The sequence below is a fragment of the Schistocerca americana genome, chromosome X (genome assembly GCF_021461395.2).
Source record: "Schistocerca americana isolate TAMUIC-IGC-003095 chromosome X, iqSchAmer2.1, whole genome shotgun sequence".
In the NCBI taxonomy this organism is placed as follows: Eukaryota; Metazoa; Arthropoda; class Insecta; order Orthoptera; family Acrididae; genus Schistocerca; species Schistocerca americana.
Genome location: NC_060130.1, coordinates 261,037,179 through 261,109,267, shown reverse-complemented (window position 1 = coordinate 261,109,267; position 72,089 = coordinate 261,037,179). Strand labels below are relative to the sequence as shown.

General features: G+C 38.9%; 1 protein-coding gene across 1 annotated transcript; it reads left to right on the top strand.

The window, feature by feature from the left end:
• Positions 1-37,438: 37,438 nt before the first annotated feature.
• On the top strand, positions 37,439-52,807 carry LOC124555952 (prostatic acid phosphatase-like). Its single transcript, XM_047130001.1, has 5 exons — positions 37,439-37,469; positions 37,615-37,721; positions 40,206-40,329; positions 40,413-40,624; positions 52,655-52,807. Exons 1-5 carry the CDS (start codon positions 37,439-37,441, stop codon positions 52,805-52,807), a joined length of 627 nt encoding a protein of 208 aa, XP_046985957.1.
• Positions 52,808-72,089: the final 19,282 nt, after the last annotated feature.

The window sequence follows — 72,089 nt, the reverse complement described above, 5'->3', positions numbered from 1 at the left end:
CTTCCTGCTTCTGAACCCTAAAGTTCAATGTGTATGGAACAAGATACTTTGAAACTGCCAAGATGATCATCCCTAACGCAACTTCCATATCTCATCCTTAAATATGGCTATCCTTCAATGTAATGTACAGGGCATCAGGTTGCATAGGACAGACCTGCAGTTCTACCATGTTCACAATCCCCAGCTGTTATTTGCCTGTGAGAAACAAAAATACAGCCTCAAGACTGCTTCAATCTTCCACACTTTACCCCAGTATGTTACAATCTTCCTCTCAGGAGGGCAGTCCAGCTCTGTGTGGTGTAATGATGCTCATCCAGTTGGATGTCCATAGCCATATCATTCTGTAGAACATGTAATTGCAAGTTGTTGCTGTTTGTATCTCCCTTCATTGGTGTTACATTTTCTCTTTGCAACACCTACATTTGCCCATCATTTATTCTCACAAGGGCATATATACTACAACTTATCACCAAGCTCTCAACAATTTTCTGGCTGCTCTGTGACCTACCATCCTATATAGGACCCTCTCAGAACCTGTGGAAGGATGCACACTCATGACAGATATTCTGAATCAGTTTAATATTATTTCCTTCAACATAGTCGAATCCACATTTCTTTCAAATTTGACACATTCATTATCACACTTGGACCTCTCCTTCTGCAGAACACAGCTTTCTTATGTTCTTTTCCTCTAAACAAACTATCCGTAAGAATTTTTGTTGGCAAAAGGAATTTCTCTTATCATACTTACATCTTGGTACCACTGCACCCCTTTTCATTGAAACCATGAAATGGTTGGTGTTAACAGCTGACAGAAAACTATGCTGGTGCTCTCTTAAGTCCTGTTTGGCATCTCACTCTGTCCAATTTCTGCATGTTGTGCAGTTTCCAAGAGGCACGTCATGGGGAGTGGACCAGACTGTTCTTCATTTGTATCAATCCTTAGTCTGATCGAAGCTGGACTATGGATGGATCTTACATTCATCTGCATGACCATTCATTTTATGCAGCCTTAACATGATTCATCACTGCAGAATCCACTTGGTTACTGGTGTGTTCCCCACCAGTTCAGTCATGAGCCTCTATCCAGGAGCTGCCAAATTACCACTGTCATTCTGATATGATGTCCTCTGCAAATATACTTGCCAATTCTCCTTGGTGTCCACCTATCCATCTTATGCTTCCCTCATTAATGACTTCCTTGACTGGCAATATGACACTAGCTCTACTCCCTTGTTGCCTCCGAGATTTCACTTTTATATCATTCAAAAGTTCCATCTTGCATTATGTGCTATGTTTCTGTAAGGTAAGAGTCTTTCCTCTCCTTGGCTCCATGCAGAGGTCTGTGCCCATCTTGAACTTACATCAATACTAAAGAACACTACCCTGGCTACAGTAATTTGTTTTACATTTCTGGACCTTTGTATGTAGTTCTGGGAGGCCACCTTCATTTACACCAATGGCCTTAAGGATGATCATGGTATGGGATGCTCTTTCGTTATGGGTAAAGAAGTTTTCAGATATTGTCTTTTAGATCTGTGTTTAATTTTACTGCAGAGCTGTTTACCCTTTATCAGGCCATCTTGTACATTCATGGACATGGAATCTCTGAGTCTGTTACATGCTCTGATTCCTTGGTGCTCTCCAGAGCCTTAGTGTGATGTACACACACCTCCCTTTAGTAGAGTGGATCCATGAATGCCTTCACTTACTGATGCTGGCACTAATGTATCTCTTACATGGGTCCCTGGACACAGGTCAGGAAATGAGGTGGCTCCTGCTGCTACTAGGCTGCAACTCTACTACCAGGCTTTCTAGCAGTTCTGTCCCTATGGATGATCTCAGCATTGCTATATGTAGGAACATTTTATCCCTCTTGCACATACAGTGCTCATTTCTGTGGGGGAGCTAGACTATATATAGGGCTCTGTCTTTCTCAGTCATCATCATCTGTTATGCAGTGATCCTGCACCTCTTTGCTCTCACTCTAATAAAACACTGATGGCACCCTGCTTTCTAACCCAACATCATTTTTTTAACCCCTTACACTTTAATGCGTGTTTGCCATCTGAGCTATACAAGGTTATAGCAGATACAGCACAGGCTCTAGAATGTATTTTACTCTTTACTTACTGTAGCAGCTTGACAAAGGAGATTTAATTTTTTGATCATGAACACAGGTTGATCTAGAAACTCTCATCAAATGGCCTGTTAAAGAAGGAATGTCATTGTAATTGCTCATTTTACCTTTCTACCATGTTCGTTGCTTTTTAACTAGCATCCCATGTTAAATGTCATTCTCCATTATAGTTTTCTCATCCTACTAATGTCATTTAGGCTCCTATGTGTCAACTGACTGCCAGAACCATGGAGTGCTGTCCCTAGGAAACAACCCATTTTAAGTAATGATTTGGGCACTTCATGATCTTGATCATTTTACATCCCAGAAAAAAAAAAAAATTGCGAGATTAGGAACATTTCCTGTAGATGGCCATGAACGGGCTGAAATGTGAGAGTACTATGTGTATGCCATGGCTGTGCCACAGATTTGTTTTTAAATCTTCCTCTCAAAGGAAAACAAGTTGTGGACAAGAACATAGTGTATAAAGAATGAGGTGGTGCCTTTGTAGTTGGCGGAATATGGGGAGAGTAGTTGGTTGGTTGGTTGGTTTTTTTGTGTGTGTGTGTGTGTATGTGTGTGTGTGTGTGTGTGTGTGTGTGTGTGTGTGGTGTGTGTGTGTGTGTGTGTTACGTTGATCAGTCTCACAGAAACTGTTACAATGCAATGTGGAATGTGTCAAGTGCATAAGAAATGCACACATGCATCAAAGGTTCTTTTTACACTTCTGGCCATTAAAATTGCTACACCAAGGAATGCAGATAATAAACGGGTATCCATTGGACAAATGTAATAGAACTGACATGTGAGTACATTTTCATGCAGTTTGGGTGCATAGATCCTCAGAAATCAGTACCCAGAACATCCACCTCTGGCCGTAATAATGGCCTTGATATGCCTGGGCTTTGAGTCAAACAGAGCTTGGATGGTGTACTCAATGACGAACCTGGGTGCACGAATGGCAAAACGTCATTTTTTCGGATGAATCCAGGTTTTGTTTACAGCATCATGACGGTCGCATCCATGTTTGGCAACATGAGTACAGTTGCTCGGCCACCATTGACCAGACATTTTCAATTGGTGAGAGATCTGGAGAATGTGCTGGCCAGGGCAGCAGTCGAACATTTTCTGTATCCAGAAAGGACCGTACAGGACTTGCAACATGCGGTCATGCATTATCCTGTTGAAATGTAGAGTTTCACAGGTATTGAATTAAGGGTAGAGCCACGGGTCGTAACACATCTGAAATGTAATGTTCACTGTTCAAAGTGCCGTCAATGCAAACAAGAGGTGGCGGAGACGTGTAACCATTGTCACCCCATACCGTCACGCCAGGTGACACGCCAGTATGGCAATGATGAATACACGCTTCCACTGTGTGTTCACCACAATGTTGCCAAACATGGATGCGACCGTCATGATGCCGTAAACAAAACCTGGATTCATCCGAAAAAATGACGTTTTGCCATTCGTGCACCCAGGTTCGTCATTGAGTACACCATCAGAGGCGCTCCTGTCTGTGATGTAGTGTCAAGGGTAGCTGTAGCAATGGTCTCCGAGCTGATAGTCCATGCTGCTGCAAACGTCGCCAAACTGTTCATGCAGATGCTTGTTGTGTTGCAAACGTCCCCATCTGTTGACTCAGGGATTGAGACATGGCTGCACGATCCGTTACAGCCATGCGGATAAGATGCCTGTCAACTCGACTGCTATTGACACAAGGCCATTGGGATCCAGCACAACATTCCGTATTACCTTCCTGAACCCACAGATTCCATATTCTGCTAACAGTAATTGGATCTCGACCAACACGAGCAGCAGTGTCACGATACGATAAACCGCAATCGCGATAGGCTACAATCCGACCTTTAACAGAGTCGGAAATGTGATGGTACACATTTCTCCTCCTTACATGAGGCATCACAACAATGTTTTACCAGGTAATGCTGGTCAACTGCTGTTTGTGTATGAGAAATCAGTTGGAAACTTTCTTCATGTCAGCACATTGTAGGTGTCGCCACTGGCGCCAACCTTGTGCGAATTCTCTAAAAAGCTAATCATTTGCATATCACAGCATCTTCTTCCTGTCAGTTAAATTTCATGTTTGTAGCCCATAATCTTCGTGGTGTAGCAATTTTAATGGTCAGTAGTGTAAAAAAGGAAAAATCTTAAAATTTTTTAAAATAACCCCATTCCATTAAATGGAACAAAATGCATCTATTATACCTATATGATTTCAATTTATTTTTGAAACTATTACTGCTGTCTGTCAGACATTTTATTTCACCTGGTAATTTATCAAAAGGTTTACAGTAGCATATTTTACCCCTTTCTGTGCCAAAGATAGTTTACGTAGAGGATAGTGTCAGTATTTCTTTCTTCTGGTATTATAATCATGAATGTCACTGTTGTTTTTAAACTGGTCCATGTTCTTGAAAACAAATATTACTACTGAGTAAATGTACTGTGAGGCTGTTGTAAGAATTCCTAACCTTTTAAACAGATGCTGACAAGATGTGTGACTATGAGCCCCACACATTATTCCAAACACTTGTGTTTGGTCAGTGAACACTTTTTGCCTAAGTGTTGAGTTACCCCAAAATATTATTCCGTATGATGTCAGGGAGTGAAAGTATGCATATTATGTTAGCTCGCTAATTTCTGTATCCTCAAAATTAGCAATTATTGTGATTACAAAAGTTGCTGAACCTAGTCACTTCAGGAGATCCAAAATATGAATTTTTCAATTAAGATTCTCATCTGTATCTACAATCAAAAAGTTAGTCTGCTCTACCTTGGCTAGTGACTTCTAATGATGTGTTATATTTATTGAAGAAACTGTACTCCTTGCAGTAGAAAATAGGATGTACTGTGTTTTTTCAAAGTTCAGAGCAAACCCATTCGCAGAAAACCAATCACTAACTTTTCCAAAGAAATTGTTTGTATCATTTTCTACTGGAGTTTTATTTTTTTAATGGATTAATAATGATGCTTGTATCATCAGCAAACAGTGTCAATTTAGCTCCTTGTTTCAGAGAAGAAAGGAGGTAATTCACATACATCAAGAACAGAAGGGGACCCATGGTCAAACCCTCCTTAAATCAATTAATCCATATAAAGAAACTTTTTGCTTCCGGTTTTGTAGATATGACTTAAACCACTCATATGCTGTTCCATTTATGCTGTAGAATTGTAATTTCTGTAACATAATGTCATGGTTCACACAATAAAATGCTTTGGATAAGTCACAGAATATTCCTGTTGGTGACATTTTACTACTTAAAGACTCTGTTATGTGGGCAGTGAAACTGTATATTGCTGTTTCAGTAGAACAGCATTTTTGAAATACAAATTGTGATTTACTAAGTATCCTATTTCTGTTGAGATGGATGACCACTCTTCTGTACATACCTTTCTCGTCAATTTTTGAAAATGCTGTAGGCAAGGATGTTGTTGTTGTTGTCGTCGTCTTCAGTCCTGAGACTGGTTTGATGCAGCTCTCCACGCTACTCTATCCTGTGCAAGCTTCTATATCTCCCAGTACCTACTGCAGCCTACATCCTTTTGAGTCTGCTTAGTGTATTCATCTCTTGGTCTCCCTCTATGATTTTTACCCTCCACGCTGCCCTCCAATACTAAATTGGTGATCCCTCGATGTCTCAGAACATGTCCTACCAACTGATCCCTTCTTCTAGTCAAGTTGTGCCACAAGCTCCTCTTCTCCCCAATTCTATTCAATACCTACTCATTAGTTATGTGATCTACCCATCTAATCTTCAGCATTCTTCTGTAGCACCACATTTCTAAAGCTTCTATTCCCTTTTTGTCTAAACTATTTATCATCCACGTTTCACTTCCATACATGGCTACACTCCATACAAATACTTTCAGAAACGACTTCTTGACGCTTAAATCTATACTCGATGTTAACAAATTTCTCTTCTTCAGAAACACTTTCCTTGCCATTGCCAGTCTACATTTTATATCCTCTCTGCTTTGACCATCATCAGTTATTTTGCTCCCCAAATAGCAAAACTCCTTTACTACTTTAAGTGTCTCATTTCCTAATCTAATACCCTCAGCATCATCCAACTTAATTCGACTACATTCCATTATCATCGTTTTGCTTTTGTTGATGTTCATCTTATATCCTCCTTTCAAGACACTGTCCATTCCGTTCAACTGCTCTTCCAAGTCCTTTGCTGTCTCTGAGAGAATTACAATGTCATCGGCGAACCTCAAAGTTTTTATTTCTTCTCCATGGATTTTAATACCTACTCCGAACTTTTCTTTTGTTTCCTTTATTGCTTGCTCAATATACAGATTGAATAACATCGGGGCTAGGCCACAACCCTGTCTCACTCCCTTCCCAACCACTGCTTCCCTTTCATACCCCTCAACTCTAATAACTGCCATCTGGTTTCAGTACAAGTTGTAAATAGCTTTCGCTCCCTGTATTTTGCCCCTACCACCTTCAGAATTTGAAAGAGAGTATTCCAGTCAACATTGTCAAAAGCTTTCTCTAAGTCTACAAATGCTAGAAATGTAGGTTTGCCTTTCCTTAATCTTTCTTCTAAGATAAGTCGTAGGGTCAGTGTTGCCTCACGTGTTCCAACATTTCTACGGAATCCAAACTGATCTTCCCCAAGGTCGGCTTCTATCAGATTTTCCATTCATCTGTAAAGAATTCTCGTTAGTATTTTGCAGCTGTGGCTTATTAAACTGATAGTTCGGTAATTTTCACATCTGTCAACACCTGCTTTCTTTGGGATTGGAATCATTATATTCTTCTTGAGGTCTGACGGTATTTTGCCTGTCTCATAAATCTTGCTCACCAGATGGTAGAGTTTTGTCAGGACTGGCTCTCCCAAGGCTGTCAGTAGTTCTAATGGAATGTTGTCTACTCCGGGGGCCTTGTTTCAACTCAGGTCCTTCAGTGAGCTGTCAAACTCTTCATGCACTATCATATCTCCCATTTCATCTTCATCTACATCCTCTTCCATTTCCATAATATCGTCTTCGAGTACATCACCCTGGTATAGACCCTCTATATACTCCTTCCACCTTTCTGCTTTCCCTTCTTTGCTTAGAACTGGGTTTCCATCAAAGCTCTTGATATTCATGCAAGTGGTTCTCCTTTCTCCAAAGGTCTCTTTAATTTTCCTGTAGGCACTATCTATCTTACCCCTAGTGAGATAAACCTCTACATCCTTACATTTGTCCTCTAGCCATCCCTGCTTAGCCATTTTGCACTTCCTGTCGATATCATTTTTGAGACGTTTGTATTCCTTTTTGCCTGCTTCACTTACTGCATTTTTGCATTTTCTCCTTTCATCAATTAAATTCAATATTTCTTCTGTTACCCTCGTCTTTTTAACTATTTGATCCTCTGCTGCCTTCACTATTTCATCCCTCATTCCTGTCAGTTGTTCCCTTATGCTCTCCCTGAAACTCCTTACAACCTCTGGTTCTTTCAGTTTATCCGCGTCCCATCTCCTTAAATTCCCACCTTTTTGCAGTTTTTTCAGTTTTAATCTATAGTTCATAACCAATAGATTGTGGTCAGAGTCCACATCTGCCCCTGGAAATGTCTTACAATTTAAAACCTGGTTCCTAAATCTCTGTCTTACCATTATATAATCTATCTGATACCTTTTAGTATCTCCAGGGTTCTTCCATGTATACAACCTTCATTCATGATTCTTGAACCAAGTGTTAGCTATGATTAAGTTATGCTCTGCGCAAAATTCTGCCAGGCGGCTTCCTCTTTCATTTCTTACCCCCAGTCCATGTTCACCTACTGTGTTTCCTTCTCTCCCTTTTCCTACTCTCGAATTCCAGTCACCCATGACTTTAAACTTTTGTCTCTCTTCACTACCTGAATAATGTCTCTTATCTCATCATACATTTCATCAATTTCTTTGTCATCTGCAGAGCTAATTGGCATATAAACTTGTACTACTGTAGTAGGTGTTGGCTTCATGTCTATCTTGGCCACAATAATGCATTCACTATGTTGTTTGTAGTAGCTTACCCGCACTCCTATTTTTTTATTCATTACTAAACCTACTCCTGCATTACCCCAATTTGATTTTGTATTTATAACCCTGTATTCACCTGACCAAAAGTCTTGTTCCTCCTCCCACCAAACTTCACTAATTCCCACTATATCTAACTTTAACCTATCCATTTCCCTTTTTAAATTTTCTAACCTACCTCCCCGATTAAGGGATCTGACATTCCACGCTCCAATCCGTAGAACGCCAGTTTTCTTTCTCCTGATAACAACGTCCTCTTGAGTATTCCCCACCCGGAGATCCAAATGGGGGACTATTTTACCTCCGGAATATTTTACCCAAGAGGACACCATCATCATTTAATCATACAGTAAAGCTGCATGCCCTCGGGAAAAATTACGGCTGTAGTTTCCCCTTGCTTTCAGCTGTTCGCAGTACCAAAACAGCAAGGCCATTTTGGTTAGTGTTTACAAGGCCAGGTCAGTCAATCATCCAGACTGTTGCCCCTGCAACTACTGAAAAGGCTGCTGCCCCTCTTCAGGAACCACACGTTTGTCTGGCCTCTCAACAGATTCCACTCCGTTGCGGTTGCACCTACGGTACGGCTATCTGTATTGTTGAGGCACGCAAGCCTCCCCACCAACAGCAAGGTCCATGGTTCATGGGGAGGGGGGGGGGGGGGGGGGGGGCAAGGATACTGGCTGGTAGTTATTGACATCCGTGGTGTCCTCTATTTTTGTAGAGAGGTTTGACAATGGCATATTTTAACCTGTCTGGGAAAATACCTTATGTTAGTGATGTACTACAGATGTAACTCAGGACATGAACTTCAACTGCACCAAATTGTTTTAATATCTTGTTAGAGATGTCATCTACTCCAATAGAACATTTATTTTTCAAAGATTTAATGATTTTCCTTATTTTACAAGAGGTTGTTAGATGAAAATTAATCTGACAAGGATTTCTCAAAACCGACTCTTCCATGTACTACTTAGCTTTTTCTTTTGAACTATTCTCACCAATGTTTTCACCTACACTTAAGAAATGGTTGCTAAATACATTAGCTACTTGTGTACTGTTGGTTAATATGGTCTCATTCTCTTGAATAGTAACACTACCTACCCCAGTGGTCACTTTCCTGTCTCTCTTCCAACAACATTCCATATTGGAATTATATTAATACCTTCAGCTGTTGACGGGCATTGATACATATCAATGGGGACAGGTGAAAATGTGTGCCCCAACTGGGACTCGAACTCAGGATCTCCTGCTTACATGGCAGATGCTCTATCAATCTGAGCCACCGAGGACACAGAGGATAGCATGACTGCAGGGACTATCTTGCTCACACCTCCCGCGAGACCCACATTCTCGCCTTGTATGTCCACATACTACATTCGCAGTGTCCCATCCCAACACACTCATTACTTGTGGAAGACATTCTTACCAAGTCCCATAAGTGTTCAGGGAATATGTGTGCAGCCACACAGATGGAGGAGGTCATGGCCAGTATTGTCAGAGGCGGGAAGCGTGCGCGAGATAGTCCCTGCAGTTGTGCTATCCTCTGTGTCCTCGGTGGCTCAGATGGATAGAGCGTCTGCCATGTAAGCAGGATATCCCGGGTTAGAGTCCCCATTGGGGCACACATTTTCACCTGACCTCGTTGTATGTATCAATGCCCGTCAACAGCTGAAGATATTAAAATAATTCCAGTTTCGTTCTAGATGGCTGCAGGTCATCAATGGTGTCTGTTCTTTCGGACATGTCTGAAAGAACAGACACCATATCCATATAACATCCAATATTGATTTTATTTTATTGCCTGTGTCGTTAATTTCATCTCTAATATACATATTTTTTTATTTTATGACAACTTTTCTAAGTATGTTACAATAATTTTATAGTGTAAAATTACTTCTGGGTCTTTACTAATTATTACTGTTTCATACAATTTTCTTTTTCTTTCTGAAGACACTTTAATACCTGTAGTAATCCAAGGTTTCTTTGAAAACTATTTGATGTTACATTTAGTAATTTTTTTGGGACAACAGTGTTCAAAAAGTGATACAAATGTATCAAGAAATATGTTGTATTTATCATTAGTAATTGGCTCATTATATACATCTCCCCAATTAACATTTCTTAAACACTCTCTGAAGTGCCCTATAGGTACCGGCTTGACCAGACTTTCAGATTTACTTAATGGTTTCTGAATTATACACCCTGCCAGGTTTTGCAAGTTAATTAGTTGTGTATCACGGTCTAATAATCCATTTATCACAGGGAAGGCATGTGTTAGTTTTACATCCTCTTGCTGTACAAATACATTATCTATTAGAGTGCTACTGTCTTGATATATACATGAAGGGAAGTTGATCACTGATTTTAACAAGGGAACCTCCCCATCGCACCCCCCTTAGATTTAGCTATAAGTTGGCACAGTGGATAGGACTTGAGAAACTGAACACAGATCAATCAAGAAAACAGGAAGAAGTTGTGTGGAACTATGAAAAAAGTTAGTAAAATATACAAACTGAGTAGTCCATGAGCAAGATATGCAACATCAAGGAGAATGTAAACTCAGGAGTGCCGTGGTCCCATGGTTAGTGTGAGTAACTGTGGAATGAGAGGTCCTTGGCTCAAGTCTTCCCTCGACTGAAAATTTTACTTTCTTTATTTTCGCAAAGTTATGATCTGTCCATTTGTTCATTGACGTCTCTGTTCACTGTAATAAGTTTAGTGTCTGTGTTTTGCGACCGCACTGCAAAACCGTGCGATTAGTAGACTAAAGGACGTGCCTCTCCAACGGGAACCGAAAACATTTGATCACAAGGTCATAGGTCAACCGATTCCTCCACAGGAAAACACGTCTGATATATTCTACACGACACTGGTGACGGCATGTGCGTCACATGGCAGGAATATGTTGTCGACCCACCTAACTTGTACACTTAGCGAATGGGTAAAAAGATTCTTCTACCTTGCCCGATTTAGGTTTTCTTGTGGATGTGATAATCACACCCAAAAAAGTAATGAAAACATAAGAGTTTGTCACATAAACTAAAAATAAAAAATTAAACATTTCTCTCGAGGGAAGACTTGAACCTAGGACCTCTCGTTCTGTAGCTGCTCTCGCTAACCAGGGGACCACGGCGCTCCCTGACTCCCATAGTCGTTGATGTTGCCTATCTTCACTTGGACTACTCAGTTTGTATATTTTACTAATTTTTTTCATAGTTCCACACAACTTCTTCCTGTTTTCTCGATTGATCTGTGTTCAGTTTTTCAAGGCCTATCCATTGTGCCAACTTATAACTAAATCTGAGGGGGGTGCGATGGGGAGGTTCCCTTGTATGTTATATGTCATTAATAACACTTCCAGTTCACTTTTCCTATCAGAAATGTTTAGAAAGTTTACACTGAAATCACCAAATAACTTCTTCCTTTTGTCTGACAGACAACATAATAGGAAGTCAAACCTTTTTATGAATAGCTCCCAATCTCCTAATGGGGACCCGTACACTGGTGCTAATATCAACGCTACATTGTCTACCTGTAGTTCACATGCACAAACTTCAGTGCTGATTGACACAAAATTTGCTTACTTCTACAGTTTTGTACTTGTGCCCTCATTTTGTGTAAATGGCAACTCCTCCTTTATCCACGCTAAATCTGCAAGTGTAAGACGCTAAATTATACCCATTTATACTGACACTTTCCATTGCCACAGTTGTGTGGTGTGGAGGCAGACAAAGCATATCAATCTCATTCTTATGTTTGAGGTTATGTAAACACACTAACAACTTATTTACTTTATTTTTTATTCCACTGATATTTTGATGAAGTAAATTGATACTACCCTTAGAGTACGTGGAACTTCTTCTATTATTTTTTCTCGGTCCTTGTCTGTCTGGACTTTGGCTTTAACCCAAAAAAGCGGTTTTCCTGGTCCCATTAACCACAGGGATCACTCCTTGTGTGACACTGCCCCCCCCCACCCTCCCCCACTCCCTTACAGTATCTGCTAACAGTGGAGCTAACTTATCTTTCCCCTTCCTATTTGGGTGCAGGCCATGTATAGTGTATCCTACCTACCAATAGCATCAACTGGAACAACACTTGTGAGATTTTGCTGGTGACTGTAGCATCCTGTTCAGCTCAGTCTTAACATGTCTTACAACAACGTTTACCCAGGGCCAATCGTGGCACTGAAAGACCTCCACAAACCCCACATTTGTGCACCCAGTTTCTGCTCCTATTTTGTCCACGTCACTCCTAATACTATATCTTGGATTCATAGCCAAACTGTTTCCTGCTTCCCCAACTAATTACCTTATCTTCTTTTTCAAAGTCACAGCATAGCTGACCTAAGTTTCCTGTCACCTGGCTGAGGCTAGTACTTGGTTTCACAAAACTTGCGACCTGGTACCCTGCACCTAATTTCTCTGGAAGCTGCTGGCCTACACCCCTCCCATGACTGCTACTTAGAAGCAGAATTCTTCTTTTCCTATTCTGATTTGTTGCCGACATGTCATTTTTCTTTAAGCTAATATTCTGCTTCAGCCTACATTCAACTACATCTGGATGAGGCCCTTTCTCCACTACTTCAGATAGAAAGCCAAATTGGTTTACTAACTTAATTTCTATAGTTTTTTCAGCAGTTCCCCTTTTTAGCCTTTTGATTGCTACCTTTTCCCAGCACCCAATATCTTTTTTCCCTCCCATAGCCTACATAATTCCAATTCACATTTGATAATTCAGCCATAAGGGTACAAATTTTTGCTTCCTGTTCAGCAATTTTTCTGTCCTTTCTATGTAACCTACGTTACCATGGAAGAGCCTCATTATATACCCTGTTTCCTCACTGCTACATTCGCCCCAATGAAACCATAACCTACAGTCTTGACAGAACACCCCCCCCCCTCCCCCCACCCCTCCTTCAGATTTCTAAGGCAACTGCCACATTAGTCACACATGGTTTGACAGAAAAATTTATACAAAATTTGCACAAAAGCAGAGAATAACTTGGCACAAGAGCACTGAAGTTCTGTAGCCTGTAGTAATACATAACTAAATGCTAATGTAAATGAACATTTAAACTTACTTTCGAAAGTATTAACTAACTACCTATACTCTATATGATCAACATGAATTAATTTAACTTTGAACTGCTCAGTCTAGTAAAAAAATAAATAAATACATAAAGATCTACACTCGCACAAAATTTATACCTAAAATGTAAACAAAATGAAAGACTATCAGTTTTTATGAAATATTTTCTTTTTGATCTAAATACGCTCAGAAAAGTGAAACATTCAATAGATAGCCTAGCAAAGAAGTAAATGCACTAGTCTAAAATGTAATATTAACTAAATTACCTCTTATTTCAATATTAATCACTTAAGTTATCAAGAGCTTCATGGACGTACATCTGCCAGAGATATTAGACCATCAGATATTAGCTCACCAGATGTTGCTTGGTGGTGATAATGTAATGGGCATGAGGGACATTGATGTGTGGGCAGATGATGTCCATTGTGATAAGCAAGAATCCAGGTCATAATAGAGTGAGGATTGGAGAAGTGATGAAGGAAGTGATTTGTGTCCTTGATATAGAAAATTAAGCTGTGGTCAGTGGATTGGACGTGTTGGGCAACGAGAGCAAAGATTTCTTTTATGGGTGCACAGTAATTACCATGGAACAATCTAGGATTGTTAGATTTATGAATATTAGGAAGTACATAAAAAGTGACTGTGCATGGAGATATCTTAGATGAGGAGGGAGATGATCTCAGGTGGAGTTTCCGGAATCAGCTGAGGAATTTGAGTTGGTATTAGAGTTTATGATGAACTTCTAGGATGGGACAACTGTTGTTGAGCCCTTAGGTGAGAGCATCAGACAGTTGACCAATACCTTCTGTCAGGTAATCAGTGTAGTTCTTCATGATAGTGGCGGAACCTTTGTCTGCATGGCTGATAACCAAATCAGAATCTCTTTTACAATTGTGAAACTGTTCTTCCTCCACTAAGGGGTTTATGTTCTCAAGAAGAGACCTGGGAAATGAAGTTGAGACCAAGTTGGAGGTAAGGAATTCCTGGAAGGTAATCAGAGCTGGTTGGGTAAGATTGGAAGAAGGTAATGCTTGGACAGAGGTATTACAGAAAGGTAAGGTTCGGAGTTAGATTTCACTTGATTTTGGTCAGTGAGGTTGATGGAAGGAAAGTGTTTCCACTATACAGATCTTGCGAGGGGGTATAGATGTTTGACAAACCCAGCATGACTGAATTTAGACCTTTGGAATAGGAAAAAACTTCTATGGAATCATTGTTAATAGTGGATAGGTTGACACCAGTGTTCTGGATTTATCTGGCTTGTAGATTTTTTGAAACATTTGGAGGGAGTTTTGATAGATCTGGTTTATGGAAGAAGTGAGTAAGATGAAGGGCTGCATGTTACAATGGGTTGACAAGGGGGTTCACTGAATATGGAGTGGATCTAGTTGAGCAATGGTGTTCCAAGGCAGGAATAAAATGACAAAAGATTGGAAAACTTGTGGAGATGTGTTTGAAGTAAGGTACCAGTAGTTGGAGACTGAGAAGTTCAGAATAATAGATGGGTGCAGATGATTTGATTGCATAATAAAAATATTGTATGGAGAGATGCAGTGAACACATCAGTTTTAATGTGATCATATTTTAAGGTGATAAACATTACACATGTGGTTGGAACCAATTACTCTCATGAGTTATTAAATTACAACCATGATCTCACTTCCATTGCGCTATGGATAAAATTGCATGGAGTGCACATTGCAAAATAGTTTCTTCCACCCTGAGCCATCAGCATTTACTAGGAAGGATCAGAGGTACACAAGACAAAATACATACCAGCATGTCAGTTCATTGTAGAATTTCAGAACACGTTTCAAGCTTGCCTATTATGACTTTTACAGGGACCAAAAATCTGTTCTGTAGCCATCAACATGAATTCTACAAATGTGTATCATGTGAAGCGCAGCTGACTCTGTTCATTCATGAGACACAGTAGACAGTTGATACTGATCATGTTGTTGTGGTATTCCTAGACTTCTAGAGGCTGTTAGGTACAACAATATTATGAAAAGGATATATTGCTACTCACCACAAATATGACACATTGAGTTGCAGACAGGTGCAATGAAAAGACTGTTGCACATTGAGCTTGTGGCCAAAGCCTTCTTGAGAAAAGAGAGAAAAAAAAAAAAAAACAAAGCACACCTCCTGCACACATAGCCTCTATCTGCGGCTGCTCTGGCAAGAATGGCCAGAGACAGTGGTCATGTGTACTTGAGATGTGCTTGTTTGTGTGACTGCATGTGTTTTCTTTTCTTTTCTGAAAAAGACTTTGGCCAAAAGCTCAGCGTGTAACAGTGTTTTTGTTGAGCCTATCTGCAACTTAGCCTGTCATCTTAACAATGAGTAGCACACTTTGCTTTTCATAATATTGCTGATATTCCAATCTGGACTCTCCACTGTTAGGTCTTTCATACAGTTACTCACATCTTTAATTTTTTTAAAAAGTGAGTGCACACAATATCAGATCAGCTTTGTGACTGAAATGTAAAGTTTGTAGGAAATGGAACACAACATTTCATTCTTAATGGAGTGAAATCTTCTGACATGAAAGTAACTTCAGTCATACTCCAAAGGAGTGATGCAGGACCAGCACTGTTCACAATACATAAACACTCTAGTTGATATTCATCAGTTTGTGGATGATACTGTTGTATGTAGAGAAGTCATAACTCTATAAAATTGTGGCAAAATTCAGGAAGAAGACTTGATGATGGTCAACATTTGGAGCAGGGACCAGCAGTTGACCTTCAACATAAACAGATGTAATACACTACACATAAGTTGATGGAAAGACCCATTAATGTGTGATTACATGATTGTTCAGTACTCACTGGAAATGGTAACATACTTTAAGAATGTGGTAGTGAGCATACAGAGTGATTCAAAGTGGAACAGTCACATAAAACCAACTGTAGGAAAGGCAGATGCCAGTCTGAGATTCATTGGAAGAATCCACAGGAAGTGTGATCCACCCATGGAGGTGATATCATACGGAAGTAGCTTACAAAACCTTAATTTGGGCCGATTCTTGGGAATTGCTCATTAGTTTGGGACCCTAAACAGGATAAGTTGACAGAGAAGATCAAAAGAATAGCAGCACAATTCATTTAGTAAGTAGTCTTGTGCATCAATTTTGTGATTTACTTTAAAAATTCCAAGAGTATGCATTTCTAGAAGAGTCTAATAATACACTGATTCTTCCTACATACATATTGTGGAAAGACCATTAAGGAAAATTAGATTCAAAAACACATGGAGGCTTACCAACAGCTGTCATTCCCATGCACCATTTGTGACTGGAACAGAAAATGGAAGAAGTGACAGTGGTACACAGAACATCCTCCACCACACATTGGAAGGTGGTTTTTGGAGTATAGATATAGATATATTAGGTCGATGCATAAGCTTGTAGTGTTTCTTTTTCCCATAAGTTTAGTAGAAACAACAGATACACATAACAGGGACTTCAGTCACTATATTATCCTTCACTATTTACAACAGTCTGCCACCCATGGGGTAACTTTTCAATTCTGTGTCTGTAGAAATCATGTGGTTTTGAGGCAAAGAACCTGTTGAGCCATGTTTGAAGTGCATTTTCATCCAGAAAGGAAGTTCTTTGAAGATTGTTTGATAGAAATCAGAAAAGGTGAAGATCTCAGGCATGAGATAAGGTGGGTGTGGAATGATTTCCCAGCCTGACTCCTGAATAGTGTTTTTGTCAGTCTAGCAGTATGTGGGCAAGTATTATCATGGAGTAGCATCATTTAATGCAGTCTTCCAGTTTTCCTGGTTGCAGTTCTTTGATTGTGTCTGCAAGACATGTTACTTGTTGGCAATAAATGTCAGCATTGGTGGTTACGTTTTAGGGAAGCAATCTGTAGTACACCGCACCATCAGCGTTCTAGCAGGTGCGTAATATTATCTTTCGTAGATGCATGCAGGTCATTGTATGGGGAACTGCTGCACTGTTTGAGCTGCACCATTCCTTTATTTTCGTTATGTTAGCATCAAGATAAAATTTCTTGTCACCTGTAGCGATACAGGATAAGAATGGTTGCTGTTGTTCATGAGCCAGTTGATGATGAGCAAGTAAAGATGCACATACGGCCACCTGCTAATCTTCATGATTTTGGCTTAGAGTATGCGGTACCCACACATGTGATTTTTGAACCTTCCTAATTACATGCAGATGTTGTATGATGGTGGAATCGCCACAGTTAATCACATTTGCTGCTTCTCAATTACACTGACATTGGTCATTGTGGATAAATGCATTTCAATGACCTTATTCAAAACCTGAAGGTCCTCCTGAACATGGAGATTCACTAATGTGACGATCCTCCTTAAACAAGAAACCCATGTTCTTGCCATACTCTCTCCAGTGGCATTATACCCATACATGGCACAAATATTTCTGGCTGCCTCTGCTGCTGTCACCCCTCTGTTGAATTCAACTGAAGAATATGTCAGAAATATTCCAATTTCTCCGCTTGGCACTCCATTTTCTAACATCCACAGCTCCACTCACTATCTTCAAATGACAAAATAATGATATGTAAACTCAGATAGCAATAGTCAACTACAAATAAAAAAATAACAGTCGATAAATAGACCCTTAGCAACCAGAATACTGACATGCAAAACAAAAAGGCTGTGAATTTGTACACCAACCTAATAGATACAGATGTAGGTGTAAATGGAAGACTAACTGTTAGAAAACATACAAAAATGGTAGAGGACAGTCTTCCCAATGATTAGCTCCAACAAAATTGATAATGTTGGACAAAGTATCACCTGGTGTAATAAATCGCCACTTGCCATGATTGTGGATAAATCAGAGATCGTTTACTTGACTATAAAAGAAAAACTGGTAGCTTTTGAGTACATTATTGGTGGTACATAGGCTGTCTGACTCTGATTAAATATCTAGGCATAATTCTGTTTAATGATAAGAAGTAGGAAGTATACATAGACCAAGTTTTAGTAAATGCAAATGAATGACTAGTATTTGTTGGGAGAATTCTGGGAGTTTGTAGTACAGCTGCAAATTAGGTTGCGAAAGAGACTTTTGTTTGAAAATCTTTGTGATCCTCTGCAGGTCTAATTAAAGAAGGTTATCAAAAGAATTCATGTTATTAAATTTTTAACTGACTGGTTGAATTAGAATTAGTGTTTTGTGAAGGTGCACGAGAATCTTACATAGAAATCTTTAGAAAGGAAGACAGTTATTTTGTATAATCCTATTATGCAAGTTTGAAGAATCAGTATTCAAAATAGACAAAACAATTCTTCTGTCTTCATTGGGGGCCTCATGTAAGTACCAAGACAATAGAAGAGAGATTAACATGCTTACAGAGGTCTTCAAACAATCATTCTTGCCCAACTGCATTCATTAGTGCAACATGTAAAGGAGAAGCAAATTAATATGAAGTGCGCTCCACAATGCCATCCATAGTCATTTCTGGAGTACTGGAGTAGATGTAGACTGGACAGGCCAAAAAAGGAATGGTGTTGATGTGATGTTAGGAAATGAGAACATAGATCCAGAAGTATGCAGATTCAAACAGTTTACTGCTTTCATTAGGCAACAGCAATGATGGAAAATATTTATAGTTTGTAGGAAGTGAAATAACTACAGTTACTCCATCACACAGTTTGACATCTTAGAATACACATTTAAATATGACTATCATCTCAGCAACAATCAGTAAAAGTCTTGCATCATTGCAATCAGATTTAAAATAGAATTTATGCAAGAATATGACCTGTTGCTAGCCAGCATGATTTAGTGTCATATGTTCACACAAACCTGTTATGTTTTTTACTTATCTTCTGTCTACAATTTAATTATGGTGCACTTAATTAATGGTAACTGTGGTACTGTAGAGAGTCATTTCCTATCATTGGGAAACAAGAGGATGGAGTGAAGTCTAGCAATAATATCCAGCAGCCATTATCTTGGAGCAATTATGTCCATATCACACCACAGTTCTGGTACTATGCTCATTGATCTTAATTACTACAAGTTCCTGTGAACATAACTGTTTCTTCTCCAGCAAAGTAGATACGACTTTCTCACTGGCTCACCTCTAAGCAGCTTTGTCTGGACTGAACACATGAGCAAAGTAGCCCCTCTGCAGCTAGCCATTCAGCAGTCAGCTTGTGAATTTCCCAAAGAATTAGACAGGCAGTATCTTAAAAATGTTACTTGGATTAATCTTTGAACTAAATCTATTGTGACTTCACAAAACAGCTGTTTGATACCATAGTAGTGGTTGTACAGGTCTGAAATAAACCTGATCTGTTTATCTGCATGACTTTTAATTACATATCATATGTCATAGTTTTCATGATTTTCTAATATCTTCTTAGTGATTGTTCAGATCAGAGAAATATTTTGTGTGTGTGTGTGTGTGTGTGTGTGTGTGTGTGTGTGTGTGTGTGTAATATGAAGTGTTGGCAGAAGAGCCAACACTGTGTTGCTAGAGGAGGCCGAAATGCACGCTTTTAATTACACGCAGACTGGCGTGAGGTCTGGAACAGGTCAGAGAAATAAGACTAGCAAAACAGGAGGTACTGGTAGAATACTTAACTTTAATCCATAAGGGGTGTACATCGGTCTGACGGTACATGCTTCAAGATAAATATAAAATGCTATGGCGCCTTGCTAGGTCGTAGCAAATGACATAGCTGAAGGCTATGCTAACTATCGTCTCGGCAAATGAGAGCGTATTTGTCAGTGAACCTTTCCTAGCAAAGTTGGCTGTACAACTGGGGCAAGTGCCAGGACGTCTCTCTAGGCCTGCCGTGTGGTGGTGCTCGGTCTGCTATCACTGACAGTGGCGACACGCGGGTCCAACGTATACTAACGGACCGCGGCCGATTTAAAGGCTACCACCTAGCAAGTGTGGTGTCTGGCGGTGACACCACATAATAGGTACATGATGTATAAAAGGGCAGTCATTTGTTCTGGGCGATTCATGTGAAAAGGTTTCTTACTTGATTATGCACACTCGATGGGAATTAACAGACTTTGAATGCAGAATGGTAATTGGAGCTAGACAAGCGGGACATTTCATTTTGGAAATCATTAGGGAATTCAATATTTAAAGATCTGCAGTGTAAACAGCGTGCTGAGAATACAAAATTTCAGGCAATACCAATCACCACAGACAATGCAGTGGCCAGAGGCCTTCACTTAATGACCAAGAGCAGTGACATTTGCATAGAGTTGTCAGTTGTAACAGACAAGCAACACTGAAGGAAATAACTGCAGAAATCAATGTGGAATGATATCCATTAGGACATGCAGCGAAATTTTGTGTTAACAGGCTGAGGCAGCAGATGACTGATGTGAGTACCTGTGCTTACAGCACACCTGCAGCACCTCTCCTGGGTTTGTGGCCATGTTAGGTGGACCCTAGATGACTGTAAAACTGTGGCCTGGCATGTTGAGTCCATGCCACATCAAGTTACTGCACTATGCCAAGCAAAAGGACATCCAGCAAAATATTAGGAGGTATCCCATGACTTTTGTCACCCAAATTTATAAAACTGAAAGCTTTTGCTGAATTATTAGGAACTTTACAGATACCCAGCAGGGTGATGCCATAGTTAACTTCTACTCACGTTTCAGAGGAGGAGGATTCAAATTCCTATCTGGAAACTTGTTTGTCGGTGAAGGCCTTAGTAAGACCAGCAAATCTGGCAGTGTCTGTCACTGTAGATGCATTGTTCATTGATAACTAGCCTGTATTAGCAACATTTTAATGTGGAAGGGATGATAGCTATTAAAATGGAGGGGCTATTGATCGTAGGTAGCCATTACATGGACAGTGGCTGTTCTGGATGCACTGATGAGGTGAAATGGCTAGGGGAGCTGCTGTTGAGCCTGTGCAGGTATGAGCATGGTGTGTCTTGGCTCAGGGTCCACATCATGAACATATCATCAATGAAGATGAAACAGACAAGAGGGTTCTCCCCTGAGGGCTCACAACTCTTATTGTGAATACTCGATGGTGAGCATGGGCCCTCAGCCCATGCAGTAGTGCTTCTTTTTCCATACTGCAAGCCTGTCCTGTTATTAATTCCATGCTGTTGTCTCTTTCGTTTCTAGTCCAGGGAATTTGTATGCATGGAAGAAAGAAACTGCAAACCCTCTTAAGTCATCCTCTCATCTACATATTGGAACCCTGCTGATCAAGACAATGGAGTTCACATGCAAAAAATTGTTGATGCTCCTCTGTGGATACCTCATCTGTGTAGAGCATATTGCACAGTGAATTACACACATGGACTTATTACCACCCTACTGCTTGATGGCATGATCATGGGTGATATCTGTAGTTACCTTTCTGATCCGGGCATAAAAGCTGTCCATCAAGTTTAGAAGAGGATAGAAACTGACTCGGAGTCTGCCTGTACCCTATTCCTTACATTTTGTTGTATGGACTCTGACTAAAGATAGAGGTAGCATGTAATACCATCAACATAAGATGCTGTATATGAAACCTGATGCATTGCTACCAGTGTCAACACTTAAGAAGAGTTACATGTCCTATAAAAATGCAGCCATATACATAAATTGTTATAGAAATGCACTTGAGGGAGATTGCACATCCTCTCCCCACTGAATTAAATACACAGGACATGATGCGACTTCATCCTTCATAAGCAGGCTGTACAGGAGATCTGGATGAGAGAAAGGTTTCACTTACTGTTGCCCAGAAAATATTGTCATCCAAAAGCCTTATGTACAATTATCTGGCAATTACAGCACTATTGTAACTGCACCATGATCAATAAAGGGTGTGGCCACACAGATCTGTGATCTGCAACTCAACATCACACTTGCAGAATCCTTGAACACTAAAGCAACATCCTCATCTGCTACCTATGTATTTTCATAATATCACAGGAAGTCTCTTGCAGCTCATATGGAGAGAATGGTCCTGAGAATATTTGCTGCTTACCTCTGGTCAGCAAATGTCTGGCTCCTCATCCATCAAATGCAAAGCAACTAAGAAGACAAATAAAGGGTAAGGTCTTCCCCTTTCACAACTTGGAGACCCTCCTCCAACATCAACACCATGCAAAGACATTGCTCTGACCAACTCCACTTTACCAGTGTGGATTGCCAGCCAATCCTCTACATCAGAGACAGCTGACTGACCAGGGGAGGAAACTCCTACCTCAGAAGAAATAATGGAGTAGGATCTTCCTGCTTCTGAACCCTAAAGTTCAATGTGTATGGAACAAGATACTTTGAAACTGCCAAGATGATCATCCCTAACGCAACTTCCATATCTCATCCTTAAATATGGCTATCCTTCAATGTAATGTACAGGGCATCAGGTTGCATAGGACAGACCTGCAGTTCTACCATGTTCACAATCCCCAGCTGTTATTTGCCTGTGAGAAACAAAAATACAGCCTCAAGACTGCTTCAATCTTCCACACTTTACCCCAGTATGTTACAATCTTCCTCTCAGGAGGGCAGTCCAGCTCTGTGTGGTGTAATGATGCTCATCCAGTTGGATGTCCATAGCCATATCATTCTGTAGAACATGTAATTGCAAGTTGTTGCTGTTTGTATCTCCCTTCATTGGTGTTACATTTTCTCTTTGCAACACCTACATTTGCCCATCATTTATTCTCACAAGGGCATATATACTACAACTTATCACCAAGCTCTCAACAATTTTCTGGCTGCTCTGTGACCTACCATCCTATATAGGACCCTCTCAGAACCTGTGGAAGGATGCACACTCATGACAGATATTCTGAATCAGTTTAATATTATTTCCTTCAACATAGTCGAATCCACATTTCTTTCAAATTTGACACATTCATTATCACACTTGGACCTCTCCTTCTGCAGAACACAGCTTTCTTATGTTCTTTTCCTCTAAACAAACTATCCGTAAGAATTTTTGTTGGCAAAAGGAATTTCTCTTATCATACTTACATCTTGGTACCACTGCACCCCTTTTCATTGAAACCATGAAATGGTTGGTGTTAACAGCTGACAGAAAACTATGTTGGTGCTCTCTTAAGTCCTGTTTGGCATCTCACTCTGTCCAATTTCTGCATGTTGTGCAGTTTCCAAGAGGCACGTCATGGGGAGTGGACCAGACTGTTCTTCAATTGTATCAATCCTTAGTCTGATCGAAGCTGGACTATGGATGGATCTTACATTCATCTGCATGACCATTCATTTTATGCAGCCTTAACATGATTCATCACTGCAGAATCCACTTGGTTACTGGTGTGTTCCCCACCAGTTCAGTCATGAGCCTCTATCCAGGAGCTGCCAAATTACCACTGTCATTCTGATATGATGTCCTCTGCAAATATACTTGCCAATTCTCTTTGGTGTCCACCTATCCATCTTATGCTTCCCTCATTAATGACTCCCTTGACTGGCAATATGACACTAGCTCTACTCCCTTGTTGCCTCCGAGATTTCACTTTTATATCATTCAAAAGTTCCATCTTGCATTATGTGCTATGTTTCTGTAAGGTAAGAGTCTTTCCTCTCCTTGGCTCCATGCAGAGGTCTGTGCCCATCTTGAACTTACTTCAATACTAAAGAACACTACCCTGGCTACAGTAATTTGTTTTACATTTCTGGACCTTTGTATGTAGTTCTGGGAGGCCACCTTCATTTACACCAATGGCCTTAAGGATGATCATGGTATGGGATGCTCTTTCGTTATGGGTAAAGAAGTTTTCAGATATTGTCTTTTAGATCTGTGTTTAATTTTTACTGCAGAGCTGTTTACCCTTTATCAGGCCATCTTGTACATTCATGGACATGGAATCTCTGAGTCTGTTACATGCTCTGATTCCTTGGTGCTCTCCAGAGCCTTAGTGTGATGTACACACACCTCCCTTTAGTAGAGTGGATCCATGAATGCCTTCACTTACTGATGCTGGCACTAATGTATCTCTTACATGGGTCCCTGGACACAGGTCAGGAAATGAGGAGGCTCCTACTGCTACTAGGCTGCAACTCTACTACCAGGCTTTCTAGCAGTTCTGTCCCTATGGATGATCTCAGCATTGCTATATGCAGGAACATTTTATCCCTCTTGCACATACAGTGCTCATTTCTGTGGGGGAGCTAGACTATATATAGGGCTCTGTCTTTCTCAGTCGTCATCATCTGTTATGCAGTGATCCTGCACCTCTTTGCTCTCACTCTAATAAAACACTGATGGCACCCTGCTTTCTAACCCAACATCATTTTTTTAACCCCTTACACTTTAATGTGTGTTTGCCATCTGAGCTATACAAGGTTATAGCAGATACAGCAGATACAGCACAGGCTCTAGAATGTATTCTACTCTTTACTTACTGTAGCAGCTTGACAAAGGAGATTTAATTTTTTGATCATGAACACAGGTTGATCTAGAAACTCTCATCAAATGGCCTGTTAAAGAAGGAATGTCATTGTAATTGTTCATTTTACCTTTCTACCATGTTTGTTGCTTTTTAACTAGCATCCCCTGTTAAATGTCATTCTCCATTATAGTTTTCTCATCCTACTAATGTCATTTAGGCTCCTATGTGTCAACTGACTGCCAGAACCATGGAGTTGTGTGTGTGTGTGTGTGTGTGTGTGTGTGTGTGTGTGTGTTACATTGATCAGTCTCACAGAAACTGTTACAATGTGGAATGTGTCAACTGCATAAGAAATGAGAAATGCACACATGAATCAAAGGTTCTTTTTACACTTCTGGCCTTTAAAATTGCTACACCAAGAAATGCAGATGATAAACGGGTATCCATTGGACAAATGTAATAGAACTGACATGTGAGTACATTTTCACGCAGTTTGGGTGCATAGATCCTCAGAAATCAGTACCCAGAACATCCACCTCTGGCCGTAATAATGGCCTTGATACGCCTGGGCATTGAGTCAAACAGAGCTTGGATGGCGTGTACAGGTATAGCTGCCCATGCAGCTTCAACACGATACCACAGTTCATCAAGAGTAGTGACTGGCATATCGTGACGAGGCAGTCGCTCGGCCACCATTGACCAGACATTTTCAATTGGTGAGAGATCTGGAGCATGTGCTGGCCAGGGCAGCAGTCGAACATTTTCTGTATCCAGAAAGGACCGTACAGGACTTGCAACATGCGGTCATGCATTATCCCGTTGAAATGTAGAGTTTCACAGGCATTGAATTAAGGGTAGAGCCACGGGTCGTAACACATCCGAAATGTAATGTCCACTGTTCAAAGTGCCGTCAATGCAAACAAGAGGTGGCGGAGACATGTAACCATTGTCACCCCATACCGTCACGCCAGGTGACACGCCAGTATGGCAATGATGAATACACGCTTCCAATGTGTGTTCACCACAATGTTGCCAAACATGGATGCGACCATCATGATGCTGTAAACGAAACCTGGATTCATCCGAAAAAATGACGTTTTGCCATTCGTGCACCCAGGTTCGTCATTGAGTACACCATCGCAGGCGCTCCTGTCTGTGATGTAGTGTCAAGTGTAACTGTAGCAATGGTCTCCGAGCTGACAGTCCATGCTGCTGCAAACGTCGTCAAACTGTTCATGCAGATGCTTGTTGTGTTGCAAACGTCCCCATCTGTTGACTCAGGGATTGAGACATGGCTGCACGATCCGTTACAGCCATGCGGATAAGATGCCTGTCAACTCGACTGCTATTGACACAAGGCCATTGGGATCCAGCACAACATTCCGTATTACCTTCCTGAACCCACAGATTCCATATTCTGCTAACAGTAATTGGATCTCGACCAACACGAGCAGCAGTGTCACGATACGATAAACCGCAATCGCGATAGGCTACAATCCGACCTTTGACAGAGTCGGAAACGTGATGGTACACATTTCTCCTCCTTACACGAGGCATCACAACAATGTTTTACCAGGCAATGCTGGTCAACTGCTGTTTGTGTATGAGAAATCAGTTGGAAACTTTCTTCATGTCAGCACGTTGCAGGTGTCGCCACTGGCGCCAACCTTGTGTGAATGCTCTAAAAAGCTAATCATTTGCATATCACAGCATCTTCTTCCTGTCAGTTAAATTTCATGTTTGTAGCCCATAATCTTCGTGGTGTAGCAATTTTAATGGCCAGTAGTGTAAAAAAGGAAAAATCTTAAAAAATTTTTAAATAACCCCATTCCATTAAATGGAATAAAATGCATCTATTATACCTATATGATTTCAATTTATTTTTGAAACTATTACTGCTGTCTGTCAGACATTTTATTTCACCTGGTAATTTATCAAAAGGTTTACAGTAGCATATTTTACCCCTTTCTGTGCCAAAGATAGTTTACGTAGAGGATAGTGTCAGTCTTTCTTTCTTCTGGTATTATAATCTTGAATGTCACCGTTGTTTTTAAACTGGTCCATGTTCTTGAAAACAAATATTACTACTGAGTAAATGTACTGTGAGGCTGTTGTAAGAATTCCTAACCTTTTAAACAGATGCTGACAAGATGTGTGACTATGAGCCCCACGCATTATTCCAAACACTTTTGTTTGAGCAGTGAACACTTTTTGCCTAAGTGTTGAGTTACCCCAAAATATTATTCCGTATGATGTCAGGGAGTGAAAGTGTGCATATTATGTTAGCTTGCTAATTTCTGTATCCTCAAAATTAGCAATTATTGTGATTGCAAAAGTTGCTGAACCTAGTCACTTCAGGAGATCCAAAATATGAATTTTTCAATTAAGATTCTCATCTGTATCTACAATCAAAAAGTTAGTCTGCTCTACCTCGGCCAGTGACTTCTAATGATGTGTTATATTTATTGAAGAAACTGTACTCCTTGCAGTAGAAAATAGGATGTACTGTGTTTTTTCAAAGTTCAGAGCAAACCCATTCGCAGAAAACCAATCACTAACTTTTCCAAAGAAATTGTTTGTATCATTTTCTACTGGAGTTTTATTTTTTTAATGGATTAATAATGATGCTTGTATCATCAGCAAACAGTGTCAATTTAGCTCCTTGTTTCAGAGAAGAAAGGAGGTAATTCACATACATCAAGAACAGAAGGGGACCCATGGTCAAACCCTCCTTAAGTCAATTAATCCATATAAAGAAACTTTTTGCTTCCTGTTTTTAGATATGACTTAAACCACTCATATGCTGTTCCATTTATGCTGTAGAATTGTAATTTCTGTAACATAATGTCATGGTTCACACAATAAAATGCTTTGGATAAGTCACAGAGTATTCCTGTTGGTGACATTTTACTACTTAAAGACTCTGTTATGTGGGCAGTGAAACTGTATATTGCTGTTTCAGTAGAACAGCATTTTTGAAATACAAATTGTGATTTACTAAGTATCCTATTATTGTTGACATGGCTGACCACTCTTGTGTACATACCTTTCTCGTCAATTTTTGAAAATGCTGTAGGCAATGATGTTGTTGTTGTCGTCGTCTTCAGTCCTGAGACTGGTTTGATGCAGCTCTCCATGCTACTCTATCCTGTGCAAGCTTCTTCATCTCCCAGTACCTACTGCAGCCTACATCCCTCTGAATCTGCTTAGTGTATTCATCTCTTGGTCTCCCTCTATGATTTTTACCCTCCACGCTGCCCTCCAATACTAAATTGGTGATCCCTCGATGTCTCAGAACGTGTCCTGCCAACTGATCCCTTCTTCTAGTCAAGTTGTGCCACAAGCTCCTCTTCTCCCCAATTCTATTCAATACCTTCTCATTAGTTATGTGATCTACCCATCTAATCTTCAGTATTCTTCTGTAGCACCACATTTCTAAAGCTTCTATTCTCTTTTTGTCTAAACTATTTATCATCCACGTTTCACTTCCATACATGGCTACACTCCATACAAATACTTTCAGAAACGACTTCTTGACGCTTAAATCTATACTCGATGTTAACAAATTTCTCTTCTTCAGAAACGCTTTCCTTGCCATTGCCAGTCTACATTTTATATCCTCTCTACTTCGACCATCATCAGTTATTTTGCTCCCCAAATAGCAAAACTCCTTTACTACTTTAAGTGTCTCATTTCCTAATCTAATACCCTCAGCATCATCCAACTTAATTCGACTACATTCCATTATCCTCGTTTTGCTTTTGTTGATGTTCATCTTATACCCTCCTTTCAAGACACTGTCCATTCCGTTCAACTGCTCTTCCAAGTCCTTTGCTGTCTCTGAGAGAATTACAATGTCATCGGCGAACCTCAAAGTTTTTATTTCTTCTCCATGGATTTTAATACCTACTCTGAACTTTTCTTTTGTTTCCTTTATTGCTTGCTCAATATACAGATTGAATAACATCGGGGCTAGGCCACAACCCTGTCTCACTCCCTTCCCAACCACTGCTTCCCTTTCATACCCCTCAACTCTAATAACTGCCATCTGGTTTCTGTACAAGTTGTAAATAGCTTTCGCTCCCTGTATTTTGCCCCTACCACCTTCAGAAATTGAAAGAGAGTATTCGTATCAACATTGTCAAAAGCTTTCTCTAAGTCTACAAATGCTAGAAATGTGGGTTTGCCTTTCCTTAATATTTCTTCTAAGATAAGTCGTAGGGTCAGTGTTGCCTCACGTGTTCCAACATTTCTGCGGAATCCAAACTGATCTTCCCCAAGGTCGGCTTCTATCAGTTTTTCCATTCGTCTGTAAACAATTCTCGTTAGTATTTTGCAGTTGTGGCTTATTAAACTGATAGTTCGGTAATTTTCACATCTGTCAACACCTGCTTTCTTTGGGATTGGAATTATTATATTCTTCTTGAAGTCTGACGGTATTTTGCCTGTCTCATAAATCTTGCTCACCAGATGGTAGAGTTTTGTCAGGACTGGCTCTCCCAAGGCTGTCAGTAGTTCTAATGGAATGTTGTCTACTCCGGGGGCCTTGTTTCGACTCAGGTCCTTCAGTGAGCTGTCAAACTCTTCATGCAGTATCATATCTCCCATTTCATCTTCATCTACATCCTCTTCCATTTCCATAATATCGTCTTTGAGTACATCGCCCTTGTATAGACCCTCTATATACTCCTTCCACCTTTCTGCTTTCCCTTCTTTGCTTAGAACTGGGTTTCCATCAAAGCTCTTGATATTCATGCAAGTGGTTCTCCTTTCTCCAAAGGTCTCTTTAATTTTCCTGTAGGCACTATCTATCTTACCCCTAGTGAGATAAACCTCTACATCCTTACATTTGTCCTCTAGCCATCCCTGCCTAGCCATTTTGCACTTCCTGTCGATATCATTTTTGAGACGTTTGTATTCCTTTTTGCCTGCTTCACTTACTGTATTTTTGCATTTTCTCCTTTCATCAATTAAATTCAATATTTCTTCTGTTACCCAAGGGTTTCTACTAGCCCTCGTCTTTTTAACTATTTGATCCTCTGCTGCCTTCACTATTTCATCCCTCATTCCTGTCAATTGTTCCCTTATGCTCTCCCTGAAACTCCGTACAACCTCTGGTTCTTTCAGTTTATCTAGGTCCCATCTCCTTAAATTCCCACCTTTTTGCAGTTTTTTCAGTTTTAATCTATAGTTCATAACCAATAGATTGTGGTCAGAGTCCACATCTGCCCCTGGAAATGTCTTACAATTTAAAACCTGGTTCCTAAATCTCTGTCTTACCATTATATAATCTATCTGATACCTTTTAGTATCTCCAGGGTTCTTCCATGTATACAACCTTCTTTCATGATTCTTGAACCAAGTGTTAGCTATGATTAAGTTATGCTCTGTGCAAAATTCTGCCAGGCGGCTTCCTCTTTCATTTCTTACCCCCATTCCATGTTCACCTACTGTGTTTCCTTCTCTCCCTTTTCCTACTCTCGAATTCCAGTCACCCATGACTTTAAACTTTTGTCTCTCTTCACTACCTGAATAATGTCTCTTATCTCATCATACATTCATCAATTTCTTTGTCATCTTCAGAGCTAATTGGCATATAAACTTGTACTACTGTAGTAGGTGTTGGCTTCATGTCTATCTTGGCCACAATAATGCATTCACTATGCTGTTTGTAGTAGCTTACCCGCACTCCTATTTTTTTATTCATTATTAAACCTACTCCTGCATTACCCCTATTTGATTTTGTAATTATAACCCTGTATTCACCTGACCAAAAGTCTTGTTCCTCCTGCCACCAAACTTCACTAATTCCCACTATATCTAACTTTAACCTATCCATTTCCCTTTTTAAATTTTCTAACCTACCTGCCCGATTAAGGGATCTGACATTCCACGCTCCAATCCGTAGAATGCCAGTTTTCTTTCTCCTCATAACAACGTCCTCTTGAGTATTGCCCACCCGGAGATCCAAATGGGGGACTATTTTACCTCCGGAATATTTTACCCAAGAGGACACCATCATCATTTAATCATACAGAAAAGCTGCATGCCCTCGGGAAAAATTATGGCTGTAGTTTCCCCTTGCTTTCAGCTGTTCGCAGTACCAAAACAGCAAGGCCATTTTGGTTACTGTTTACAAGGCCAGATCAGTCAATCATCCAGACTGTTGCCCCTGCAACTACTGAAAAGGCTGCTGCCCCTCTTCAGGAACCACACGTTTGTCTGGCCTCTCAACAGATTCCACTCCGTTGCGGTTGCACCTACGGTAGGGCTATCTGTATCGTTGAGGCACGCAAGCCTCCCAACCAACAGCAGGGTCCATGGTTCATGGGGGGGGGGGGGGGGGGGGGCAAGGATACTGGCTGGTAGTTATTGACATCCGTGGTGTCCTCTATTTTTGTAGAGAGGTTTGACAATGGCATATTTTAACCTGTCTGGGAAAATACCTTATGTTAGTGATGTATTACAGATGTAACTCAGGACATGAACTTTAACTGCACCAAATTGTTTTAATATCTTGTTAGAGATGTCATCTACTCCAATAGAACATTTATTTTTCAAAGATTTAATGATTTTCCTTATTTTACAAGAGGTTGTTAGATGAAAATTAATCTGACAAGGATTTCTCAAAACCGACTCTTCCATGTACTACTTAGCTTTTTCTTTTGGACTATTCTCACCAATGTTTTCACCTACACTTAAGAAATGGTTGCTAAATACATTAGCTACTTGTGTACTGTTGGTTAATATGGTCTCATTTTCTTGAATAGTAACACTACCTACCCCAGTGGTCACTTTCCTGTCTCTCTTCCAACAACATTCCATATTGGAATTATATTAATACCTTCAGCTGTTGACGGGCATTGATACATATCAATGGGGACAGGTGAAAATGTGTGCCCCAACTGGGACTCAAACTCAGGATCTCCTGCTTACATGGCAGATGCTCTATCAATCTGAGCCACCGAGGACACAGAGGATAGCATGACTGCAGGGACTATCTTGCTCACGCCTCCCACGAGACCTACATTCTCGCCTTGTATGTCCACATACTACATTCGCAGTGTCCCATCCCAACACACTCATTACTTGTGGAAGACATTCTTACCAAGTCCCGTAAGAGTTCAGGGAATATGTGTGCATTCACACAGATGGAGGAGGTCATGGCCAGTATTGTCAGAGGCGGGAAGCGTGCGCGAGATAGTCCCTGCAGTTGCGCTATCCTCTGTGTCCTCAGTGGCTCAGATGGATAGAGCGTCTGCCATGTAAGCAGGAGATCCCGGGTTAGAGTCCCCATCGGGGCACACATTTTCACCTGACCTCGTTGTATGTATCAATGCCCGTCAACAGCTGAAGATATTAAAATAATTCCAGTTTCGTTCTAGATGGCTGCAGGTCATCAATGGTGTCTGTTCTTTCGGACATGTCTGAAAGAACAGACACCATATCCATATAACATTCAATATTGATTCGATTTTATTGCCTGTGTCGTTAATTTCATCTCTAATATACATATTTTTTTATTTTATGACAACTTTTCTAAGTATGTTACAATAATTTTATAGTGTAAAATTACTTCTGGGTCTTTACTAATTATTACTGTTTCATACAATTTTCTTTTTCTTTCTGAAGACACTTTAATACCTGTAGTAATCCAAGGTTTCTTTGAAAACTATTTGATGTTACATTTAGTAATTTTTTTGGGAAAACAGTGTTCAAAAAGTGATACAAATGTATCAAGAAACATGTTGTATTTATCATTAGGAATTGGCTCATTATATACATCTCCCCAATTAACATTTCTTAAACACTCTCTGAAGTGCCCTATAGGTACCGGCTTGACCAGACTTTCAGCTTTACTTAATGGTTTCTGAATTATACACCCTGCCAGGTTTTGCAAGTTAATTAGTTGTGTATCACGGTCTGATAACCCAATTAACACAGGGAAGGCATGTGTTAGTTTTACATCCTCTTGCTGTACAAATACATTATCTATTAGAGTGCTACTGTCTTGATATATACATGAAGGGAAGTTGATCACTGATTTTAACAAGGGAACCTCCCCATCGCACTCCCCTTAGATTTAGCTATAAGTTGGCACAGTGGATGGGACTTGAAAAACTGAACACAGATCAATCAAGAAAACAGGAAGAAGTTGTGTGGAACTATGAAAAAAGTTAGTAAAATATACAAACTGAGTAGTCCATGCGCAAGATATGCTACATCAAGGAGAATGTAAACTCAGGAGTGCCGTGGTCCCATGGTTAGCGTGAGTAACTGTGGAATGAGAGGTCCTTGGCTCAAGTCTTCCCTCAACTGAAAATTTTACTTTCTTTATTTTCGCAAAGTTATGATCTGTCCATTTGTTCATTGACGTCTCTGTTCACTGTAATAAGTTTAGTGTCTGTGTTTTGTGACCGCACTGCAAAACCGTGTGATTAGTAGACGAAAGGACGTGCCTCTCCAATGGGAACCAAAAACATTTGATCACAAGGTCATAGGTCAACCGATTCCTCCACAGGAAAACACGTCTGATATATTCTATACGACACTGGTGACGGCAGGTGCGTCACATGGCAGGAATATGTTGTCGACCCACCTAACTTGTACACTTAGCGAATGGGTAAAAAGATTCTTCTACCTTGCCCGATTTAGGTTTTCTTGTGGATGTGATAATCACGCCCAAAAAAGTGATGAAAACGTAAGAGTTTGTCACATAAACTAAAAATAAAAAATTAAACATTTCTCTCGAGGGAAGACTTGAACCTAGGACCTCTCGTTCTGTAGCTGCTCTCGCTAACCAGGGGACCACGGCGCTCCTTGACTCCCATAGTCGTTGATGTTGCCTATCTTCACTTGGACTACTCAGTTTGTATATTTTACTAATTTTTTTCATAGTTCCACACAACTTCTTCCTGTTTTCTCGATTGATCTGTGTTCAGTTTTTCAAGGCCTATCCATTGTGCCAACTTATAACTAAATCTGAGGGGGGTGCGATGGGGAGGTTCCCTTGTAAGTTATATGTCATTAATAACACTTCCAGTTCACTTTTCCTATCAGAAATGTTTAGAAAGTTTACACTGAAATCATCAAATAACTTCTTCCTTTTGTCTGACAGACAACGTAATAGGAAGTCAAACCTTTTTATGAATAGCTCCCAATCTCCTAATGGGGACCTGTACACTGGTGCTAATATCAACGCTACATTGTCTGCCTGTAGTTCACATGCACAAACTTCAGTGCTGATTGACACAAAATTTGCTTACTTCTACAGTTTTGTACTTGTGCCCTCATTTTGTGTAAATGGCAACTCCTCCTTTATCCACGCTAAATCTGCAAGTGTAAGATGCTAAATTATACCCATTTATACTGACACTTTCCATTGCCACAGTTGTGTGGTGTGGAGGCAGACAAAGCATATCAATCTCATTCTTATGTTTGAGGTTATGTAAACACACTAACAACTTATTTACTTTATTTTTTATTCCACTGATATTTTGATGAAGTAAATTGATACTACCCTTAGCTTTATCTCTGTTTAGAGTACGTGGAACTTCTTCTATTATTTTTTCTCAGTCCTTGTCTGTCTGGACTTTGGCTTTAACCCAAAAAAGCGGTTTTCCTGGTCCCATTAACCACAGGGATCACTCCTTGTGTGACACTGCCTCCCCCCCCCCCCCTTACAGTATCTGCTAGCAGTGGAGCTAACTTATCTTTCCCCTTCCAATTTGGGTGCAGGCCATGTATAGTGTATCCTACCTACCAATAGCATCAACTGTAAGAACACTTGTGAGATTTTGCTGGTGACTGTAGCATCCTGTTCAGCTCAGTCTTAACATGTCTTACAACAACGTTTACCCAGGGCCAATCGTGGCACTGAAAGACCTCCACAAACCCCACATTTGTGCACCCAGTTTCTGCTCCTATTTTGTCCACTTCACTCCTAATACTATATCTTGGATTCATAGCCAGACTATTTCCTGCTTCCCCAACAAATTACCTTATCTTCTTTTTCAAAGTCACAGCATAGCTGACCTAAGTTTCCTGTCACCTGGCTGAGGCTAGTACTTGGTTTCACAAAACTTGCGACCTGGTACCCTGCACCTAATTTCTCTGGAAGCTGCTGGCCTACACCCGTCCCATGACTGCTACCTAAAAGCAGAATTCTTCTTTTCCTATTCTGATTTGTTGCCGACCTGTCATTTTTCTTTAAGCTAATATTCTGCTTCAGCCTACATTCAACTACATTTGGATGAGGCCCTTCCTCCACTACTTCAGATAGAAAGCCAAACTGGTTTACTAACTTAATTTCTATAGTTTTTTCAGCAGTTCCCCTTTTTCGCCTTTTGATTGCTACCTTTTCCCAGCACCCAATATCTTTTTTCCCCCATAGCCTACATAATTCCAAATTCACATTTGATAATTCAGCCATAAGGGTACAAATTTTTGCCTCCTGTTCAGCAATTTTTCTGTCCTTTCTATGTAACCTACGCTACCATGGAAGGGCCTCATTATATACCCTGTTTCCTCACTGCTACATTCGCCCCAATGAAACCATAACCTACAGTCTTGACAGAACACCCCTCCTCCCCCCACCCCTCCTTCAGATTTCTAAGGCAACTGCCACATTAGTCACACATGGTTTGACAGAAAAATTTATACAAAATTTGCACAAAAGCAGAGAATAACTTGGCACAAGAGCACTGAAGTTCTGTAGCCTGTAGTAATACATAACTAAATGCTAATGTAAATGAACATTTAAACTTACTTTCGAAAGTATTAACTAACTACCTATACTCTATATGATCAACATGAATTAATTTAACTTTGAACTGCTCAGTCTAGTAAAAAAATAAATAAATACATAAAGATCTACACTCGCACAAAATTTATAACTAAAATGTAAACAAAATGAAAGACTATGAGTTTTTATGAAATATTTTCTTTTTGATCTAAATACGCTCAGAAAAGTGAAACATTCAATAGATAGCCTAGCAAAGAAGTAAATGCACTAGTCTAAAATGTAATATTAACTAAATTACCTCTTATTTCAATATTAATCACTTAAGTTATCAAGAGCTTCATGGACGTACATCTGCCAGAGATATTAGACCATCAGATATTAGCTCACCAGATGTTGCTTGGTGGTGATAATGTAATGGGCATGAGGGACATTGATGTGTGGGCAGATGATGTCCATTGTGATAAGCAAGAATCCAGGTCATAATAGAGTGAGGATTGGAGAAGTGATGAAGGAAGTGATTTGTGTCCTTGATATAGAAAATTAAGCTGTGGTCAGTGGATTGGACGTGTTGGGCAACGAGAGCAAAGCTTTATTTTATGGGTGCACAGTAATTACCATGGAACAATCTAGGATTGTTAGATTTATGAATATTAGGAAGTACATAAAAAGTGACTGTGCAGGGAGATATCTTAGATGAGGAGGGAGATGATCTCAGGTGGAGTTTCCGGAATCAGCTGAGGAATTTGAGTTGGTATTAGAGTTTATGATGAACTTCTAGGATGGGACAACTGTTGTTGAGCCTTTAGGTGAGAGCATCAGACAGTTGACCAATACCTTCTGTCAGGTAATCAGTGTAGTTCTTCATGATAGTGGCAGAACCTTTGTCTGCATGGCTGATAATCAAATCAGAATCTCTTTTACAATTGTGAAACTGTTCTTTCCTCCACTAAGGGGTTTATGTTCTCAAGAAGAGACCTGGGAAATGAAGTTGAGACCAAGTTGGAGGTAAGGAATTCCTGGAAGGTAATCAGAGCTGGTTGGGTAAGATTGAAAGAAGGTAATGCTTGGACAGAGGTATTACAGAAAGGTAAGGTTCGGAGTTAGATTTCACTTGATTTTGGTCAGTGAGGTTGATGGAAGGAAAGTGTTTCCACTATACAGATCTTGCGAAGGGGTATAGATGTTTGACAAACCCAGCACGACTGAATTTAGACCTTTGGAATAGGAAAAAACTTCTATGGAATCATTGTTAATAGTGGATAGGTTGACACCAGTGTTCTGGATTTATCTGGCTTGTAGATTTTTTGAAACATTTGGAGGGAGTTTTGATAGATCTGGTTGATGGAAGAAGTGAGTAAGATGAAGGGCTGCGTGTTACAATGGGTTGACAAGGGGGTTCACTGAATATGGAGTGGATATAGTTGAGCAATGGTGTTCCAAGGCAGGAATAAAATGACAAAAGATTGGAAAACTTGTGGAGATGTGTTTAGAGTAAGGTACCAGTAGTTGGAGACTGAGAAGTTCAGAATAATAGATGGGTGCAGATGATTTGATTGCATAATAAAAATATTGTATGGAGAGATGTAGTGAACACATCAGTTTTAATGTGATCATATTTTAAGGTGATAAACATTACACATGTGGTTGGAACCAATTACTCTCATGAGTTATTAAATTACAACCATGATCTCACTTCCATTGCGCTATGGATAAAATTGCATGGAGTGCACATTGCAAAATAGTTTCTTCCACCCTGAGCCATCAGCATTTACTAGGAAGGATCAGAGGTACACAAGACAAAATACATACCAGCACCGTAAGCAGGTACATAGAACAAAGACTTGAGGAACTAAGAAGAAATGCTGGAGCATTTTCTAAATGGGCAATTTAAATATGATTTATGGAGTCAGCCACCGTGAAGTTCTTGCTGATTGGTTAACCCTTTGACTGCTATTGACAAGTTAACTTGTTATGCCCCGCTGCTCCCCAGGTGCTATTGATGAGTTTAAGTGTGGCCTCTGGGTTCTCATTCAGCACAGTTGATGGCTTAACTTGTGCATCCGTGCTGATCCCTGAGTGCTAATCCCAAGTATAGATATGCAACAACTCTGGTACCAGTGTGCTGTTGGTAAGTTTAAATGTACAGCAGATTTTCTGCTCCACACCTCATTAGCTTTTTACAGTTCTGGTCACTGAGTTCTCTTCCAGTAATTTGTCTGTTGTGATCTCATTTTTCTGCATTTAGTTTCATTTCGTGTTTTAATATTCATCAGGATTTGGTAAAAAAGGCTTTTGTCATCATCTGTTCTACAAAGAAAATGAGAAAGGTTTCATAGTTTCACTGAGGAATGATGGTGGAGATGAATTATTCAATGTTGATGTAAGTGATAACTACTACTCATATTCTGAAAGCAACAGTCCTAAGCTATCAATGTTAACAGGTGTAAACCACAGTCCTATGCTTCAACAAGAGATGTAATTGATAGTTCATGTGAATTCAAAGACTCTGAAAGTGATAGTGAAATGCTTAGAAAGAAATTACAGTTTAGTCACAAATTTGACAGGGAAGAAAATGATTTTCATCCAGTTAATCACAGTTTTGATGATTCACCATGTGGACGCAAGTGTCAACCAGGAAATGATCCAAGCACTCTGTTAGACTTCTTGTTATTCTTCACAGTAGATATGATGACATGAATGGTGACGAGGCAGTCAGTTTTATTTATTCAAGGAAACTGCTTTAGAATCACTGCATTCATGATTATCAAAGGGGATAGATACAGGATGTGAAGAAATGTATTGTTTCATATCTGTTTATTTTCTCATGCTTCCCACAAAGCAGCTAAAAATTAGCAGATATTAATCCAGAGAAGTTTTTATGAGCAATCCAGTTTTCAGTGAAGTTATGTACAGACAACAGTTTCTTTTACTTTTTAGAATGCTAGATTTCAGTGACACCTCTGCCATTTTAAAATTGGGAACAGTATTGGTAATGTTTGTACAGTAAGCCTGTTGTTGTTCAAAGAGTGTTTATATCTTTCAAACAATTTATTCCATCAAAATGGAATACAGTTGATCTAAACAAAATGTATGTGGTGTGACTGTCAGACTGGCTATGTCAAGTGGCAACATTTATGGAACATGCACACACCCTTTACAGTAGCAATATATATTAAAGCCACACTTGTTTTCCTGGCTTTGCAACCATGGAACAAAAACATGTGGTACTGTTCACAGTAACAGGCACAATAAGCAAAACTTCAGAAAAAACTGAAATGAGGAGATACTGGATGTCAACTAATATGGTGCTTTCCAATAAGTGGTGCAAGGAAAGGGAAGTGTGGATACTAACCACATGTAACACTATAGAAATGCTAGAGACAGGAAAAAATTGACAGCAATACTGGAGAAAAATTAAGAAAATGCAATGAACTGTAGAATGTAACTTGAATATGATAGAAATGGATTGTTTTGATATGCTGTGAAGCTATGTTGGCTCAATATGAAAAACAATGAAATGATATAGAAAGTTCCTTTATGAAACTTCCTGGCAGATTAAAACTGTGTGCCCGACCGAGACTCGAACTCGGGACTTTCCCGAGTTTGAGTCTCGGTCGGGCACACAGTTTTAATCTGCCAGGAAGTTTCACATCAGCGCACACTCTGCTGCAGAGTGAAAATCTCATTCTGGAAGTTCCTTTATGTTTTTATCAACATGGGCATTATATATGCTCATGTTCTACACAGGTTAGTGACAGGTCAAAAAAAGTGAGTAGCAGAGTTTCATTTCTTCCTGGATAGGGAACTCCAGAAAAATCAGTAAAGGAAGGTGCTGTGATGATAATCCTGTATGTCTTGTGGGGAGCCATTTCATTTAACTTTCATGGACTTCTGTAAGGTTGTACAGCAAATGGCTTACTTGACAGCACAAGGTAATAAAAAAGATTGCCAAGAGCTGGCTATAGGGCTCAGTGATGTAGACAGATTTTCTAGATCTTGATAACTGAGACACTGCTAGAATTGTATGATGGCACTGATTAAGCAGATTGAATTCTGGCTTATGCTGATGATAGCTTGAAAGTGGTCTCTGGGGCTGTAAACAGAAGCTTAAAGAAAATTAAACCCTGCACATACAAAGAAGCAGTGTTGCTGCAGGGATATGACATTACCAATGACTGCAGATAAAACTACATATACATTGCCTAAGGGGCAAAATTTCCTTAAACTGGAATCCAACTTGTAAACTAGACTACAGTTGAAGTATACATAACACTGTTTACAGGTGTTTAGGAGTATTCTTTGATGATAGAAGAAACTTATCAGTACACATAGATACATTCTCTCAAAAGTTGGCTAAAATTGTGCATGAAACTGCCAATGTCAACACTGCTAGTTATAACTAACTTCAAGTGACTGGATGTTGAAAAATCATACCAAAATGCAGTCCTGTTTGTCAATGTGGGCTTTGCAGTAACTGCTTAGACTCGCAGGCTTCATCCGATATGCTACAAAGCTACCCTATAATGCACACTGTGAGAAGTTCTCCTGTGAATAGCGCAAGTCTTCTGTACTTCATCACCAGAGATTCCCATCATTAATTTGGGAACATGGCTATTGGTCACTCAATTCCTCAACTATACTGTAGATGTTGTCTATACTCCTTCCGTTATTTGAAACCTGAATAATTTTTCGCTCTTAAATTTCCACTAGCTAGTGATTAACTACTTTTAAATTACCACTCATAGCCACTTCTATGACTTTCTAAGAATAATATTATATGGCACTGATAGCACACTGTTTTTTGTGGCATTCTCCCAGGATGAAATGCTTAGTGTGTTGCTTGTCAGTTTTTTAACTTTTACAGGAAAAACGTAAACTGCAGCTTCCTGCTTGGACTGCTGGTTATTATCCAGATAAATTAAGGACACTGGCTGCCAGAAGTTTGGCTTTGTTTTCTGAAAGTCGGACGACGAAACGTCTTAATGGAGGTTTGTCTTTTGCTTCTCTGACTTATGTTAGCAGCTGTGCAATAATTCTGTAAGATATTCTAAAATAATTTTAAATTTTTCAGGTCCTTTAGTGAAACACATTATAGAAAAAATCCAGTCACAAAGTAACACTTCAAGAACTGTGTCTCCAAAATTTCTCATGTTTTCTGCCCACGATGTTACCATTGTGAATGTTCTCCAAACTATGGGGTTCACAGAGCTATTAAAGCCACAGTATGGTGCAGCAGTTATCATTGAACTTCATTCAACAAATGACAGTGGTTATGAAGTTAAGGTATGTTGACATTGCATATAAAATAGTAATTAGATGTCTTACATTTATGTTGACTGCACTGACATTCTATATATTTATTCCTGTAATTAGTCATCCTAGGTACAAAATATGATAGATCGTGCTTTCATGAGCAGAAGATCATCAAGGTAGTTCTGCTCGTATTGACTGTTTTGTTCATGTTCAACAAAAGGTTGTTTTCATTCAGCCAGTACAAGGGCCTTTCATTGCTTTTGTCTAGGTCATTTCTTTTCTGCCATTGTGAAGTGTTAGGTGAGGTGAAGGCTGCATTATCAACAAATAACACAAGTACTGTTGATAGTAGGTTTCCAGGGAGATCAGTACTAACAAATGTAGAGTATTAAATGTAGCATTGAGCCTTGTGGTACTCCTGAGGTGATGGATAATTTATTTGAAGGAGTTGTTCTTCCATCAGGTGTTGTTATTTCCATCAGATGCCTTATATTTGACAGACAGGATTGGAGAAACTGATTGTAGACACATCTTGTACCATATATATCCAGTTATGTAAGAGCAGATATTAATTTACTAGTTCAAAGGCTATTGTTGGATTCATAAAAAGACTAGAAGGGTAATGTTTTAGATTGACTCACACTGTTTCAGATTATTAAATGAAGAGAGAGCTTCAGTGTTTGAATTATTTTCTTATGAATGCCAAACTGATGTGCTGTTAATAAGGAGTTGCTTTCAAGGAAGACAACACATGCATTGTGGCCCATGTGTAACAGGCATATAAACTGCAGAAGATACATGCTCCACAAGGTCTGGTGATTTTCAGAGAACCAAAAGCAGTCAGAGAACCAAATGCAGTCATAATAAATAAATGAATCTGTGTGATGACAGATCCCAGGACACTAACTTAAGGAACATTTGATTGTATCACACACAAATTTTATCTCATTACCAACCTCTTTTTATTATGTAGTTAGGTATATCACTGAGGCTAAATAAGAGGGAAATTTCATATTCCTAATAATTTGGAGAATGTCTTTCAAAGTTGTACTCGTTAAGGAATGAGATTTCTCAGATGTAGAGCACTTTAAGTGGAGATATTTTGCTGGTGGAGAGCAGCCTGCTGATAAAATATTATCTGTAATTTTTAAAAAATGTTTATGTACTGTATTACTTACGTCTGAAATGGCTCTGAGCACTATGGGACTTAACATCTGTGGTCATCAGTCCCCTAGAACTTAGAACTACTTAAACCTAACTAACCTAAGGACATCACAAACATCCATGCCCGAGGCAGGATTCGAACCTGCGACCGTAGCAGTCGCGCGGGTCCGGACTGCGCGCCTAGAACCGCTAGACCACCGCGGCCGGCACTTACGTCTGATATCATTTTCTTGTTGACCATTGAAGTAGAAAGATTCTGGAGTTAATGATTGGTGCCAATATGTAAAGTCTTCTTTTACATGATTCCTTGAAACTCTTAAATATTCTGATGCTGTGAAGTCTTCAATATGTCTTCTGTGGATGAAAATATATAATGATGTGGAATTTATTTGTGGTAGGCTAAACCTTAAAAAGAAACTCTGGTGGAAAAATCCAGATAAAATTTGGCCACCAGAGAAAAGGCAGCTAGGTATAATGAATTACTTCTACAATTATACAGAGTTCATGCAAAACAACTTAGTCAGCAACTAGCTAAAGTTTATTGTAGGTTACTGAAGTAACAAATTGTTCTGAGTGATTTAGAAAAGGCTCAAGTCATTTCTGTTGCCACTTTCGAGTGCCACTTTGCAATCAAAGTTAGTTTCCCAGCTCTGTCTGCATTCAAGATAAGTCAGCTGTTGGAAAAAACAGCCTTATGGATTGAAAAGATAAAATATTGTTGAGTTATTAAGAAGAGAAACAGTTCTTGACCACTCCATTTAGAGAAGTTATCAAGTTTCTGCTGTAATGCAAATGGAAATCTGATAAATGGTGGAACATTTTGCCATGGTCGCTGCCCCTGCTAGTTAGGATCCAGTTTTCCAATAATGCAAAGTGTTTGTAGATCTGGATTGTTGGGACTTTTGTTCTACCAGTCATGAAGCTTACAGTAATCCCTTCTGCATGTTGGAGCTTGAATTTGTTTTGTCTGCAGCTTCTGATATTATCTGGTCATGATAGTCTATTACAGTATGCTACAGGAGCTCATAGCAAGAGAATTAAAGATATGCCCCCCCTCACCCTTTTAAAATGTATTTAGGTAATGCGATATTTCATGATTGGTGGAGCAATGCTTTTTCAATCCCATATTGAAAACTTGGGAAGGACTACACATGCTCGAGTAGCTCTTAAAGTGTTGCCCTTACCACCTGCATAGGAAATACTAGGTGGTTACATTTAAACATAAGAGTTCTGAGTGATGCAGTGCAGGCCATGTACATCGCAGGATGGTGACATCATCATAGGTATGTTCATTAATGAGTGCATTTGCGAAGTACGCTGAAAAAGATAATAGTTCCACTTTCTGCCACTAAGTGAAAATATGGTGCTGTAAGCAATCAGAATGCATGTGTAATGTTCCCTGTTTCAATGTCAGTATGCTGTTTGTCACTGGGCAATGCCTGTTGACTTCTTTTGTGAAGTGACTGTTGGTATAAAGGGTTAAGTTTTGCATACGAAATGTAATGACTGTTGTGAAGAAAGATCATGCACTGCTGGTAAAGTTGTTTTATCAGAATGCCAGCAATAGCAGCACTGCATTGTGGGAATATCATCAACAGAAACAACTGCAAAGAAGCCTGATGTTAATAAATGGGCTATAAAATATAATAAAGAAATTTGAAGAAACAGATGTGTAAGGTGGTGCAGGAGGGAGAGGGAGGCAACTCATTCCCACAGCAGTTGTTGATGAAGTTGCTGTAGCTATAGCCTGCCATGCAGCACGTGCTTCAGATTCTGCAACCAGTGCTCAGGCTGTGTCATGGGAATTCTCTCCATCCTGGGAAACAGTTAAGAAGATTTTGTGATGCATTTTACACTAGTGCCCGTACAGTATTCAGAATGTGCATCAAATGAAGCCTCAAGAAAGGCTACAACTCCATGACTTTGTCTATCATTTTTTGGCACAGATGGAACTGGGTGACACGTGGCCATGGAATATCCTTAAGGTGGACAAAGCACATTTTACTCTGCACAGTGTTGTGTATGTCCAGAATTGTCACATATGGGGTTGTGCAGGAACATCCATTACACATGACTTATGTGACTGAGTGATGGGATTTTATAAGCTCCTTCATTCTCTGTCTGTTTTTCTTTGAGGATGACACCTCACAGGCCTATAAGGTGTACACTGGCATCTGCTTAATATAAGGACCTCCTTGTGCGACATGTGATTCCAACTTTGCAAAAATGCAACTGTGTCCACACCACTATTTTCATCCAAGATTGGGCAACATCACATGTTACTTGCCTGGTGAAAGATTTGTTTTGAATAACCTTCAGTAATGACCACATCATCTCTAGGCAAATTTTATGTTCTGTACATAGAGTATGCTAGGTTCTTTTTTGTTTTGGAGTAATGTAAACAGGTAATGTTCAGTGTTTAAGTGTTAATACAATCAAATGTCCTTAAGTGGTAAATGAATGTTTTGTTACATTTCCTCTCAAACTGTTACCTAATAATAGTACTGTGTCATGCCTAATTCAATTCCTCAAGCAGAAGTGGATGAGTTAAACATCTGAATTGAAACCATCATACAACAGAAGCAGTACGCATCTGGACATGGGTTCCTCTTCAAATTACTCTTTATTGAGTCCCCTATACAAGTTGTAGAACTTTGTAATGGGGATTTCTGAACTCCCTGTATGAGGTTTGTGGAGCACATTTGATTTTAAACTTCATGGCTGCTACATCATATGGACCTGAGAGTAAGGTTCTTGAAAGCTCTGGATGTTTTAAAATGTGTGTCATAGTATGTCATAGGTAGCAGCCTGTGTATCCTAGTTCGACAGAGTCTTCGTGTAATACCAACTTGGGTTGGGATGATAGGTTTAAAATAATTCATGTGCAGTGTACTGTGAGGAATTAATTTAGTCATTGGGGTGTTTTCAATGACCCCTATTCCCAGTCTGTGTTTGGACTGGTGAGGCCCCACGTATATCAGCCCGCAAACGTAACAACCATTTCATAATCTGTAAGCAACAGTGCCTTTTGAATCCAAATAAAACTTCTGTTTTAGAGGCGGATGTGAAGAATGAATAAAGACTGAGAGGGTGCCTCTTTGGCTTCATGGGTTTGAAACAATTTAAAAATAAATGAGCTTTGTACATATACTTAAGGCTTTATTCGGTAAAATTTTAAACAAGTATTTACCTCAACTTTATTGTGGTGTATAAACAATGATGAGCCAAAGCATTTTCACCATTGCCACCATGAGACTGAATACTACCTGTTGGTGGTGCAAGCAAGTGATGTGGCAAAGAAAGTATATAAATGAAGCAGAGACAATTACGGAATCATTCTTGAAATGATATGGGCAACAAATGGGGAAACCCACTGACACATAAATGACTTCAACAAAGTGTACATTGTTACAGGCTGGCACCAAAGAATGAGAATCAGAGAAACAGCAGAGCTCATTGGCTATTCTCATGCTACACTTGTGAGCATCTATGGAAAATGGTTGAAGGATAGTGAAATCATCAATAGGCAACAAAGTGTTGGATGTCTATGCATCATTATAGGACATGGATGTTGAAGGATTGCCCACTCTATGCCAGATAGATAGCCATCTGTGGTAGATCTGATGACAAAGTACAATGCTGATGCAGGCACAAGTGTTTCAGAGCACACCATTCAACGTGGGGCTCTGCAGCAGACATTGCCTATATGTTCCCTTGATGATCTGATAGCATTGTCAAATATGCTTGCAGTTGGCATGGCATCATCAAGATTGGACTCTGGATCAGAGTCATGCTAAGGTGATACTGAACCTCTGGTAGGACTGCCAAAGTTGTGACACCCCACTCCATTCCGCTGACCCCCCACCCCCAACCCCACCCTCCCCCTTGCCTGCATGCCAACCTCCTCTGCCATGAAACTATTTTCCTGCAGTTTTTCCTACACAGATTTAGCAAATTTTATACTCTTGTAAGTATAGTTTAATGAAAATGGAACATTACTGAAAAAATTGCTTAAATTAACTGTATTGATAATATAAAATATTACATACAGCAAATTAAAAGTATTAATGTTGTAAATAAATTAAACCTTGTATAAATTTTTTGAAAATCTGAAAGTAAAAAAATCTAAATTTTATTATTTATGACAATTATTGCACACTGTATTAAGTATGATATATAATACATTTTATTTGTTTCTCATACACTACAAGGGGCCTCCAACAAGTAATGCAACCCATTTTTGTCCTCAGCCAATTTTGGTTGAAAAATTCAGAACTTGTTGTGGGACATCATGGAATATTCCTGCTTCAGTCCCTATAGTTTCAGGAAGTTCTGATAAGTTGCAGTGCTGTGCATAGCCTTCAAAATGGGACCTGTAAAAGAGGTGCATTCCAAGCAGAGAGCTGTCATTCAGTTTGTTTTGGTGGAAAACCAGAGCATCACAGATATTCATATGCACTTGATGAATGTCTGTGGAGACCTGGCAGTGAACAAAAGCATGGTGAGTCATTGGGCAAGGCATTGTTATCATTGCAGCAAGGTTGTGCAAACCTGTCTGATCTCCCACGTGATGGCTGGCTGCACACAGCTGTGACTTATGCAATACTGGAACATGAGGACACTCTCATGAGGTAATCGGTGGATCACAATCCAACACCTTGCTGCACAACTGGATGTCTTTGTTGGTAGTGGTGACACACTTGTCCACCAGCTGGAGTACTCAAAGGTGTGTACCCACTGGGTTTCTCGCCACCTAACAGAACACCATAAAGAGCAATGAAAGACCATGTGTACAGAATTGCTTGTGCATTACAAGGTTTGATCATGACAACTTTTTGTCGAACATCGTCACAGGTGCTGAAACATGGGTTCATCACTTCGAACCAGAAACAAGAGTGATGTCCTCGCTCATGTTGCAACAATTAACTCAGAATTGTGTTGTTACCCTCAGGAAATTGAAGAAGTGACTTAGTGTGATCATTGCCACAAAAATGGAAACAAACTTCTCTTTCTCCATGATAACCAAGGCCTCACGCAAGATACAGCTCACAAAATTTCATTGGACTGTTCTTCTTTATCCACCCTACAGCTTGGGGATCTTGTACCTTCCATCGGTTTGGCCTAATGAAGGATGCACTCCACAGGAAGCAGTATGCGGATGATGGGGAGGTTATTACCGCAGCAAGATGTTGGCTCTGATGTCAACCATTAGAGTTGTCCCATTTGGGCATACGGGGCCTCCCAGTAAGGTGGCATAAGGCCATCACATTGAACAGAGAGTAAGTTGAAAAATAGAATTCTGTAGCCAAAAGAGTGGGGAATAATATGGTATACTTCAATCTGTTTTCAGAAAAAAAAATGTTGCACTACTTATTGAACACCCCTATTTTAGTAGTGCTTAAATTACTAATCAGAAATAAAATAAAAAGGGCTACAATTTTAATTTGCAATTTCCTCATTTGAGTGAAACAAGTTCATTGATTATGTTATAAAAGTCACATTTAGCAGCTGTGTTCTGTTGACAAAATATCTAAATTTTACAGTCAGTTTTCACCATAATTGACCTTAAGTAGCTTCTCTTATTATCTAAAATTGTGTGCTGCAATCACTGGTGTTGTCCTTAAATATCCTTAGAGCTACTGTGATGACTGGATAAGGATTCCTTGACATATCCTTTACAAATATCCAAAAGGGGGCCATATCACTGCTTTTCACCTGTTCTTTCAGCTGGAACCTGAAAGCAGCTATTTTGTTAACTAGCTTGTCTGTGCCAATATTGCCATGAGATGTTGTGCATACAGTCCAGTCTAGAGGTTAGCATGTGTGCTGCGGGCCACTAGTTCAAATTCAACCACCAGCAATTTTTATTTGTCAGCAAATTCAGCTGTACAGTTTTCAGGATAAGATACAGAGGTTTCATTTACAGTGTTTTTTGACAGGTAAGTAAGATGAAGGAGTGTGATATATGTAAGCTCTACGTTACATTTCATGTATTATTGTGTTATATACTTTAGCTGAAACAGCCTTTGGTCAGAAGCATATATTTGCTTTGAGGAACTACATCACCGCAGCAAAAAATCCATTGATGCAGCTGTGTCAGGCAAGCACTCTGTTGCCAAATAATTCATGTTAATGGTAGACATCTGTTCAGTGGTACTCATTTCTTTATGATAATACTGGGACAAAATGACACTATAACAGCAGCATACATTTATAATCATTGCCAGAGGGAAAGGCTTCTTCTTGCAGGCAGAAGATAACAAAATGAGGGGTAGCAGAACTAGCTTAGCTCTCCTTGGTAGTTTTTGAACTGTCTTTTTTTCAATGGACTTTTTTACTCTCCCTCTGTGTTTGCACCCTTGGCAGGTGCCTATTTTTCCAAGTCCTCATTACTGTTCTGTTGTGGACCAAAGGAAACATGTCACTTCGTCAGATGAATCAAATTTGTGGTTACACCAAGTTGATGGTCATGTCAGCATATGCCATCACCCAGGTGGAAGGATGCTCAAAGCATGCACTGCACCCTTGGTGTAGGTCAGTGGAGGCAGTGACACGATATGGGGGACATTCACCTTGATTTTTGTGGTACCTGGGGTAGTAATTGAAAGCACCATGACAGTTGTAGACTACGTGACCATTATTGTGGACCACCTGCAGCCCTCTCCACTAGATGTCATCCCCAATGGCAATGGCATCTTCCAGCAGGATAACTGCCCATTTCATATGCCACACTCATGCTACAGTGGTTTGAAGAGCATGATATTGAGCTCAGGCTGATGCCTTGACCACCAAATTTGCCTGATGTGAATCTGATGGAACACAGCTGGAGTGTTATCCAATGTCAGTTCCTTGCTCACACACCATCAGTCTGTTACTTGTGGCCACATTTCTCTGGGAAAGTAATAAGGACTTGGTGACACCATGCCATGAAGAATAGCTGTTGTATTGTGTTCCAAAAAGGGCCAACATGTTATTATGTAACTAGCCATAATGTTATGGCTCATCAGCGAATTGTAGAACTATATTCAGCCCTGAAGACACTGGAACAGATGAAATGTCATTGAAGTAGAAAGTTTTTCACCTGTTCAGATTTCCTTGTTGTCCCATATGACAGATGCCCATGTCAGGGAAAGTGATCCGAAATATAGAGTTAAAACATTAGGATAAACATGTATCATTTTACAACACCTGATAAAAAAAAGTGAAGCACCTGGAAGTCATGGTCATGGTCATGGTCAGATGTCATTGTAACTTCATACATGTACACACCATCAGTGGGTATGTAAATGATTAGAGTTGTAATTATGTGTGACAGGTGGAACAGCCACTGGAATACATTTGTGTTGTTCATGTGTAGTGTTGTTACCAGGCCTGGTAGGTTTTATGAGGGGTGTGAACAACATCAATGTTGGCTGCTCACTGTGAAGGGCATGGACATATTTCATCATCTAATGAGACTGTGTTATCAGCAGCTTACAGAGTTTGAAAGGGGCCTCATTGTGGGTCCTCATTTGGCCAGCTGGGCAAATTGTGCAATATCCAGATATTTGTGGGGCATATGGATGTGACAGTGTCCTGGTATTGGACCACATGAGAATGTGACAGCAGGCATATGCATCATCAAGATTCTTGTTGACAATATCTGACAACACAAGAGATGATCACTGTAATATCCACCAAGCTCATCATAACCTCTTCACATTTGCACGTGCCATCCAGAAACAACTAATTGACTCCCTGCCACATTGTGTCATCCCACACCATTGGTCATAGGCTAGCAGCAGCCAGAATAGGGAATTAACATCCCTGGCTGCACTTTGAGTGGTCTCATAACTTACAAGCATTGGAAGCATGGACTGCTGATGAATGGTGTCATTATGTTCAGTGTAGAATTGCAGTTCTGCACTACCCTGGATTTCCACCACTGACTTGTATGGAGGCAGCCTGGGAGACATCCTATTTGTCAACTGTTTTGGAGAGGCATAGGGCTGATACTCCTGGATTCACAGTGTGGGGAGCCAATCTGGTGTGAATTTAAGGTTGTGGTTGGAAGTGATTCAGGGAAGTCTCACGGCACAATGGCATGTTATGGACATCATATGTCCTCAAGTTTTTCCTCTCATGCCATTTTTTAACAGAACAATGCTTGTCCTCACATGGTATGTGTCTTTATTAACTGATTGCATGGTATTGAGGTACTACTATGGTCAGAAATATCCTCAGATCTGTTCCCAATAGAACATGCGTGGGGCCAGCTCAGACGTCAACTTTGTCCTGGTGCCAGTGTCTGGGAAATCAAGGACCAATTACAAAAGATGTAAACCAGTGTACTTTAGGGTAGTATACAACAGCTTTATGACACCTTTCCCAGCTGAACCAGCACATGCTTACAGGCCAGAGGGGCTGAAATGTTAAACTGGTAAATGGGCTCTTTGTAAATTTGACTAATTTTGTAATCATCAAAGTAAAGTGACTTGTCCTTTCCTGACATGAAATCCTGTGAACTGTGGATGAATGGCAACAGGCAGATTCCATATTCCTAGATTTCCATAAAACATTTGACACAGTGCTATACTGCCAACTGTTAACGGAGGCACAAGCATATGAGATAGGTACCCGATATGTGAGTGGTTTGAAGGTTTCTTAAGTAACATAGCCCAGTAAATTGTCCTCACCAGTGAGTGTTCATCAGAGACAAGGGTATCATCATGAGTGTCCCGTAAATGATCTGGTGAACATGGTAAGTAGCAGTCTGTGGCTTTTTGCTGATAGTACTATGGTGTTTGGGCAGGTGTTGTTATGAGTGACTGTAGGATGATACAAGGTGACTTAGACAAAATTTATATTTAATTTTGTAGTTGGTGTGATGAATGGCAGCTAGCTTTAAATGTAGAAAAATGTAAGTTAATGCAGATGAGTAAAGAAAACAAACCCATAACGTTTGGATACAATATTAGTAGTGTTCTGCTTGACACAGTCACCTCATTTAAATATCAGGGCATAACATTGCAAAGTAATATGAAATGGAATGAGCAGGTAAGGACTGTAGTAGGGAAGGTGAAAGGTTGACTTGGGGCAATTGGGAGAATTTTACGGAAGTGCAGTTCATCTGTAGAGGAAACTGCATACAGGAAACTAGTGTGATTCATTGTTAAGTACTGTAAAAGTGTTTGGGATCTGCACCATGTCATATGAAAGAAAGACATTGAAGCAATTTAGAGGCAGGCTATTATATTTGTTACCAGTAGGTTCAAGCAACATGCAAGTAATGAGTGTTTAGGCTCACTTCTGAGCAATTCTATTGCTGCCAATGCACATTTTGTGTAAGGACCTAGAAGATAAGATTAGAGAGATTAGGGCACATACAGAGACATATTGTTAGTCATGTTTTGCTCACTCTATTTACAAGTGAAACAGAAAAGGAAATAGCTAGTAGTGGTACAGGGTACTCTCCATCATGCACCATACAGTGGCTTCGGGAGTATGTGTGTGGATGTAGATGCAAATCCTCTCAGCACATTGAGTTTTATTTTGTCTTCTCCTCCCCTTCTGAGTGCTTCAATTTTTTTGTTAGGCAGTCTATTTGATACCAAGGTATGTGTATATATTACTTCATATGGGTATACTGTGAGAAAAGTAGCTATTTTGGATTCTACTCTTCCACTTACACAGCTCAGTAACTGTTTTATGTAACTTTACACAGAACAATATTAGTTGTGTACCTAATGACAATGTCAAAACCTGTTTAATACAAACATCAGAGTTAAGTTGAATTTACAGCTTCAGTCCAAATTCTCTTATAAATTATAGGAGTGGTAGATAAGGTAAAATTTATAAATGCAAAGCAAGCAGACCATCTCAATGATTAAATGTTTAAGTGTTTGCTATGAAATGGCTGTAGTCATATTATATAATTCTCCAGTTTTTTTGTGGGCTCTTTTTCAGTGTAACTGTCATCAATAACCATCATAGTTCAGAAAAGTCCTCAGATGTCACAGACAGATTATTTATGCCAGTCAAGAACAAGGGTCTACCAAGCACTGATGCTTACAGGGCTCAATATTTAATGTTTACCCACTCGGAATTTAATCTTATTCCTGTGTTTAATATCAGTTTCTCTGTGGAGAAGCCTTTGTGGAATCCAGACTGAGTTGTTAATAAAATTTTAAGAAATATGGTTCAACATTCCTTTGTAATAAGCTACCTTCTTAGAAATTTTAAGAACTTGGAAAGGGTGATGTCTGAGCTACAGTTTGAAGTAATACATTTTTACACCTTTCACAAGCAGGTGCTATAACTGTGTACCTCAGTCATTCATGAAACATACCTTGATGTATCAGAGTATTGTAAAGGTGACTCGATGAGGCACAATCAAGTTAGGACAACATTTTAGTATTTCACTTGTTATACTGTTATAATTGGAAGTTTTGCTGTTTTTCAGTGACCTTATGATTTTTGTTATCTTTTTAATGGCTTATTTTCAAAAAAATGATGTCTGGAAGTGGAGTATTCTTTCTTTGTCTAGTAATACTTCAGACTGTTTATGTTTTGGGTTTGGAATTTTTTGTGCTAATTGGTATAGTGAAGAAGTTTACGATACAGCTTGCGTGGCACCTTTGAATCTTTATAATAAATGTGTGGACCCTGTTCAGTTCTATCTCATGTATCTTAAGTGAAAACAGAACTCAAAGTTTCTAGAAATGGATTAAAGGATGTTTGTTTTGTATGTCTGTTATTCTCATGGTTGCATTACTTCACTGGTGAGTGGATGGCTAACTTTCATCACATGTCACTATATTCAATCAAGATTTTCATTATAATAACAAAATATTTTACCAATCAAATATCACCTTATACACACAATGTATTATTAAATTAATGTTGACTTTGTTACAGGTATTGTATTTGAATAATGCTTCTGACAGTGAGCCACATGTTCTCAACACTCCTGGTTGCACAGACAAGTGTCATTTGCAGCAATTTGTAGATCTGATGAAATCTGTTTTACCAGATGACTGGACAGTGGAATGTCAGAAGCTAGACAGCTAAATAACAGATTTTCAGCAAAGTGATTGTACACTTATATTAATAATAAAATATTTCATGCCATATATGTGATTACACTGCCTCATAAAATTGTACCATATTCAGTGTGTATCTGATAAATGTGAGATTGCATTTTGTCACTTTTTTTGTAAATAAATTTAAAATTGTTACATGTACATAATACATTTTTATTGAGAGAGAAGGAAATGTGGTCATCCTTATTTCATCACAAAGCTATCAGAATTATAAACTTATTTTCACATAATATACTTTAAAAGTTAAATCATAAACTTACATACTAGTGACTCACCAATGTAATACTAAAAGTCCAGTTTCAGTGTACTGTGTTCATGTACAGTTTAACTATAATATATCATTTAATTTCATAAGCTACATGGAAACTGATCACTATTTGAAATAATGTAGGTTTACATATTTTATTTCCTTCTGCTGTATTCTTTGTCAAGTAACAACATTATCCTTCAATAATTCCTCTACTGAGTAATAGCACTTTTGGACTAGCATGCTGTACAATTTTCTCTTCAGAAAACTATTCTTGATCCTATTTTAAATTTTATCTTTTAATTTGTTACAAATCATCATTCCTATGTAGTGCAAAGTGTGGACGAAAAACTGAGGGTTGCAAACATGAACTTTTCTTAATTCCTTGAATTGTATGTATGCTGGAAACTATTTATTAAAAATGGACAAGATTTGATGTGTGCAATAATCCATGTATGTACGGGGGCAGAACACTTAATATATTCAGATCCCTTTGTAGTGGTTGACAAGGCATTCTTGGCCTTCCTTGTGCATGTTTCATATAATTTGTTTGTTTGGTTTTTTTTTTTGCCAAGGTCAGTATTCTTTTCATGTTACCTGTGTTTCCCCAAAAGGCAATGCCATATTTTAGCATGGGTTCAAAGTAACTATGGCACACTATTTTTCTTGTGTACATGTTGTCGTGTTGGTTTCAACTGCCATAGCAAATGCCAGGCTGTTTAATTTATTTGCAAAGTGTGCAATATGTGATGACCATGACAGTTTTTCATCCATATGCACTTTCAAGAAATTGACACAGTCTGATTCTTTTAGTTCCTGAATTTTTTGCTTTATCTGAATATGATTTGCTTTTGATTGTATGGTTTTAAATTGCAATGGTTGAATTTTTTGAAATACTTAATTTTAATCCATTTCAGTGGAATTGGGTATTAAATTTTTCTAGGAAACCTGCAATATTTTTGGGAAGTTTGTTTGCATTACTATATTCAATCAGCATTGGGCATGTGCATTATTTTTGGGAAGTATGTCTGCATTGCTGTATTCAATCAGCACTGTTGCACCAACTGTAAATAATACTGAATGAGAATTTATGTTGAGTGGTGAGTCATTTACATAAAAAATGATGTTTGCTCTAATACCGAGCCTTGTGAAATTCCTTTTAAAATGGTTTTCCACTCTGATTCCATTTTCTGTTGAATGACAGCATATGAATTAAACCAATGTAAAATGCAGCCCTCAATGCCATATTTTTCCAATCTGTGTATAAGTAAATAGTGGTTTACACTGTGAAAGGTTTTTGGTAAGTAAAAAACAAGTTATTGTAGTTTCCTGAGTTTTCTCTTTTTGGAAACCAAATTAATTTACTGAGATGACATAAATTTTTTAAATTAAATTTCTAACTTGTATTGCAGCAACCTTTTGACATATTTTAGAAAATGCTGGAAGATGAGAGAAGGGATGGTAGTTTTCCATATCTTCTTTGGAGCCTTTTCTTGAATAATGGTTTGATATCAGCATATTGTTGTATCCATAGAAGATAGCCAAGTCTTAACATCAACACTGTTAATTTAATCATAGGTGAATAGCTGGGGAACTCTGTGTCATACAGTGGGTGCAGGCTTAATTAATACTGACAGTCTCATTTCAAACCAGGGGGAACAGTGCTAGCCCAGTCACCATCTCTGTGCTAACACTTGGCCTCTACATGTGTACATCTCCTTCAAGGCAACTATGGCAAGAGTTTGAAACTATTTTCTGAATAAATTTAGAATTTGCAAACCATTTCCAGTTGAGGTTATTTCAAGTCACTTCTGTAACAAAGGAAAGAACATTATAGCCAGGTCAAGACGCCCTCTCACATAGGCCAACTGGATAATTCCCTTAATTCCCTTCTTTTGAACTGTGTCACACACTCTATCAACACTCATGCTTGAGACATGACAGAAAGAAATAATTTTGGTGCCAGGTATGGGGCAAACAAAAGGCTTTCACAAAGTCATGTGGAAGGTAACCAACTTACTTGGATTGCTACAGCAACTATGGAAAATTGCAATAAGTTATGGCAGCTAGCAGCTTTTAGCTTAGTAGAAATTCTGCTCCATGACAGCAGAGTTCCATACGGAGTCCTAGCTGGTAGCGGGCTGTGGTAGCAGAGGCGGTGTCAAGGATGAGTGTGGAGCCAACATAGCCAAGCAGGTCAATGGCTGAGGCATCAGATGTGGTTATAAGGACATGCCCAAGCAACTGAAGGTCCAAGAGCTCGGGACCAGGGGCCCAGTCGCAGCAGCAGCAGCAGTAGCAACGGCAAGAGTGAGTGATGGCATTGACTCAGTGCAGTAAACTTGTCTCAAAGCACCACAATAAAATGGTACAAATCTGAAGTAACTTGTAATAGTCGTAACTATAATTATAAGTTACTAGCTGTAAGATGTTTAAAACAGCTCCACTTAGCAAAATAAGTTCAGTAGGAAATGGTAATGTATGTTCTTGAAGGAACATAGTGTGTTATAGCAAACTCTTCTGATGGTAACAGGAGAGACCTAAGGGAATTTATTGAATATATGTTTGAATTAGTGAACATGGAATTTTGGCTAAATCTGTTTGTGAGAGAATGGGATGTGGGAAGAAGTGAAGCACATTCTAAAAGAGAACTATGTGAGTAAGAGGACAATAGACTTTTATGCTTGCAGGATATTTCAGGCGAGACTAGGCTGTGGGGAACCAATCTTGTTGTGGGCAAATAACATTGATGAAATGCAGAGACACTTTTTGGCAGCTGTAAACAGGGCTACAAATAGAGAGAACCATAAAGATGCCACAGAGTTTGTAGAATTTTTAGGAAGAGCATGTTTCATACAAGGGTTGACTAATGATAGAATTCAAATGACAATTAGAAATCACTGTGACAAAATTACGTTAGCCTAGCAGTGGAATTAGCACTGCAGGAAGAAAGTATACTGTTGTCAATGAGAGATAGAGGAATAAGTCCACAAACAAGTACTGAGCGTACAAATGAACCAATATCATTACCTAATGAAAGTAAGGAATTGAAATGTTTTGTGTGTGGGTTGTGAGGGCATACAGTAAGCAAATGTAGGAGAAAAAGGGTGGAAGGAAGGATATGGGCTATGACACCAAAAAATTCATAAAGTTTTGCTATGGTTGTGAAAAACCAGGTCATATAGGTGAGGAATGTGTGGTTTGGGCAAGAAGTGATGGAAATAGATCCAAACATGTTAAAAGAGAATTCTAGAGAGGTAAATGGATCACATTCACTGAGTGAATGGGGATGCTTGCAGTGTGATCTGCTGCGTAACTGTGGTGTACTGTGTATCAGAGAAAGAGATGTGACTTGTTGCAAATGTGAACAAACTGGGCACTGTGCTATAGATTGTCATAAAGGACCTTGGCATGTTGGCATGCATGGAGGAAGGGTAGACTGCCAGTGCATAGCAAGCCAAGGTAAAGTAAGAAGTTCAGGGAAACAAGAAAATGACAAAGCAGCACAGTCAGGCATTGTTGCATTAAGAAAGCCCATTGTGCAGATCATAGACTGTGCCACAAAAAAAAGTGCTAGTGTTATATTGTAAAAGTTAAGTAAGAAGTTAAAGCTGTTAGTAGACATGGGGGCACAGTTTAACTTGTTCAAGAGAAATAGTATCCATGTAAATTGTGCAGTTATAATGGATGAAGCAGAAAGGATTCAGCTGAAGTGTATCACCAGTGAAGCAGTAAGTACATTAGATGTGGTGGAAATGCATCTGTGTTTGAAGGATACTGGAGGAATAGGACACAAGTTTCATGTCTGTGGGTCAGGACTAGACATCCAATATGACAGGTTGACTGATAGAGATTTTCTAATACAGCAAAAGGTACAATTAGACTACGCAGGAAAAGTGTTAGGATTCCAAGGGCAAGACATGCTCTTAAAAGTGGAGGAGGAACTGAAAGGATATGAGTTTGAGATGAGTCAGGAGTCCAATGGGGAAATTGGACCATGCGAGGAAAAGAGAATGTGGTTGAACATGGACGATAAAGTTCATAGTGAAAGGGAAGTAATTATCCTGATAAAAAAAATTGTACCTTAGGTATACATACTGGAGTCATTAGAGAGAGTGTGAAATGGCAGGTGCATAGTAAGTGCAATAAATTTGCCAGAGGCCAAAGAAAAATTTTAAAAATGTCAAGTTATCGATGGAAGAATTATTGTGATTAGTAAAGGTGCATGAAATAAAAGGTAGTAAGGAAGCCATAGAAAAGACAGGAAACTGTGCAAGCACTTTGCAAAAACAATTGAGAGTGAATCTCTTAAATGCAGAAGAAAAGAATGCATTAGAAGCAGTCTGCAAAGAGTATGGAAATGTATTCCATCTACCAGGTGAGAAATTCTCATATACATCCACAGTCATGTGGAGAATACCAATAGCAACAGAACGTGAGGTTGGTGGTGAATACTAGACTATACAGAATGCCTGAAGAACAGGAAGAGGTCTCAAAAGAGCAGATAGACAGATGCTGAAAGATGAAACAATTGTCAAAAGTAAGAGTGTGTGGAACCCACCTTTATTGTTGGTTCTGACAACTATAGTGGGCTACATGTGCGTAGTAAGTGCGCATGGTCACAATAGGTGATGCATTTCCACTACCAAATATCTCCAATATCTTGGAACACCTAAGGCAGGCAAAGTACTTTTTGATGCTTGTCCTTGCAAGTGAATACCATCAAATATTGGTGGATGAAAAGGACAGCGATAAGATGGCATTAAGCTCAAACCATCAACATTATGAGTATAACCAAATACCAGTAGGACTGAAAGGAGATCCATTTTGTTTTCAGTGACTGATGAACAAAGATTTGGCAGGTCTGCAAGGGATAACATGTTTTGTGTATCTAGATGATATAGTGTGGCAAAGAATAAATCTGCAGGAGCATAATGAGAAGCTCTGTTTAAATTTTGATAGGGTTCGAAAGCATAAATTAAAGCTGCAACTAGATACGTGTGAGTTCTTAAGAAAAGATACGATTTTCTTGGGTCATTGTATTACAGAGAAGGGAATCGTACCAGACATGGTAAAGGTGGAAAAGGTGTAATTCTTTCCACAGCCGAGAACAATGAAAGAACTGTAGATCTAATTGGTTACTACTGATGGTTTATTGTGAAGCCACTTCATGAATTGCTAAAGAAAGGAATAGAATATGAATGCTACAAAAAACAAAATGATACATTTGAGGAACTAAAGGAGAAGTTGGTTAATCCACTATTACATCAGTAGCCAGATTTTTGAAAGCCATTCATAGTGACAACAGAAGCAAGCAGTGCAGCTCTGGGAGCAATTACATCACAAGACAAGAAAGTTGGTGATGACTTGCCCATTTTATATGCACCTGGGTCATTAAACAAGGCAGAATTAAACTATAGTGCCAAAGAGGAAGAAGTATTGGCTACAGGATATACAGTGAAACAGTTGCGACAGTACATACATTGACAATGGTTTACAGTGCCAACAGAACATAAGCCATTAATATGGATATTCAGTGGAAAGGATCCTAGTTTGAGGCTCCTGAATTGGAGACCTACGCTTGAAAAGTACAATTACAAGGTTATCTACAAGCCAGCTAGGATGAATATCAGTACAGATGCTCTTAGTAGAATACATCCCAGTGATAGGGATCAGATGGACAGAAAGGAAAGAGGTAGTCAGGTGACTGTGTGGCAGGCACGGGTAAATGCTGAATGTGTCAGCAGAAAATGCAGGGCAGAGGTTAAGGAAACTGAAATTAGTCTGGAAGAAAAGAAAAATATTCTAAATAAAATAAATGTAATCTATTAATAGGGCAATGGGCAGCTATAGAATGTTCAAGAGGATAAAGCAGTAGATACAACAGAAAGGATTGAAATGTGAGGCAGAAGAATATGTACAGAAATTTCCATCATGCCATAAAAAATAAATTTATGCAGGTGAAGACAAAAATTGCCACTGAAAGTAACAGACATTGAGAAAAGTATAATTGAAAAGTGTTCAGTGGACATAGTGGGCGCTTTAGAGGTATCAAGCACAGGTAAGAGATACATGATTACATTTCAAATAGTAGTAGTAATCACAGAAAGCACCAACACAGAACAATTTCCAATGGAGTTCAAAGTTTCAGAAATAGAGACATCTTCAGAACTGTACTATAATTATTTAGGAGAAGTACATCATGGAGAATTGTACATCATGCAGAATTGTAACGTGTGTAAATTTTGATGGTATACATGAGCATTTTCAGAATGCTGAACAATGTGGCAAATTAACAGTACAGAGGTGTAGTGGCACTCTGAAGGAACTTCATGTAGGCTGAATAGGATGTTGCTTGCTAGGCAAATATGTGACATGTCATACAGAAAGAATAACAGAATTACAGAAGTTGGTGCATCAATTGAAACAGCATGAGACAATGAGAAAAAAGAAGAAGAATGGCCTGTTTAACTTCATTTGGAGCTAAGGATGATAGCACTTGGCACACTAGATGAAGCTGATGCTACATATTGCAAGGAGCACAGAAAAGAGGTGGAGAAAAATTCAAAAAGGCTTTTGAGATGATGTAAAACAAGTGGCAGTTGTAAGAGCCATATTATCAGGGGTAAACAGAATAGTAAGTGTGATAAAGGAAAACAAAAATGTTTAAAGTTTGGAATGAAAGATTTATCAAATTGTGTGTTACAGAGGCAGACATAGGATTTAAAAGAGTTTGAACATTTGTAACAATATGCAAATAAGTGCCACAATTGGTAGATGTATTTAGAGATAAAATCAGAATATGAACAAATGATAAGTGCTATAGTTAATGCATAGAATAGAATATTGCAGCCTCACATAATAATTGCTCCACAAATTGTGACGTTCCTCAGTTTAACAAAAGGCGAACTTAGACATGAAGTTCTCTGTTCCTCTAGTTGAATCATCAGATAACTCTTATTAAAGGTTATCAATGTAGATGCCTTTGTAGGGAAAAGCATGTTAGGATATATAAAAAAAGTTACTTTTAGTAGCTAATGACATATTTATGTTATATGGAATGTTTCCTTTACTATAAGCAATCACTCAGCCATCAGGGAAGTATGTTTTCATCCAACCAGAGGAGGAGATCTTACTTATCAATGATGCAAAGAGAGAGTATGCAAAACTATTAGATTCTAAAGAATTAAATAAGAACAGAATGCTTTGCAGACAAACATTTTCACTATTGTCAGCATTTGATCAGGAAGATGTGTGAAGCAAAGTTGCTTCAGACAGTAATTAATATGCCAAGTGAGTGTGTAAAGATGACTGTATCTTTAAATCAAAGTATTTGAACACATTTAAATAACAATAAGTGGTTATACATGGTTCATAAGGAGGAATGGTCTGACAGTATTATGTGGGAAGCAAGCTCCAAAGGATGTAGTACTGGGAGGAGTTGGAAAATTGCACTTCAACAGTCAATGTAAAGGGTATGGAACAAGAACATTCATACAAACAGACAAAATAATATGTACAAATAAAACCGAGAAGGGTTTAACATGACAAATAGAGTTAAAAATCGATGGTTGTATAGTAAATAAGGAGAATACACACATTCGATTGCTAACTTAAAAGTTACCATTAGATCATGTAGTCACACAATTAGATGATATGAAAGTTGTCAGAAAGAGTTTAAATGATGCAGAAAGAATGGTCACTAAACAGCAGGAAAAGATGAGGCAATTCAGGTGTCTAACACACTATTCCATCACTATATATGTGAGTATAACACTGATTATAATAGTTATGATGATCTATTTTTGTAGATAATGTACGTGTTGTATGGAATGCTTTAGAACTGTATGGAAACACTTTAATGACAATGATTGTTGTGGACGAATATGTGTACCAACTATCATTGTAAATCAGGGCCCAGAAAACATTCTAGTGCACAGATCTTGTAACAGTAGTACTGAGGAAATAGTGATCTATGAAAGGAATCCAAAAGAGCAAGACTGCTCCACATCTTTTAGAAACAGACAAAGAGAAACTTTTATGGTGTAACAAAATGTAATTATCTCATGTCAGAAAAATATTATAATTGTATCAAAATGAAATATAAAATTGACACAAAAGAAAATGTAACCCTATGGAAAGAAATATGACAAAAATGGTTATAAATGTCTAAGAAAACTGGATTTTAATTTGACACTACTCTACTTTTGCATCTATGTAGATACTCTGCAAGCTACCATACAGTGCATGATGTAGAGTACCCTGTACCATTACTAGTCATTTGATCTCTTCTTCCACTTGCAAGTAGAAAGGGGCATAAACAATTGTCTGTACGCCTCCATATGACCCCTAACTTCAACTATTTTATCATCATAGTCCTTATGCGCAATATATGTTGGTGGCAGTAGGATCATTCATCAGTCAGCTTCAAACGCTGGTTCTCGAAATTTTCCCAGTAGTTTTCCTCGAAAAGAACATTGCCTACCCTCCAGGGATTCCCATTTGAGTTCCTGAAGCACTTTGATAACACTTACATGTTGTCTGAAACTATCAATAACAAATCTGGTAGCCTGCTTCTGAATTGCTTCAATGTCCTCATTCAATCTGACTTGGTACAGATCCCAAACACTCAAGCACTATTCAAGAATAGGTCACACCAATGTCCTATAAGCTGTCTCCTTTACCAATGAACCACACTTTCCTAAAATTCTCCCAATAAACTGAAGCAGACCATTCGCCTTTACTACCACAACCCTCACATGCTCATTCCATATCATACCACTTTGCAACGTTAAGCCCAGATATTGAAACGGCTTGACTGTGTCAAGCAGGACACTTAATAATACTGTATCGGAACATTACAGGTTTGTTTTTCCTACTCACCCACATTAAGTTACATTTTTCCCACATTCAGAGCTAGCTCCCATTCATCACACCAACTAGAAATTTTGTCCATATCATCTTGTATCTTCCTACAATCACTCAACTTTGACACTTTACCATACACCGTAGTGTCATTAGCAAACAAATGCAGATTGCTGCCCACGCGGTCTGCCAAATCATTTATGTATATAGAGAACAACAGCAGTTCTATCACACTACCCTGGGGCACTCCTGACAATACCCTTGTTTCTGGTGGACACTCACCATTGAGGACAGCATTCTGGGTTCTATTAGTTAAGAAGCCTTCAAGCCACTCACATATCTGTGAACTTATTCCATATGCTTGTACCTTCATTAACAGCCTGCAATGGAGCACCATGTCAAATGCTTTTAAGAAATCTAGAAATATGGAATCTGCCTGTTGTCTTTCATCCATAGTTCACAGTATATAAGGTGAGAAAAGGGTAAGCTCAGTTTTGCATGAGTGATGCTTTCTGAAACCATGCTGATTTGTGGACATATGCTTGTCAGTCTCAAGAAAATTTATTACATTCAAACTGAGAATATGATCAAGAATTCTGCAGAAAACTGAAGTTAGGGATATTGGTCTGTAATTTTGTGGATCCATTCTCTTATCCTTCTTATATACAGGCATCACTTGTACTTTTTTCCAGTCCCTTGGGGCTTTGTGCTGGGAAGAGATTCATGATAAATACAAGCTCGCTAAGGAGCCAGTGCCACAGAGTACTCTGTAGAACTGAATTGGGATTCCACCCAGACCTGGTGACTTATTTCCTTTCAAATCTTTCAGTTGTTTCTCTATTCCAGGTGTGCTTATTAATATGTCGCCCATACAAGAGTCTGTCCAATGGTCAAATGACGGTATGTTTGTATGATTCTCCTGCATGAACAATTTCTCAAACGTGAAATTTAAAAATTCAGCTTTTGATTTGCTGTCTTCAACTGCCACACCACACTGGTCAACAATGGACTGAATAGGAGCCTTAGACCAACTTAGCAGTTTCACATAGGACCAGAATTTTCCTGGGTCCTCTGCCAGATCTTTCGCTGAGATGTGACATTAGTAGTTGTATGCTTCACACACAGATCTTTTCACAGATGCACGAATCTCTATTAATCATTGCTTTGTCATCATTTGTGCGTTCTCTTTTGAACTGAGAGTGCAACAACCTCTGTCTCCTCAGTGTCTTCGGAATTTTGCTATTAATCCATGGTGGTTCTTTTCCATCCTTTATCCACTTGGATGCGGGGGGGGGGGGGGGGGGGGGGGCTAGACAAAGGTAGTTGCAGTAGTATCAGTGCAGTTAATGAACTCATAGGCAACTAGCTGGAGAAATGTGTGTGTTGTATATTGGGTGTAGGCTCAGTTAATACAGTCTGTGTCATTTTAAAGCAAGATAGAATGGTGCTAGCCAGTCACCATCTCTGTACTAACACTTGATCTCTTCATGGGTACTTCTTCAAGGCAAGTAGGAACTGTTTTGGAATAAATTTAAAAGTTTCAAACCACTTCTAGCTGGGGTTATTTCGAGTTACTTCCCAATGCTTACATTTTGTAATAAGGGATTTAACATTACAGCCAGGTCAAGACTCCCTCTCACATAGGCCAACTGGCTAATTCACTTCTCACAAACAGTGCCACCCAATCTTTGGCAATACTCATACTCAGAACATGACAATATTTCAATTTATCTGGAAAGTATAGCCCTTTCAAATGATCGATCTATAATCATGAATGGGCCAGCTATTATACTGAAAGCTGCTTTAAGAAACTTTGGAGAGGAGGGGTTTATGCCACCCCATCCTACAGAATTTTTAGTTTTTTAAGTGTAGTACTGTTTTTCCCACCTTTTTGTAAGTCACTGCATCAAATTTACAAATCATACAGTCACATTATGATACAAAGAAATACATATTTATTTTTTAGATAATGTTCTACATCGACGTCATATTGTGCTCCATTTTTACAGAAATCATTGAACTGTTCTGGTATTTAAGTAGGATTTACAATGAAAGTGTTTTATATTTTAATTTTTGAAATTTCTTGATTGTTGGATTTAATTCCAAGTTCTGATCTAACAACTGCCCAATTGCCTTTGATTGGTTTCTTTGCTTCTGAATGAATTATATTGTTGGTCATTTCTTTTCCTCCCTTTAAAAGCTCCTTAGATATCTTGTGTATAATTTTTAACATTAATTAGAAACTCTGGATTTGTTTTGTACTGGTATAACAGTTCTGCATGTAATTTTCTTTTCTTTTTGCCATTAGATCTTTTTATGCCAACAATAGTCTAGTTCAATTTATTAGTTGTCTTTCTCTGGCAGACTACTGGTGAAAACGTTTGACTGAAGATCAGCAGAAAACTCTCCTGATGTTTTCACAAGATTATTATTCATTTTGCACTTGCACTGAGCCTTGTTTAATCTACAATAGAAAAAATATGTTTTCCTCACTGACTTCTCTTTTGGTAGAGATTTTCCCAGCACTTTTTACATTTACTTTTTGGCAATTCAATCAATTAAGCATAGAGATGGGAAATTCCTGGGTTGAAACAGAAGTTATGAGTAGAGTCATACGCATATTTTCTTAAAACATTGTCTGTATGTTTCTGACCTTCAGTTTGCCCTAGTAAAATTAGGGAAATTTAGACTTAAACCAGATTCTTAAATTAGATCAGTAAACTATGTATTAATGCTTGATTCACGTGCTGTCTGTATGTTGAAATCAGCAGTACTCAGTATATATTTCTTTCCTTCTTTTTTCTTAAAATTCTCAAAAAGACTTTACAATTTTGCTGAAAATAATTATTTCAGCAGCTAGACTCCTGTTTATGAAATAATTGAATAACAATTGGCCTAATTCTACATAGCAGCTTTCAAATATAAATTCTGCATTTGAGGCCTAAAAATCATGTCCTTTTTATATTGCAACGCATTTTCAATAAGTTTACAGGAGCCTCCAAGACATCAGATGCTTCTAAAAAAGCTACTAACAACTTTGAAAGTTTCCAGTTTATTTAGAACAGCGATAGACTTTCATAATCCAGTGTTAATTCAAGCAAATTCCTTTGATATTTCTGAGTTATGACTAGATAATTTCAAGCTTATCAACTGTTAGAGTTTTATTGTGTTTACCAATGTCATTCAGACCATTAATGTTTTGCTGTATTGAGAAGGTACTTTTATCTTTATTGATAATGTTAAAAAGCAAACAATTCTCGTGGTTATCTTGTGTCCCATCTTGATCTTCAAGTACAGCATGCCAGTGAGACATTCTCTCAACTTGTTACACATCTGACACACTGTATTTACTGGGAACTCATTAAATACTTTTATGCAAATGTTCATCATGGTTTTATGAATATATGTTTTCATTAATTTTTATCATTAGTATTACAGGACAAATATGTTTCTGTTCCTTGTGGTGGACCTTACCACTGGTCTCATTTTACCTAATGACTTTTCAGTGCTTCTCCATTCTACTTTTCTGCTTGACCACCTCATGGCAGTGGTTGCTTTGTCACTTCACGTCACCTCTGAATAGTCCCATCTTCCCAAACTTTTCTTTTCTTTTGGGTGTAAAAACTGCCATTGCATTCTCCTTTGTCAGTCTCAGCTGATACCTGATAAGCAGCTATTTTTCCAAATTTATTTGACAAAAGTATATACGATGATTTAAATGTTTCTTCACTTACTTACTATCACCTCTGTGCTGTGACATTTCCGTGAGCAATTGTGGACTCAGACCACAATTTATTTGGTATGAACTGTAGATTAAAACTGTAGAAATTGCAAAAAGGTAGGAAACTGAGGAGATGGGACCTGGATAAATTGAAAGGACTAAAGGATGTTGAAAGTTTCAGAGGGAGCATCAGGTAACAAGAGACTAGAATAGGGGAGAGGAATACAGTTGAAGACAAATGGGTTGTTCTGAGAGATGAAACAGTGAAGGCAGCAGAGGATCAAATAGGCAAAAAAAAAACAAGGCCTGGTAGAAATCCATTGAGAACTCGAGCTGTTGAATTTAACTGATGAAAGAATAAAATATAAAAATACAGGAAATGAAGCAGGCGAAAGTGAATACAAATGTCTAAAAAATGAGATTGATGACAATTGCAAAATGACTAAGCAGGAATGGCTAGAGGATAAACATAAGGAAGTAGAAGAATATATCATTAGGGGAAGGATAGATACCACCTACAGGAAAATTAAATAGGTCTTTGGAGAAAAGAGAAACAACTGTATGAGTAGCAAGAGCTCAGATGTTAATCTGTTCCTAAGCAAACAAGGGAAAATTGAAAGGTGGAAGGAGTACACAGAGGCTCTATGCAACTTGAAGGGAACATTTATAGAACAGGAAGAGGGTGTAGGTGAAGATAGAGTAGGATATGTTACTGCAAGAAAACTTTGATAGAGTATTGAAAGACCTAAGTCAAAACAAGGCTCCAGGAGTAGATGACATTCCATCAGAACATGAATTCTTTACAGAAGAATGGAAAAACTGGCAGAAGCCAACCTCAAGGAAGATGAATTTGGATTCAGGAGAAATGCAGGAACATGCGAGGCAATACTGACCCTATGACTTACCTTAGAAGATAGGTTAAGGTAAGGTATACCTACATTTATAGCATTTGCAGACTTGGAGTAAGCTTTTGGAGTGTTGACTGGAGCCCACTATTTAAATTTCTGATGGTAGCAAAAGTGAAACGCAGGGAGCGTAAGGCTATTTACAACTTGTACAGAAATCAGATGGCAGTTATAAGAGTTAATGGGCATGAAAGGAGAACAGTGACTGAGAAGGGAGTGAGAAATTGTTGTAGCCTATCTTCGACATTATTCAATCTTTACATTGAGAAAATGGTGAAGGAAATTAAAGAAAAATGTGGAGTAGGAATTAAAGTTCAGGGAGGAGTAATAAAAACGTTGAGGTTTGCTGATGACATTGTAATTCTGTTATGAACTGAGACACTTAAAGTACTAGATGACTTTTGCTGTTTGAGCACCAAAATAAATGATGATGGCCAAAGTAGAGAGGATATAAAATGTAGATTGACAGTGGCAAGAAAAGTGTTTCTGAAGATGAGAATTTTGTCAACATCAAATACAGATATAAGTACCTGGAAGTCTCTTCTGAAAGTATTTGTGTGCAGTGTAGCCATGTATGGAAGAGAAAAATGGACAATAAAGAGCTTAGATAAGAAGAGGATAGAAGCTTTTGATATATGGTGCTACAGAAGAATGCTGAAGATTAGGTGGATAGATCACATAACTAATGAGTATATACAGAATAGAATTGGGGAGAAAAATTTGTGGCACAACCTGACTAGAAGAAGGGACAGGTTGGAAGGACACAATCTGAGACGTCAAGGGATCACCAGTTTAGGAACTGAGGAAAGTATATGTGTGAGGTGGGAGGAGGGGGGGGGGGAGGGGGTAAAAATTGTACAGAGAGATCAAGAGATAAATATAGTAAGTAGTTTCAGAAGGATGTAGGTAGCAGTAGTTATTCAGAGATGGAGATACATGCAGTCTTTGTACTGAAGACCACCACAACAATAACAATTCTATCTTTTACAGCACAAGAAGAGGCACTGGAATTAATCATGGTAGAGACTGACTTTCATTTTTGGAAACATTCTGCCCCTATGGAAGATACTCTAATGTCAATAGATAATGAACTATTGATGTGATAAAAGCAGGGTATTTGAAAGATGTTTCAGCAGTTGGAAACTGGCAGTTTTAGTAAATTTATAAATAGTCATTCAGCAGCTTTGTCCCAAAATATTGGCAAGGAAGGTAGTAAATATGATTTGTTCCCAGATAAAAATGAGAACTTACACATCTTCTGCTGCAAAAAAATTAAAAGCTATTATAAATGACTATTCTTCACAAAGAAAGGGACAAAATGGTAGTATTAGCTTCAAGTCTGTTTGCAGTGGATAAATGTAATCACAGTAAATTGAAGTCATTTAAGAACTTAAAAATAGCCTTTATGGATTGTAGTATGCACTCCTTGGAATGACAATGCCAAATAAAATAACTAATGATGTTAAACTTAAGTATGGTGTGCCTCTAGGTTCTGTTTTGGGCCCAGTGTTGGTCTTGATATTTACCAGTGATCTAGAGCCATCCAGCAACTCCCAAAAATATATAAAATTTGAGAAAGAAACAAATACATTTATAGAAGGCAAACTGCTGCAGAACAAAAATATGAAGTACGAAATTGCACCACACGCATTGCAGAGTGGTTCACTAATAACAATCTTTTTGTTAACACAGAGGAAACTGCTGCAATGCACCTTCATACCACACAAAACAAGTATCTATTAACCTTCACCATGAATTTATTTAATAAGCAATTAGGAACTGTAAAGTCAACAAAATTTCTAGAAATACAGATTCAGGATGACATGATGTGGAACGCACACATTGGTTACACAAGCAAGAAGCTCAGGATATTATACTCTGGCTTAAAATATTGCTAGATGTGAAATGAAAGAAATATTGAAAAAATTGTATTATGCCCAAGCACAATCACTGCTATGATATGGGATGACCTTTTGGGGCAACTCACCATTCAGCAAATGCTGTTTCATAACACTGAAGAGGAATATTAGGCTAATTGAAAATACTATGTCCAGAAATTCTGCAAACTCCTTTTTAAAGTACTCCAGGTACTACCACTGCCATGCCTGTACATTCTTGAGAGTTACTTATATATAGAGAATCTCAGAGGCTAAATACAACTAACTTTGCACAAATCAAGCAGTTCATGCATATGATGCCAGAAAAAATTTGGACTTTGACAGTGAGTATGTAAGCACAACTCTCAGACAAAATGGACCACTGCAAATTGCAAAAGATTTTACAATAAAATTCCTGTCCACATCAAGACAATAAAAGAAATACAAAAGTTCAAAGTGGGAACACAGGTGCTATTGCACTGTAAACAAATCTGTTGACACAAATTTAAATTATTTGGTTTTTTTTGTATTATGTATCTCAAATTGCTTTTGCTACCTATTGTACTATATATTATCTTGTGCTATTATTCTAATGTATTATATTCCAGTGATATACTGTACCGTATTGTGTGCTAAAAATTATTTACGTTATTCAATCAATTTACGATGTATTTAATAAACTATTTATTGCAGCAAAATAGCCATTATGGTTATATATTAGTTTACAATCATTTGAGAGTGAATTACAAGGATGTATTGAGTGTCTGCATGATTCTTAGTAGTAGATTACATTCAGTGCAGGTTTTATAACAGATTATCATCTGAACCATTTATTGCATAGTCTCTAATTGATCTGGTCCTCTTGTTGCATATTTCTATATGGTATCTCTCACAAGACTGTCCACATAGTGTACACTTGCAAAGGTTTGATGGTTCGTGGTATATTGTATTTGCACAAATTTCATGGTGGAATCCGTGTACTGTGAGTCTTGTAAGTACGTGTCTCACCTCAAAATTTGCTGCTGTCCAAGTGCGGTCGATCACGGCCCCGGATCCATAGAATACCGTTGGTACTTCCTCTCTTTTCTTGAGTAGTGATCTTAGTAGGTTCTCCAATGCTGATGTGTTGGGAAGTAAGAACCTTGTCCTTAGATCCTCTATGAGGAAAGATTCTTGGGCGAGAAGGTAGACTAATCTTGATCTTGTGGTTTTTGCTACCCCTAATGCTCTTTTGATATAGGTTGCTTTTAATCTTTCCAATGTTTCTAAGTTCTTTTGATTTAGGTGTATCCATATGATTTCTATCCCATAAACCAGTATCGGTATTATTTTTGATTTGAAGAGTGCCATAGCTGTGTCTAGATTTAGTGTTCTGATGGAACTTACTTTGTTTATCGCTCTGATGGCCTGTGTCGCTTTCTCTGTTGTGTGTTTAGCGAAGCACTTTGCAGACGGCTGGAGTGTTATCGCTAGATATTTGTAATCTTTTGTGATATATATTTGCTTTCCTTGTAGTGCAGTTCTTGTCGTTTTTGGGATTTGCCCACCTGGTCTGAATACCATCATTTCCGTCTTGTTGGTGTTGATTATGAACTTGTGTTTTGTGCATCATTTTTCCACATCTTCTATAGTCTCCTGTAGTTTCTTTAAGTTTTTTGAGCCTATCACAATGTCGTCTGTGTAGGCATATGCTTCGACATCTTCGTCTTGAGCGATTTCCATAATGTCCTTTGCTGCCAGAATGAACAGGAGTAGGCTTAGTGGGTCTCTTTGGAGTACTCCATTTGTTTGCCTTATTGGTTCAGACAGGTCGAGGTTGTCAGAGGTCCTTATCTCGTTCCATTCATTTATGGAGTTTATGATCCTCGATGTATTTAAAACTGTATACTAATGTACAAAGTAAGCTATATCCTATGTCAAAACTTTGATGAATGGATACTTAATAAATATACTCATTTATAGTTGAAAATGCTCACTGAAGTTTTCCACCAATTATACAACAGCTTATGTAAATTGCATTATCATAAAGGTGTTATGGAAACGTGAAACTTGCAGACAGGAATGGGAAGTGAGAGCACACGTTTGATGGAACATTTTTATGCTTCTCTTGTAGGCCAGGTCCTTTGAAAATGTGAAGAAGATAAGCAACACGTCTTACATCACAGCTACACTGTACATGTAGAAAACAAAAAGTTTTGAAAGTTTTGACATCTTTCCCATTGGGTTAATGGCATATGTCACAAACAAAAGTCTGGTCATTTATTCATAATGATTAGCATATGAGCAAGCTGATAGAATGTCTAAAACACCATTCAGTTTACAAGCAATAATCTGTCACTTGTTTTAAGCCAGCTCACTTGACTAATACCAAACAAATGATCTTTACAGAGTCCTAAGAGTGCCTCCATTGGCTAGTGGTTAGTGCCACTGTAGAGTGACATACAAGTCAAGGATTCAGTTCTTGCTAGCCCCAGATTTTTATGCCATATGTTTTTCTGGAACTGAGTCTACCTACGCTTATGAGTCCAAATAAGAAGCTGCTTGGTATAATACCCATTAAAACTGATACTTAAACTGTCCAGATAGCATCAAATAGAAAGAATTTGATGAAGTTGAGATCCATATGATATATATTTATCTTTGTTGTATTAGATACCTCTAATGAATATTGATGACTAACAAGAGGAACACAGAGATTTGGAAAAGTTCACGAGTTTCCCAGCAATGTTGCAATGAACCCAATACTCATTCTTCACAGTACAGAAAATAACAAGTACTAATGTGGACTTATGCTAGGGTGCAAAACTTAAGGACAACAGTAGCTTTTGCATGATGTGTCACAGCCAAGTTACATAGCTCACTGAAAGTTTGATCTTACATAGAAAGAACTGCTGTGATATAATGCAGAAGGTAACTAAAAGAAATTAGGAATGAGATGAACAGAAATGACACCTGTATTCAAAGACAGTAATTACATTGAAGTGACTGTGATTTATGATGGTCCCATAGACATTACAACAAAATGGTTCAAATGGCTCTGCGCACTATGGGACTTAACTTCTGAGGTCATCAGTCCCCTAGAACTACTTAAACCTAACTAACCTAAGGACATCACACACATCCATGCCCGAGGCAGGATTAGAACCTGCGACCATAGCCGTCGCGCGGTTCCAGACTGTAGCACCTAGAACCTCTCGGCCACCCCGGCCAGAGAGACATTACGACAGGTGGGATATTTTTTATAATAGAGTGCATGATCACCATGGGTGGCAATGCATAGCTCTGCAATGTGCTCCCATCCTGCCCACATTCCATCCTCCAACAGCGTGGCTGACAGCTCTTGGTTGGTCATTCATGGATTCTCTTGTTCCAAGAGGCACTCCACCAGTGCAGAGTTATGCAGTTGTGCATTGGCATCCATAAAAATGAATTCAGCGGTAAGTACATAGCTGAAAAGGGGCACATGGGGAAGTAGTACTGTGCCACAATAATACTGACCAGTGAGTGTACTGTGTTCAGAGGTTTGGAAGTCAGTACACCCATGCAACATTATGCCCTCCCACACTATAACACCTGGACCATCAAGACAGTTACTTTTGACAATGCTTCCAGTGCGTTACATACCCTCATATGTC

Excerpts from the sequence above, each read along its gene's own strand:
- LOC124555952 (XM_047130001.1), top strand. The coding sequence starts at position 37,439 with ATGCAACAACTCTGGTACCAGTGTGCTGTTG. Across the intron at positions 37,470-37,614 it reads CTGGTACCAGTGTGCTGTTG|GATTTGGTAAAAAAGGCTTT; the intron begins GTAAGTTTAAAT and ends AATATTCATCAG. Across the intron at positions 37,722-40,205 it reads ATGAATTATTCAATGTTGAT|GAAAAACGTAAACTGCAGCT; the intron begins GTAAGTGATAAC and ends TAACTTTTACAG.